Below are 68,661 nucleotides of genomic sequence, written 5' to 3'. Positions count from 1 at the left end.
ATATATATAATTATTTTTTAGAGTTTATGAATATTGACCGAGTCTAATAAGGTGAGATTTATGGTGATTATTTATCATGTGAAATTAAAAAAAAAATGAGGAAATTTGGGTGGGTCTGTTATTTTCTTTATATTTAGGGCCATTTGGTCAAAGTCAAATAAAGTACTTCGCATGGAATTATTGAGCCGGAATTCCTTCCTTATCTTATCGATCAAAAATGTGGAAGACTTGCAAAATACAATAAAGACTTATTTATATCTCATTAATATTTCTAATATCAGTTTTGAAAGATATATTTTATGTCCGATTCTGAATTTTGATTTTTTCTAGCTAGATTCATGTTGCCTCGAACATCTCGTGTTCAGCTAAGTTAACGAGCCGAACACGAACAAAACAAACCAATATTTATTCATTCGCGTTCGGCTCGTTTATATAATTAGTAGTATTTTAAAAAAAATTAATTGACTACAAGGATACAAAGATTTATAATAAATTAAAAGTATTAATTAATAAAAAAAAATAAAAATTATTAAATTAGAATCAAATAATGTCTAAAATCTTGCCCCAATTCTTAATATCTTATGGCTGAATGACTAGTGTTGTCAAAACGACTCTTTGTTCGTGAACGGCTCGTGTTCAGTTTGCTAAGAAAACCAACTGAACACGACACACTTTTTGAGCTCGAAATATAAACGAGCCTAACACGAGCTGAGCCTGGGTTTGCTCGTGTTCGGCTCGTTTCCACCCCTATGTTGCGTAAGTGTTAAGATGTTGCCTAAGTGTTAAGATATTCTTTTATAGTGATAATTACATAAAAATCATATGAAACATTAATATTTATAAATAAAACACTCCAATAAAAATGAAAAAAAAATAGGTTGGATTTTTAGCATGAATTTTAATATTTGAGGGAGAATTTGAAAAATGGATTAAAGAAAGTGATTGGTTTGTAAATTGCAAGCTTTTATGCATTTGTGTCCTTCATTTAATAAAAATATAAATATAATTTTAATTAAATATTTATTTATAATAATAAAATAAAATTAATCAGATAATTTTTAATAATACAAAAATGTAAAATAAATGCATTAAATTCTTAACGCATGAAAAATGTGAATGTGGAAGGAGCACGCATAGACCATCGCTTAGGCTTATAATTTAAATAGAAATATATTTTGATTATTAATTTGTCTTTACTTGAAAATAGGTTACATGTAAGAAAAATACAAGTACTCTACGTAACCAAGATATAAAATATCAATATAATTATTGCATTAATCTATGCAATAATTAAATATCTATTTGAATTTAATTAATTGTTTAAAAAAACTAAATATTCCATACCATATTGTATATGCATGATTTGCAAGTAAGAATAAGTGGCAACTAAGGGTGTAAGTGAGTCTAGTCGAGCTCGAGACATCATCAGCCTGAGCTTGAATTTGATTAAATTAATTGAGTTCAAGCCGACACACGAGCTTCACTAGCTATCTTCGAAGAACTTGCTCTGATTATGGCAATAGTGGCGAATACAATGGAGCAAAGGAGGAAAATGAGAAGGATGAGCCTGAAGATGGAGGAGAGATGACTATTAGTGTGGCTTGGCTTGTTACTGAGGAAGGCCAAGGTAAGACCCGTAGAGTTTAGGGTTTATGAGGAAGGTTGAGGAGCTGAAGCAGCTGAACTAGCTAGTCACTAGAACACGAGACAGATGGGAGAGTTTATTGGAGTAGAATTCAACGACTGTGAGGCTTTGCATCAAGGAGATGGATTGGGTGGTTTCTAGAGAGGTTTACGTGTATTTTGGATAATTGTCAACAACTGACTAATCGTCAGCGGGACATTGTCAAAGAAGAGATTTTAGTGGGCAGAGAAATGACTGAAGATAACACAAAATAGCTAACAATGTAACAGAGTGGTAGAATCTAGTACTTCATGAATCTTTAGGCAGCATGTAAGTAAATTTAAAGTTTAAAGTATTGTATAATATAAGTTATTTCTGGTAATATGTATATAAATCCTCACTAAAGAGTAGGGTCAAGGCTGTCTTGGGCTTCACATATTAGTTCATCAAGCTCAGCCCAACACTAGCCGCTTATGAGGCCTAGCCTGGCATGACTAACTTACACCCAAGTGGCATACATCCATGTAGGGCTAATTGTACCGTTGCCTAAATGGGCTAGAGTTTGGGCCCAGCAAAAAAGAAGTTTTGTATAAATCTAAGCCCACGGAAACCGGCGCATATTGAGTACTAGGGTTTCCTCCCGAATTCCGATTGCTATGAGAAACCCAAGGGTCCCCTATAAAAACCCCAGCATCTTTCAGCCAAAAGATCTCAATCTTCCTCTATTCGCCGTCTCCTTCGCCGTTCCCCTCAATTTCTATCTTATCTTCTGTCTGCACAGCTTGCTTCTTAAAGCTCTGCAGCGAGATCCAACATGATACGTCGCCGGTTTCTTTTTTTTTTTCCGTTGGTGCCATCATGATCGATTGATTTCGGTAACGATTCCCGGTTTGCGGTATGCGAAGCCCTTCGCTTCCTTTCTGTTCTCTTATCTTTTCGTGTTGTGATTATTATTTTACTTTGATTTTCTCGACGATCATTATGATGCGTTTGATAATGGCTTTCTGATTTCTTCGCGGTGTTTTGTTTGAATTTCTGTTTGGCCGATGAGGATGAAATCAAGGCTTGTTTCTCAAACATTCGCAGTGGCCGCCTGAGAGCTTTCGCCCTGCCAGGCTTGAGAGCTCATGCTGCTTTGCAATTCCTTCCTTGGATGTCTGAGGCCACTATAATTTGCGTTGCTTATTTTTTATTTGTTATAATTTGTGATAAAATAAAACTTAAAAGTAAAAGAGAGTAACTCTGTTCTCGTTTTAAATGTGCATATGTCACATTAAACGGTTACATCTTATGATCCGATTAGTAAGGCAGAGAAAGATCTAGGAAGATTTGGGCTTATTGTATACTCTACTTGGAACTAAATGAAAATATGACACTAAATAGGACGTAATGGAGAAAAAAGATTCATGTTGCCGATAACATGTAGTGGGATTAAGGCTTTGTTGTTGTTGTTGTTTTAAATGTGCATATCATGTTTATATAATTTTTATTAAGTGATTGAAAGATATAATCTGTAGCATGGTCAGTATAAGTTTGATTATGGTGTATTTATCAGATTATAATGGATTTAAGCTTTTCATCTGAATGCTTAATACCAATTTGGTAGCAGAATATAAGCTCAATTTGACATTAATCACGCCAAACACAGAAAAAATGGCACCATAAATCCTAAACATCTCAGATCACATTTCTCTTCTGTCAATTGTTTTCCATCAAGATCACATTCTTCTGCATCACTCAAATCTTTGATTTTATATTATTGAAATAAGCCCAAATCTTTAAAACATCTCAGATCACATTTATGAAAATATTTAAAATTTTAAATTTCGCCATGTAAATATTATAATTAATGAAAATAATTTACTCTGATAAAATGATTAATTTTGAACTAAAAAACTCCAAAATATACATTAATCAAGTAAAAGCACGTACATATAACTTGAAATTTTACTATTTACTAAACTCGCATCCTTTTTAATCATAATTTTAAGTTCTCACATAAATATCAAAATTCGCCATTAAAACTATAATTTTCATTTTTGTCAAATTTTTAATGGCTTGATATAACAGTGTAATTCCAACCATTAAGTATACCAAAAAATGATTAATTATCTCTAATTAGAAATTAGTGTTTGAGATTAATTAGATGTTTTGTATTCATCTCCAGTTATGTTTTGAAAAGCTTGGAAAGATATTGATAAAGTATAATTTCAAAATTATGATTTCATTAATGTAGTTATAATTAAAACATGTTCAAATTTTATCCAATTTAGCAGCTTATAAGTGCGGATGGTGTTTTCAAAACGCCGTTGTACTGTTTAGTTCGTGCGTTTCATCAATTTATTTGAAATTTCGTTTGAGTTTTTACACTAAAGGGAGGTCAATTGACTGCTGCGGTCGGCCTTTGAGCCGCTGTTTCTTATATTCACAAACTGCCTCAAATGGACCCCTAATTAACTTAAATCCTAAGATAAATAATCAAATATTTTCAGGATTTAAATGTCTTAAGATTCATTAAATTGAAATTTATTAGATTTAAGAAGTACTACTTGCAAAGAAGCAATCTATTAGCATTGTGATTAATTTTGATGGTAACCTTCAAATACTATAAATTTTGTTTGTCTAGGAAGATTATAAAATGGTGGGTTGTAGATCAAAAAGAATTGGGGATATATGTGCTTGGATTAATAGATTCGCTTTTGTTACAATAAATATGTTATCATTTGGTGCCAGTTTTTGGGTATCTCTCTCAATTTTCATGATAATAGATGGTATGATCTCTCATGTATAATGCATTAATAGTTGCCTCTCATTATTTGTTTAAAATTTATAGTTGGTTTGTATCCAAGGCGCTTTAAAAACTAGTTTTTTTTGAATGAATAAGAACACATTCCATAAGAAAACAGAGACATTGTTTTACATATTTAAGACACATTGCTTTGCATGTTTTGCATGAAATGTTATTTCTTTCACTTGATTTGTGCTTTTTAATTTTTGATGCTGAGGTTATCAGTGAACAGTGCTTATTCTTTAATCTACAAAAACAGCCACAAATAACAGCGTTATATCTTACAGGTTCATCTATCACAAATCACAATTATCCCATTACAAGTAAAAACGAACTACATTTCATATACTGAACTTTCAACTCCCATTTGATGCATATAGTTAAGGCCACAAAAATGAAAAAAAAAAATGATAGGAAAGTCATTGTTTCTTCAAATAATTAAGCAACATACTTAAAATAGGGTTCCTGCTAAATATGTTCTACTCATATTTCTTTTAGAAACGATTTGGTCTGAGATTTTTCATTTATTCAAAAGGAATCCTGCAAATCAGTTATTTTTGAAATGCACAAACAAATAATCAAGCAACATACTTAAAATAGGGGCAGAATGATCATTAAGTTAAAATAAGCTGTTTTTTAAATGTATAAATTAAATCGTCAGTTAGTTTATTCAGATCAGTTGGTCATCAACATATTATTAGGATAAATTGCTTATTAATATAAGCTGGATAAGCTGTAACTGTCCCAAATAGATCCATAAATAATTATTTATCGTACATCATTGTTATATATATATATATATAATATATATAGTATTTTAACCCCAAGGGTCTTAGCTCACCCAGGTAGGCAAATTGCCAATTCTCTTTAAATCTGTGTTTTCTTCTTGATTTGTGTGGCTTCTTGCACTTTCTTTGTTCTATTTTTTCAACACAACAAAACTAGATGAACAACTAATGAGAAATTAAAGAGCAGCCTACACAGAGCACGAAGATGATGAATTGCCATGAGTCACACATGAAAGCAAGCTCAAATCAAAGGAGAAAAAAACTTCAGTTAGTTAGAAAAAACATTTGAAGCTGACAAATATCCATGTTGAAAGAGTAATGCTAAACTTCCAAAAAATGGGATAATTGGTTGAGCTCTTGTTCTTGCCGATTGATTTTCTGGCTTTGGCTGAGCTAGGAGGGAGATTTATGGTTACTTGAAAGTCAAGCCTTGTTAATTTGTACAATATTGACCCGACATGGTATATGAATAGACTAGTTTATTTGTACAATATTAACCCGACATGGTATATGCCCAACTCATTCGTCGGGTTATCATAATGATTTATGGTTGGTTGAAAATCATGCTTTTGTGGGGCCATTTTTTGATTAAATAAATTTATTAAATTCAATTCCTAGATATTCAGTACCACCAATTTTTGAAGTGCGATCACTCTTTTGGTATTGTGGAAATACAAACATGATTTTGATCTTTCATGTCTTTTTACAATGAAAAGTTGTTTACGAACACTAGGGGTGTAAATGAGTCGAACACGAGCGAGCCTAGGCCTAGCTCGTGTTCGGCTCGAAATAGTTATAATGACACCCTAATCATTTAGTCATAAGATGACAAGGATTATCATAAGATTTAAAACATCATTTGAATCTAATTTAATAATTTTTATTCTATTTTTTTCGTTAATACTTTTACTTGATTATAAATTTTTGTAGCTTTGTGGTAAATTAATTTTAAAAAAATATTACTCATTTTAGATATATATATATATATATATATATATAATTGATTAGTAGTATTTCGAGCCAAAATGAGCCGAACAGGAATAAATAAATATTTGTTTGTGTTGTTCTTATTTGGCTCATTAGCTTAGCGAACATGAGCGCCTTAACACAAATGTTTTCTCCATCTAATTAAAAGCACGATGCTAGTTTTAATGTAAATCATACCATGGAAGGATTGAAAGACTAATTTCAAGTTTTTTCCTTCATAAGAAATATCCAACTAGTTTTAATGCGATCATCAACAAATAAGAAATGATTTGGCTCCATTAATAGTTCTCAATTTTGATGGTCCTCAAATGTCAATGTAGATGATAAAGAAAGAATGTGAGAGTTTGTACTAAGATAGACGATAACATAACGAATATGTTTTAGTTAATTGACAAGTTTTACATTAATAAAATTTTGACTTTTTATTAAGAAAGTGATTTGTGTACAAATTTACAACATAATGAAAATTGAGATGAAGCAGACAACAAAAAATAATAAAACTTGACTATCAAGAGGCTCGAACACAACAAACTCAAGAACATGAGAAGATGATGGTGGAGAAAACATTTGTGTATTAAGAAAACAACTCTCCTTGAGCATGTATAAATCATAGTGCAATTCAACATTGTTAATCACCTTTCCTAAATCAACTATCTCATATTCACAAGAGCTAGAATGAAATTTAGTAACTGAGTTCATGTCATGAGTAGACTTGCTAATTAAAAGTAACTTGCAATTTAGTTGGGGGAACACATAACAAGGAATAAAATTAAATGTCTTTGGAAACTTTCACTTATTTTTCAGCAATCATGAAGTGAAATCCATCAACAACTGTGATTTTTTAATAATTGACGAGAGCATAAATCTCAACGGCCATATGATCAATGGTACTCAAATTTATTATCCAAGGTCAAAATTTTCCATTATTAGCAAGATAAGAGGATGATATGATACAATGGAGTACCATCAAACTGGTGGGTTGCTCAGTCGTGCTAGTAAGCAACTTCTTGAGCACCTCCAGTTTATTATCCAAGGCCTTGTTTCTTGGTCCTTCCTCCATCATCAACGCTTTTAATATATAGGTTTTCCATGCAGTTTCCAGCACTTATCCTTTGTGTGATCAAATTTCTTAACAATATTCACACAATGGACGATCTTTCTTTGGCTGTAACTCATGGGAGGAGCTGTGTGCGTACAAAGCTCCAAATCAACGGGTTATGTAATGCTCCCAACATACTTGATGCTACTATAAAATTCATACCATCCACACTACTGCCTTAACATATATCATTTTTTGTAGTCATTCTGATCCTCAATTAAAGGTGAGTTTAATAAAAAAAAAAACTCCCAATTGCACTAAGGAATATTAGTAGAATCAAGATGGATCATCCCAATTTTAGTGATCTGTAATGATATCCAAAGAATGATTGTAACGATAGAAGATTTTGACCAAACCTTATCTAAAGATTGCCATGTATAAGATAAGATAAAAGTGATTAAGTACAAAGAATTAAAAAATAAGAAGTCAAGGCTGAATATTAATATCTTCAAATAAGCTCTAAAATTACAAGCTGATTTTATTTCCCTTGACATGCTTGAAAGCCAATCCTTAAAGAGTTAGATCAATCCTAGAAGGATTCAATACTCTTTAGGTTTCAAATCAACTTGTGCAGTCATTTGCAGCTAATTTAACCTCCCCCATAATAGACCTTTGCAATTTTATCGTTTTCTTAAAGCATCTCCTTTGCCGATAGAATTTTACAGTATGTTAACTGTTATTTATTGAATGTATGGGAATCTTTTCTTTACAAGGACCAAAAAGAATCCTTGAGATGATACCTGCATGGCTTTGCAAATCTACAAGAAGAAGGCATGCCGGCTAGGTATTAATTCAATGCAAGTCCTTCTATTGCAAAGTTTAAAGAATCAAACTAAGGCTTTCCCCATTGAGTGGGATAAAGGCTAGTTAAAGCATTGATACAGATTATGGTGCCAACTGATGGAACCACTTTTCTCCCCCTTTCAATGCATGTCCTTCGAGTGATCCGATCCCAATTAAACAACAAAGCATTATCTAAACTGCAGATGAAGTATGTTACCATCATAAAATCAATCAATTCTCCTTTTCAAGCAGAGAGTTTCGCACGTCAAGAAAATACAAGACCTACTTCCAGTGCAATAAAAATAGGATCCAAATGAACATAGATTCTCATCAAACAAAAACATAAAGAGAAAATGCTAATAAAGTTAGTCGTGATCAATAGTAAACAAAAAAAAAAAAAAAAAAGAGTCAATATATACAATGAGTCATAAAATCATTAAGAGAAGTATAGCATTAACTACAAAGCGAATCGAAATGGCGTAGAGCTGAACATCTAAAAGATTATTCAGCACCATTAATCCTGACATTCTGAAGCCCCAAAGATATTGTATCTGCAAGGTCTATCGTATGCAGAAGGGTGCCAGTATGATTCAACTTTCCAAGCCACTGAGCGCCATTATGTCCTCCATCAGCCATCCTCATATAACCATCAGACCATGCATTTACATATCCAGGGTAGAAAGAAGCATCACCATAAGGAACCAAAACCTGTTTTACAGTCATCAGGGCAGGTCCATTCCATGCGAGCATTGGACATGAATACAGAGCGCCATAACCAATTGCACTATAGCCGTCATATGTATATCCTCCATCATAGCCAACTGGACCAAATCCAAAACCAGGAAGGAATTGTGATTCATAACCATGATAATACCCATATTCCGGACCATAAGGTGGATACCCCCAAGGAAGATAATTCTGATAAGAATTATCATTCGTGTTGTTATAATTACTGCTGCAAGTGTGGTTAATATCCTTGGGAACAGCTATTTTAACCTCTACAGTTTTTTTGTTCAGCTCATGGAACCTCTTCTGTGTCGCATTCTGTGCTGCTGATTCTGAAGCAAAGGTTATAAAGCCAAAGCCTCTTGGCCGCTGTGTTTCACTGTCATTCATGATAACAACATCATTCACGGATCCAAATTTCTCAAAGTAACTCCTAAACTCATCTTCAGTAATATTAGATGGCAATCCACCTACAAAAATCTTTCTGGAAGTAATGCTACTGTTGTTGTTATTCATGTTGTTAGTACTTTGCACTGAACTTTGATGATAAGCTGATTGATAACGCCTCCGTTCTTCTGATCTTGATCTAGCTCTCTTAACTTCTACCTGATAAACAGGAAACAAAAACATATAGATCAAAATTACATACCCAAGAACTTTAGCAGCAGAACGTGAATAGAAAAGAATTGGGATAAGTAACATCAAATTTATAAATCTGCTGAATTAAATTAACCCAAAGCCTAAGGACCTTACACAATGAGAAGATATTAATGTCAAATGATAACATTTTGCTTCCTTTATTTCATGTTTAGTAACCAATACGTGCGTGCGTGTGTGCGCGTGCGCACCCCTTTTTGTATCTCTGTCCTCCTCTCTCTCTCTCAATTTATATAAGGGAGATTTACATACATACCACTTAAAACATTCAAATTTATATACATACCACATAGATTCGATTTATTATAAAGTTTGGATGTCAGATTAGTAAAATTGATTTTTTTTTTTTGTGAAAGCTATGTAAATTTCAAAATTTCATGTAATATGCATGTAAAACCCCCACATTTATAATGTAAAAATCATTTTCTGCTTTTCTTAAAAACTCTTAAAACAAGAAGAAATTATCTTCTTCATCATTTCTTCACTTCTTCTCTCTTATTTTCTTGCCTCATCTCCCAATCAAATGGTTGGACTCAAAACTTCATCACTTTCACCCTTAAAAAGTTCTAAACTCACATTCCTCGCCATTAAAACTTCGTATGCGTGGCTGAACTTAAACTCCGTTGATAAAACTATTACTTCCTGTCAGGACTATAAAATTCCTCAACAAGAACAATAACTTCTAAATTTCAAACAACTAAAACAGATCTTATCTGACAAAAGCTGAATCAAATCATGCACATTAGCAAATCTTTCAAACTTATCCAAGAAACAAAAAACAATGTTACTCTTCAAAAATTCACAAAAAAATAAGAAAGTGAAAGAAAAGAACTAACCAATATATCCCTAATTAGATGCTGCCCCTCTTCATTGACGGCCCTCTCCACAGCTTCCGCGTCAACGAATTCAACAAAACCGAACCCCTTAGCATTCCCCGTCGCCCTATCTTTCACCACCATCACCTCCTTAACATCACCGTACTTCTCGAAATACTCTTTCAGCGCGCCCTCCTCCAACTCTTTAGTGATTCCTCCTACAAAAATCTTGGCCGGCGCCGCTGCTGCAGAAGGCGACTGCGAAGACGATGACGGAGAGGGATCCATCTCTGCTGCGAAACCCTAATGCGGACGAGGAAGGAGATTAGCTGAGATGAGCTGAGACGAAGAGAGACAGAAACCTGCGAGGGTTTTGGGGTAGTTACCGAACGGCGAGTGGGAGTGAAGGATGAACGGCTGAAGACGTGTGGTATAAATAGGGTTTTATCTGATTCGGAGATTTTCACGGAGCCTATTTCGACTTCAGTTATAATGGGTCAGTTATTTCTTTGTTTAAATTTTTATTTACATAAATACCACCTATTTATTTTATGAAATTAATTTTAATAAATAATTACATAGATGACCCCTGAAATATTGTTACTTATAAAAATGTAGCAATCAAACTTATTTATTTTTACGTGCCACAATTAAACCATTGAAATTTTGATAAAAATGAAAAATATGGGCTGGGAGTTTAGTGTTTTATCGTGAATTTTAATATTTGAGTGAAAATTTGAAAAAATTTATGAAAGAATATGCTAGATTTGTAAATAATAATGTTTCGTGTCATGTATGTACTTTCTCCAAATTTCAACGGATCTTTCATATCATAGGTTGGGCTGTAAATAAAAGAATGCACTTGATAAACAACTTGAACTCAACTCGATTAAGACTAGAACATATTCGTTCAAATTAGTAAATAAACATGATTAAATAATTTTTAAAAGCTTGAAGCTTAAACGAAGTGAACATGAACATAGTCGAACTAGTTCGTTTACGTTCACGAACAAACTCGTTTGTCGTTCAAGAAATAACTTGTTAAATACTTGATGTTAAGCTCGATAATAACTCATATTTTATATATGATATGTTATTTAGATAAAATTTGATTAGTTAGAAATCATTTATTTATAGATTTAGTAGTAATATATTATTACATCAATAGTATTTTTAGTTTAATTGTTAATTATGTTTTATTTTATTAATAATTGAATGATAATTTAGAATGAGATATTTACAATTAAAGAAAGTATCATACAAGATTTTTCTTATAAAGTTTTTATAATGTTGAATGTAATGAGTTCATTTTTTATGATCATCACACTGAAATTACCAATAACATTGAAGTGGATTGCCTTATTGTTATTATTTTCTTATTAATATGATTAAGTAAATGATCATCCCTATAACTTTTAGGATCAATTTAGTTCTTACACTTACAAAATTTGAATTAGTATAGTCTTATCAATACAAATTATTTAGCTAATTAGTGAAGTTCAAAGATTTTAGATTTCATAATCAATAAATTAGTAATTGCGATTTAAATCACAAAATTATTTATTAATTTTTTATAAGAAAATTTAGATTCTCATTTGAATTTTAATTTGTATTCGTTCACTTGTCACGAACAAATCAAGGACAAAATTAAGTTCAAATATTGAAAAATTTAAACAAATCAAGCTTAAACAATATATGAAAGTTTGAAGCAAGCTCAAGCCGAACATAAACAACTTATAATTATATCAAACCAAGTTCGAACGATGATATACTCGACTTGGGTCGGCTCGATTACAACCTTAATCACATGTAAACTTTCACTATTATTGCTTTTTAATAAATAAAATATTTTATGGGCATGAAAGGTAGTATTAATATAAATATTATATAAAAAAAAATCTGAACTTTGATTTTTTTACATATATGTCACTTTATGTATGTGTTTTCTAAATTAATAATAGTAATGTTTTTTGTAATATGAAAAGCATAAAAATTGAATTATATATATTTGACTTCTACATATATATAAGAAGTATATATTTAAATGCATTCTTTTTTAACTTTATGGTGAAATCTTAAATTGTCTCACTCACCCTCCTTTTATTTATGAATGTTTTAATAATTTTCTTCAACTAAGTTATAACTTAAATTTATTAATAGTGAAAATAGAAACTTTAAGAGAGGCCTTTTGGGAGGCTTTTCTGCCATTTATTAAGTTTCTTCAACTAAGTTTTTGAGTCATGATTTTTGTAGCCCAAATGATAATATGTGTAATTTGAATTCGCAATATCATGGAGAAAAATTGCACCCTCAACCACAATGTCGAGGGTAAATACGATGAAGTAGGATTGTTCCACATAAAAAACTTACGTGCCTTAATTATCGCATCTCCAATGTCTACTTAGGATCATGATTAAAGCTTATCCTTCAATTGATTCAATCATCAAACTGATAATACCATTTGATGGGTGCTTGGTTGACCATCTTTCTAAAATATATCTTAACTTAGAATATTTTCCTCTCACTTAATATATAATTTGCACCACCTTTCATCAAATTATAATGTCAAATCTATTGCAATTATTTGCAAAATTTTAAAAATATTATTTTAAATGTCTTGAACATGAATTTTAAGGGGGTTTCCTACTTATGTCTTTTATAGCATACTCATCAACATAAATAAAAAACTCCAAATACTCTAATTAATATATCTTAATACCCACCAATGAAAAAGAAGTCCCAAATACAATTGAACTTATGGAAGCTTATTTATTAATTATACATTCTCAAAGCCTCTTAATTAAATATGATCTTACACTTGCTTACTCCAACAAGTTCAAATGGCTTATGTAAAAGTTCTAAGCACAGTTCTCCAACTATCAGGAACATGGCAGTCCATGGATGCTACAGAAATTCCAATAATAATACTAATAGTTTTCTGAGTCTGAAAGTTGAAAGATGAACAGAAGTAGATTTGGTGGGTTTGTATCAGTTTGCAGGAGGAGCTCTGTAATACGCAGGAACAGTTGCAGGGAAGAACATCTGTCTGAACCCTTCTGCTTTTAAGATGGGGAAGATGATCCCGCATGCACCCTACAAAGCAGAAACACACATCAACTTTACTGGAAAAACAAATATTATGAAATAAAAAATGAAGAAGATATTTATAAGACGAAGATAAATCAGGAAAATGCTTTGCATCTCTTAATATTCTTCTGAAACAGGATTGCTTTGCTTCCTCTTTATGTTTTATCCAGACAGCTTGTAGTTATTAGTGTAGCTTCCAAGCATGCATGTCACGGTTATACTGACTTTGCATGACAGGCATACATTATTTCAATACTGGAAAAGAAAACAAACAGCTATAAAACAGGTGTTTTCTGACATAGTTGTTAGGTATGACTCCTACACCAGATAAGAGACAGACGCTGGAGCAGAACGTAGCGAGACAACGGAGCGAACCAGCGTAGCGATCGGGGGTAGTTTCGTTATGTGGGTTGGAGGCGTGGGGGCAACGCCCCAGCAATACAGTACAGGGGTAATTTAGTAATTATATATATACTGTATTGTAATCCTAAAGGGGATTTTTGTACCCTTTTTAGTGAAATCTAAAGAGGCCGTCGCTATGTTCCCGAGGACGTAGGCTCATTAAATCTTTAGGTTTTCTTCTTGTTTTCCATGATTCTAGCGCTTTCTTTGCCTTAATTCCTCAACAATAATTAATGATCTCACTTTTAATATTGCAAATATATTATAATATTGAGACAATTTCAATCCTCTAGTACTTATTTGCATTTTGCAGTTGATGTTTATTCATAAATAGTAGTCTCACCAACCGATGATTCGATTCAAACAACTGGGTTGTTTTAATAAGACTAGTTGCTCAGAACCAAGTTGGGAACAGGGATCCTGACCAACTTGACTCAGGCCCCGTTTGTTTCAGCTTCGGCGTTTTGATTCGTGCGTTTGCGCGTTGGATTCCTGAACTGCGGCGTGCCTTTCTCCCTTCCAGCAACCGTGACAGGAACCCCGCGCCCCACGTACCGCGTGTAAAATTCCCTGTTTTACCATACTTGGTGCCGATTTGTTTCCCTGTTTTCCACTAAAGTGGATTACAGATTACCTATGTAAGTGGATTATGGATTACCAACTTTTATATAATTATGTATAAGTAGGCTACGGATTACCTATGTGTTTGTTTCATGCGGGTTTGTTGAATGTATTTGATTAAATTAACCTTAGGGTAATCCGGTTTGCTTCCCTGTTGCTTTGTCCTATTATATTAATTCCTTTATTTCCAATTGTCGAGTCAAATTGCAGTTAAAAGCAGTTAAAAGCAAGCACATCTATATTGTTAGTGGATTATTTATTTATTTAGTTAGGATAAAAATGGTCTCAAATCCAATCCTTAAAATATTAGTGAATTATTTATTTACAAAAAAAAAATTAATATATTTAATCAGTTATTGAATTTTTTTATAACATAATGAACTATAATATAAAAATATAAAAAATAAAATTAAGTGCAAACTTTAATATGAGAATTATGAGTTTTATATAATATAAGCAGATGGATATTTCAGACTTTTATCCACATACAACACTTTCAAAACTGAATTTTTTAAACATATCAACTGTTTCTGGAACACCAGCTTATAACAGTTTTGTTGAACTGAGATTTCATACAAGCGTGACCGAAACAAACACACCCTAAGAGTATCTCCTTGACTCACCCAAATCACTGCACAGATTGAAACCAAGTTGGTAACAGGCAACATAACCCCGACTCGATTAATATTATCCCCTTGACTCATCCTAGTCACTGCTTAACTTCGTGTGAACCAAACTCGACCCTAGAAGTCCACTAAATGAGACAAAAACAAGTAGATTCCAGGTCCATAAAAGCCTCAAACTATGAAAATGAGACCTAGAAACTATGAAACTACTTTGACAAGCATAGATTGAGAAAATGATGCAGACAATGCCAAGTTTGTGAATGAGAATATAATGAATGATTTGTGACGGAAAAATAGATTATATCATTGCTTTTTATAGTGTAATCTATGAGAAGTTGAGAGTAATTGATACAAATAAGCTCTATCTCCACCATGTACATACGAAATTTTATGACTAAATAGTTGAAGGGGATCAATGTACCGACAATGACTAAAAAGGGAAAAATTGCCAAAAAAAAAGTTCAACAATGTCTATAGGTTTTCTAGGTTGATGACCTATTTAAGTTTGAATGAGCATATACTAATAGACCTACTTACAAATAAATTATATGCAAACTCAGATATTGATGGTATCAGATCCCACAAAGAAGTGTGCACTTTAATCAAAAACCAAAAAAATTTGCTTGGCCTCCTAATAACTACTTCAGTTTGACAATTGATTTAAAGGTGATTGACACTCAAAAATATTAATTGAGTTTTTTTTTTTTTAAGGATATAAAAATAACAAATAAATAATATTTCCATTATATGCAATCATTTTAAGTAAACAATAAAACTTCGGGTCTATTTGAGGCGGTTGTAGCTGTTTAAAAAACTACTGAGTAATACCTGTGCGAGGAAGCTGCAACGTGGGATTGCTACGGGGAAGCTATGTGTGTGTTTTTTTTATCAGCTGTGTAGCAGCTGTTTATAAATAAAAGATATTTTGTCAGTCTTAATTTGTTATTTATCAGATGAACAATCCATGTTGAAAAATACAAACCTAAAAATAAAAATTATATTCGAAATCCCAAAAAAAAACTCACAAGTTAAAAAAAATATATATATCTAAAACTGGTATCTCATTTAATGGTAACACAATAATCAAAATAAGATATCAAAATATTAAAACAACAATTAACATTATCAAATTATTGATTTTGATATGGACAATTTTATGATATAGATTCTTCTCCAAAGACGCTCTCCATGTTAGACTATTATTTGAGGTAGAATCGTTTAACTAATCCATCCACCTAAAGAAGTCACAACCCTTGTAAATTTACTCATTGGATACCTGAAAAATTTTCTTTCATAACTATTCTCTCTTCGTGAAGCAAGCAGAGAACAATGCAATCTACAATTGCTAAAGTTTTCACCAAATTTATGAAAAATGTACCACTTTAGAATTCAGATATCGTAATATCCACTAACCACGAGACTGATTTGCTAAAGTCCGCACCAAATTTATGAAAAACAACATTGTTGTATGTAAAAACAGAATGGTCAGCATCCACAAACCAACTTCCGTTCAGTTTGGAGAATTCAAACAACCGCGCTTTCAATTTAACAATAACCTTAGTGATTTGAAACAAATATCTAGAATCAATTATGTAAATATGCTTAAATTATTTTGACATGCAATGGCACAAAGACATCTCATAAAATAGCAAAATATGCAGAAATACCCATAAAAGAAATAGGGGTTGTAGTTTAGAATGTTGCCATAAATCATACAATGCACTATATGATCACCAATATTAAAAAAAGCTGGTCAAGCAATGGTGTCAGTAATAAAATAAAGTCAATTAGTATAATTAGTGAGACACATCATGGATTTTCATCAAAAGATGTTGATGAACAACAATAGTGAGCAGAGGCTTGTAATACTCAAGCTCAACAACATGTTGTAGCTTTAGATAATGATGCGATGAAACATTAATAAGCAAGCACAAAACAATATCAATATCCTTTTCTAGCATGACCACATGCTCATATAAAATTTGGGCCATACAATAGGTCAATCCTAAGAGCAGAACTTCAATTAGCAAAGACAGGAGAAACCACAAACTACAAATAACAAAGCCACCGAGACAGAGATTACATATCACAAAGAACAAATCCAATCAAACAAAGTTTAAGGAAATAAGGTACCGAAAAATGAAGGAAAGCAAAAGAAGAAAACGCCACGCAATCGATTCTCACCAAAGGTACCATGGGACGAAAGAAAGCAAGGAAGAAGAAGTACTAGGCAGCAAACCAAAGGATCGCTCGAAATAACTTACCTAGGGGCAACGATGGAATTTCCATAGAGCAAAACAGTAGGATGGCGGCGTAAAAGCAATGCCGTGGAAACTAAATAGTGAATGCGGTGTTCTCAGACCGCATCCTAGCCAAAAAGCTGCCCCAAACGCCCCTTAATCACTTTGTTAAAATATATTTCGATGCATGATAAGCACCAATAGTTTGCCTGCAAAAGGTCTAAAACTCAGGTGATTGAGAGCTTAAGGGAATCCTTACATACCCCTTCAACAAAAGATTTGCAATCACTGTTCTCAAGGATTCAAGCCACTTCTATGGAGAACTGTCTTGAAACACAGAATGTTGGAATAATGTTATGGAACTGGTCCACTAAAGGTCTTATCATGAAGCTAGTTCACATCCTGATTAACTATGCCAGTTCTAAGGATAATGATGATGACTATCATTTTAATGAAATTATAATCACAATATTGCAGGTCCATAAAAAAAGGTAGAATATTTAAATACGCATATGTGTTAGTTAGAATATGCAAGTTAAATTTAACTGTATCAAAAAATTATATAAACTAAATGGAACTTCAGGGAATAGCATTATTATCAGAAGAATCCATGAAAGCATACGCCGATCATCACGACAATTAACCTAGTTCTCCTTAATGTTATGTAACTTTGGTTTTTATTTTTGTTTTTTCTATTATTTTTAAAAATATATTAGTTTGCTATATTTTCAACATATTTTTTATTTTTGTTTCTTAAAACAAATTAACATATTTTTTTTAAACAATCAAAACAATTCTTTAAGTTTTGAGTGGTTTTAAAAATTATCTTAATCAAATAGTCAAACATATTTAATTTCAAATCAAAATATAAAAAAGAATAATAATAAAAAAAAGTGACCCCAAACTGCCCCTAAGTTACTGTCAAATTTTGTGAAGAGAAATAGCCAACACCAACTTACGGCAATCAACTGAGCTCCAATCCACATTCTTTTCGGCGAAGGAAATGGAAACAAGACGCGGCCAGCCCCAAATATAGCGACAGCAAAGAAGTGGGTGACGAGGCTCATCAGCCGCAGATTCAATCCAGACAGTAAAGCCGCAAATCTAGTGGAACAAGTACCTCCAAGGCTTAGATAATCGAAACATGCTTGCCGCATTTCATTTCTAGCCTGACCAGGTGAACTGCTAAAAATCTTGTACATCGCATTGGCCAAAGCGTTTATTGTTGAAGCAACCGGCTACAAAAAGATAACAACTAATTCAACTTGTTAAGGCTAAAAAATAGGGTACTCAACATAAAATCATAAAAATAAGAGCCAACGACTCTTGCTAATTAGCTGAAAGAAGAGCTTTAATGGTGGATAGGCCCAAAAAAAGCTGAGAAAAGTGCAGCGACAAACCTTGACAAACCTTACGCAAGGTATAGACGCAAGGTATAGAAGGATTCCAAATATTTACAGAGAGAGGATGCATCATGGAGATCATGCAGCGGCTTAAGAAGATTGTGTAGCACCACGATATCTGACAATGCCACAGTCATTCCCCCACCCGTTAATGGATGCCGCATGTTGAATGCGTCGCCCATCAGAAGTGCTCCAGGTGTAGGATGAGGATCGGCCGGCATACTCCGATTTGGCATGGTTCTGATTTTTCCTTTGTCGACAGCCGCAATGAAGACATCACGAAGTTGACTAGGTATCTGAAACATTTCAATGATTCGGTTATAGTTGTAAGTGAATGAAATATGAGCCGTTTATACAAGTACATTGATGTTTTTGAAGTGAAGCAACAAAAGTAATACCATGATCTCATTAAAATACGGAAGGAAGATTTACATACATACCACTCAATTCCTATGTACTTCATATCTAACACCTAAACTTCAATTTTTACAAAAATACCATCTTAACTATCCATGAAAAAGTGTATTTCACTTTTTTAAAAGTTAAAAAGGTGGTACTTTTTTATGTGATATGAAAGATTTGGGTGGTATAAATATGGAAAAAAACAAAGTTTAGCATGTAATTATGTAGATAAAAAGGAATTAGGCGGTACGTTTGTAAATTTCCCAATACATATGGCATCAAAACACACCTGACGTACTACCACAGTCTTCAGATAATTCGCCATTTCTCCGTTTGCTATGGAAGGCACTTTTCGTCCGGGCACATCGACCAAACAACGAACTTCCGTGCTGCTTATGGGATAAAAAAGAATGGGGGAAGGATCTGCTAAGATGACATGGCCATGATTTGAAAATGGTAGTTTGCAATTCTCGAGAACCAAGCCAATGAAAGAAGACGGTATATCCACCTAAAAAAATAGAGTTAGCATCTAACAAAACTATTATCAATTAAATCAAATAAAACATAATCAAGAAATTGATGGAAATTTTTATATATGAAAGACAATCTCACAAATTGTACTAAATAAACAAGGATGCAACTGATACTTCGACAATTTCACCTTTGGATTGCAGAGAGCACGTCGTAGATTTGAAAAGCAACCATCGCATACAATAGTAAGTGGAGCAAAAGCTTTCAGCTCATAACCAGCTTTACTCTTGTATGTCACCCCCTTAACGATCCCATTTTCTTTAAGCAAGGATGTGACAGTTCCCTCCTCCATCCGAACACTAAAGAAAGAAGCACCGAAAAAACTATTTACTCAACTAAACCAGACAACAGAAAAAAAGGAAGATAATGGTATAAAGTTCTGTTACTTGGAAGCTACAAATAATCAGATCACAATTTGCTCAAGCACATATGAGTTGAAACTTCCAATCAACAAACCTTTTGAATATTTACAGAACTAACGCCATCCTAGGTCCATCAAATTACCCCTCACGCATTGAAATTCATATTAAAACATCCATTTGCATTTTTCGACTTCATAAAATTACCTACTGTTTGACCATGGCATGAGCATATACATGATGTTGTTAGTTCAATTTCTTAGATGGGTGGTAATTTATAAATTGATTGATTTTGGTGGTATGTATAAATCCCCCGAAAAAGTATTGCTATTACATCTCTACTGCCATGACAAAAAGGAAAGGGAAAATTACTTGTGCATCACAGAGATTTGAGTCCTCTAACTTGTATGGCTACAAACTTGAGTTTAAATCCAGGTCTTGAGAGGACCACTTGTTTACTTTCAAACATTACTAGAAGGAAATTACTACCGTTGAGTTTTAACTCCAGGTCTAGAGAGGACTATCATATTTAGTTTCAAAGTTACTACAATACACTTTAACTCAAATCTACCATAAACTATACTTTGTTCAAAGAAATTATATCCAGTAAAGATGGCATTTTACCTGATCTTCCTTAAATATAAAATGAGATTGATTATGTGGTTCAGTTTTTTTTTAGCATGAGTAGAAAGACATATTTAACCAATGAATAGAAATATACTCCCGCTGTATCTTCATGCTCAGGGTTAATGGGAATATAGAGTGATTTTAGGGGTATATTAGCAAAAGGCTGCTGGTTACCTTTAATGACATGAATTCAAAGGTATATTTCAGGACTTAGTACTGAAATTATATCCAATTAATATGAAAAAGTAGTTCAAAGAAATCATATATGACGAATCTGGCGTTTTACCTAACTTTTTAAATATAAAATCAAATTGATCTTGATGTAGTGTGATGCGCGGTCGGCTAGCACTAATAATAAATATGTAGTTCAATCCCAATACAAATAAATTAAGTATAATAATTTTATCTTTTAAAATCTCTAAGTTGTCAAACCCGTAATAATAATGCAAGTATATGTGTCGCTCAAGTAATAAAGAGCTCTAATAGAGTTTTAAGTATCTATCCCATAGGGAGTTGAAAATTCTTATGGCTATAACGTCAAACACACTATTCAAAATATAAAACTTAGGTAAGTAAATCAAATCTAAAGTAAATTTAATGCGTGCTAAATAAAATGCAGTTAAAAGAACTAAGTTAACTAAATTAATTGTTAAACTTCAAAAGTAATCTTATAAAAACTAAACAGAGTTTTAAAATGAAGAGTTCAAATTTAAGAAAATATCTTTCCGCTTACAATGAGTTTATAGAATGTGAAGAAATTAAAATTATTTTAAAATACATATGAAATTATATTGTGTCAAATAAGAGCAATCATATTCTTTACCCTCTGAGAGTGCATAAAAAACATTGTCTAACCCAGAGTTTGGTCCCTAAATCCGTGGTTAGGTTTAGAGGATACTGGCTCTCACATCTCCCTCGCCTGAGAGCTAACAATCTCGCTTTAGTTTCGAAGCAACTGGACCAAATTGGAGATTTTAATCTGTCACTTTAAAATTTCTAATTTTGCGTCAATCAAAGTATATTTCTCTATTTATTACACGCAATCCCATGGATTATATTCTCACCCATGAAATTTAATGCGACTCTTACCTTATTGAGAAAATATAGCCCTTTCAGATCATATGTTTTTCAACAAATTTTAACCATTCAATTGGTCAGATCGAAAAGTAAATGAAGATCTGAGTTCGAATCATCACAATTTTTTGACATTTAAAACCTTATAAAATAAAACTAATTCTTCACAAAACCATATCTCAATGTAGGGAGAAAGATAAAGAAGACTACCAAAATTCATGAGAAGCATACGACAAAAAACGGATTTCATATATAAAAACAAGTTTACAAAACAAATAAAGAAAAGAATACAACTTATCTCACACTCCTTCCCAAGCAAATTCCTAGAAGTTTCTTTCAAGCGCTTTCTCTCTTTACAATCACACTTAATTCTCTCTTAAAAGTGTAATAAAGAAGAAATCTCTCACATTCTCTCTCCTCTTACAATCCTAAAAGAAAATCATTCTCTTCTCTCTCACACCAAACTCTCTCTCTATCTCATGCCCCCCTTTTCTCCTTCTCTAGACTCTCCTCTTTTAATTAGGGCCCAAAAGGAATTCAAAATTTTCTCCAATTTTTCCCCCAAAAGTCACACCTTTTGCACCAAGAGATAAGTCCCCTCGTCCAAGAGACATATCTCTTCATTAAAAAGCATTCAAAAGTATCTAGATGCATTGAATCACTCCATGAGACGTTTGAAATGTTTGGAGCCTTCAAAATCCGCTAAAAAATAGTCATGAACCGACTTACTCTATCATAATTTATCTCTGGCGCTTCTGGCCCCAGCCTAATGAAGCCCGCACTGTTTTCTGGATTTTGACGCCTCTGGCTCGTTTTCTCTGTAAAACGACACCTTTGGCGCTAGCTCTCGGGAAAATGGCGTCAGGATCACGAAATTCTCTATTTTGGCTCCGAATTTCTTTTATTTTTTGCTACTTTTTACTCTAAATTCCTAAAGTTAATATATCTGCAACAAAAACATGCAAATACTTTTCTTAAAAGTACAATATCACCAAAATAAACATAAAATGTGCGCATAAAATAGTATATTATTTTGGTATATCATAGTATCACATAAGATAAGTTCAATGTGTATGAATTTGAGACAAGTACAAAGAATCGATGTATTTATGTGTATTTGTGTATGTGTGCGTGTCATAATACATATTTTCATTTCTATAAAACCATCTAATTAAAGTTTTTTTTTTTTTTACAAAAATGGATATAAGTGTCATCTATCCAAAAATGTGATTGTGCCTCCCATCCCTACTCCCGTCCCATTTATTGGCATTTGAGGCCTAGTCCTATTTGTCCCACGCTTTAAATTTTTTTTTTAAAAAAATAACCTCAATTAAACCTATCAACATCATCCTCATCTCTCAATTTCTCACTATTGTCGCCCATTTGATCACTTCATCACACTATTCTCTGTCACTCTCTTGGTTTCCTTCACCTGCATTGACAGATACTCTTCCCTGTTCTCTCTATCTCACTACTCTTTCATGAACTCCTCACACTCTAGCTCACATTTGCTCCTACACAAGCCGTACTCAGTGTGATTTCAAATTCTTGTGCCAATGTTCTCACTCTAATCCATGAACTTCAAACTCTAATCACATCCTCACATAACTTTCATTCTCTCATAATCATAGCTCCTCGTTGCGCTCATAGTAGCACCAACATCCTTCACTCACATGACTTCATCATCACAACAAGCACCAGCAAATCGAATTATGATAGTCTTCCATCATCAAACCACGCGATCTCCCTCTCCTACGTGCAGCAGATTCAACTTAGTCAAACTCCAACACTTCACCATCACCATCAATATCTCATGCTTGCGACACCTTCACTTACTCCTTTGATTCAGTAATTGCAGCTCACCAACCCAACACTGACAATCATCATTCATCATCAACCTCCAATGCTCTATCTCTTCCTCTCTCTCTCTCTCTCTCTCTATATATATATAAATAAGTACATACAATACGTATTGTTTTGAAGCATTAGGAAAAGCTTCTTTTTTCTAGCATAGATGCCAAAGCCTCAAAGATTTTTTGAAGCGTTGTTGGTTTAGAGACCGCAAGCATGATGTTATTACATTAATCATGCACATTTTTTAAGAATAATCGACAGACTTAACAATGAACTAAATGCCTCCTACGTGAGTGTGACACCAAAATGCTATCTAAAGTTATTCAATGAAAGGACCCAAAACAATCTCATAAAGCACAATTAAACAAGCTCATAAAAAGGAGAAATAAGTAAACTCTTTTAAAGATAAACTTATCGATATAAAAAAAATTATTAAAAAGGGTTGTTTACATACATAGCACCCAAAACATTGCTATTTACAAATATAGCACCTTGTTTCATCCATTTTTCATATTATCACCCAAATATCAAAACACATGATAAACCCCAACCCATATTTTTCATTTTTATAAAATTCTAAATGGTTTGATCGTAAATACATCAGTTCGGTAGTTCAAACATATTACATGGATGCTAGATTCATAAATAGCAAAGCTTTGGGTGCTATGTATGTAATTATCCCTATTAAAAAACAAAGATTTGATTAAAACAATGAAAAATGATGAAGTTCTATTAATTTATAATAATTTGTGATAAATGATCAATAGAAGGTAACAATAAATTACAATATCAAAATTGCAAGAGATATATCTTATTGTTTCTTTGATGGAGGAAGGAGCAAGAGTAACAGGTCCAACAAATTCACCGAGAAATTAATAGAAAAGAATGCTATAAAAATTTATCTAATTGAAATTATAACCATCAACATAATCATTGTTTTGAATTTTAATTAATGTTCGTATTGAGTTTTATTGATTAAGGTAGAAAAAGATGATTGATATTAAATATAAGGAGGAATAATTAGGGGATGTTGACACAACAAAAGATGAGGGAGAAGAAAAAATAATTCATTATAATGTAGATTTTAATAAGGTCCACTAAGCATTGAGGGTGGATACTTTTGAATTTATAAATTATAACCTTGAAAGATTAAGCTATTTGTTAATGTCGATTTTCGAGTGGAAGAGACTTATTGTGATGAAATTACTTTGACTTGTTATGATCTTACTTTAAAATTACTATGGAATTTTTTACTTCACGTCTCTTATTAATTTAATGTTCTAATTTTGAGGCTAGCACGTCATCTCATAGATAAAAAATATCTCAATACCCAATTGCTCAATTTCAAAAGTTAGTTATAAAGTTTAATTACATGGTATTAGAACTACACCCCAACACCCCAAAAAACAATCATTAATTAGAGTTCCATACGCATGGTAGAATTTCTTTATTTTTTTAATCATATATATATTAATCAAGATCAAAATATTTTATTATAGTAATATGAAATTCATAATAATATTAAATTCAATTGTATAATCAACATATTTCAATGCAGTAACTTTTTTTACTAAATAGGCACAACTCAAGCAATGGTTTAGGCACTGTTTGAAAAAACTATCTATTTTCTGTTTTTTATATTTGAAAACAAACCCACCCAAAAATGGTGTTTTATTCGTTTTTTGTTTTTTAAAATTTTATTTTTAAAACCCATAAGACATCAAAAACATAGAAATTATGTTTTTGTTGTTTTAAAAACATGTTTTTCAGAGCATTGCCTGTGCAAGGCTTCGCCCGCCGCAATATGTCGATCGTCGGCTCCGACCCCCATTGTTGCCAGCCCCCACCGGCCCCCGCCCGCCACCGCCAGCCGTAGTAGCCGCCTGGTGTCTGCCGCTTGTCGCAAGACCCTACTAGTTGTTGTTGTTGCTGGCCGCCAGCTGCCTACTGCTTGCTCGCCTATAGGTAATGCATCGTGCTGTGTAGAGCAAAGAAGACAACTTATACGACATCAGCGACAGAGCTTAATGCTGGAGCGCATATGAACCCAACCATTTTATAAAAAGTAATAGTTATTTCTTAAAAAAAAATAAAAAATAGCCAACCAAACATGTTTTGCATATTTTGTTTCTAAAAATATATAAATCATAATAGTACCAAAATCATTTTCTAAATATAGAAAATAGAAAATAAAACAAAAACAAAACAGACTAAAAACAAAACTAGAAAATAGAAAGTGACCACAAACGGACCCTTAGTAATAATCCTAAAATAATTTTATCAAAGAGTCATGTGCTTCATAGCATGATAAAATGCAAAGCATTAATGTCAAAGCCTACATGCTGATATGCACCAAGTTGAGTTTTCTTGGAATATTTTGGTTTTTTTATTTCCCTTAAAACAATCTTTGAATATTCTTTATATTTTTTTCAAACTTTTCTATAATTTTCAAAATTTTCTGAGGTGCTTCTATATTTAAAAAAACGTTTAAGGGACTTTCTATAAAATTTCTAGGCACCAACCAAAGACTTATTGATGTTACGTTGAACGATGATATGGAAAAACAAGAGAGTGCTATGTGGCATGGAGGACCACATGGTGACATAGGAAGTTAATGTGGCAAGCTTGTGACACTTTTACGTAGCATCATATAACATATGGTGCATTGGATCAAATTTTTACTAATGTAAAATAAACTTGCTTGCCAAATGGCAATGGTGTGGTCCAATCAGAAGTCAACAATGCTATGCAAGCTTGTCTGGTACAGTCAGGTCAATTGTCACAAATTTCTCTCTGACTGAATCGGGGGTCCCCAATGAAATCATATCAATTAACCATTTATTGCAATTTCTCCATGGTTTTGTAGGGTCACATAAACACACAATAGAGAATGCATCAAATTACAAATGTATGATTATGCATGGACCTACGTAGTTACACATGTTATTTTCTTCTTTCTAAGTGGGACATATAATCATGCTTATCTAAAAGCAAGCAGATAAGCATTAAGGATCTATGCTATTTAGATCTCAGATTTAATATATTTTCATATATTTGTGCTGCTCAAGCCTCTTCTTCTTGCTTACAAGGCATAAAGAATTTGGGATGAGTTGTGCTCTACTTCCCCTTCAACTCAACCATAAAAATTTTTCATGTTTCAATTGCATCTCAATGAGATGGGTTCTTGTTTAAGTTCATTTTTTAGAATTTGGATTTTCTTTTTAACATATTTTTCTTCCAAGTCCACACCAATGGTGAGCATCACTTCCATGTGGCGGAAACAAAGAATGGCAAAGCATATCTACGTCCCCAAGTTAAAATCATCCAAGCAAACTGAAGCTCTTAGCAGTAAAAAAAAATGAAATAAATTATGACAGCTAGTAGGGTTGCCACTTATTTACACTTTCCATTTTGCTATAATTAAGGTAGCTAAAACCATTTCAAAGTTTTGTCAAGTTATGCAGAACTTGTACAAGGTTAGCGAATTTAGAGAGAGAGAGAGATTTACTTAGGTAAAGATGCAGCTTTTTCTCTCAGCCTCTGCACAAATCGCCCATTATGAATGCCTCTCCCAGCAACATGAGAACCATACTTCTCCAATGGATAAGAGAGTTTGGTACTTTGACCATCCTTGAAAAAAGCATAACCAAAAACATGCTGTGCATCAATTTCTTCAACACAGTCAGCAGGATACAAAAATAAGCATTTGCTGAAAGAAGCTCCTAAACAAAACAGGAAAAGGTTGCAACTTAAAATTCAATGACTACCCTCAAGGCCTAATTCAACCAATTTCAGATAGCCCCCTGGTAGTAAAAGTTCACCAACAATTCTATCAGGTTCTGTCAAATCTCTTTCAATAACATGCACTCGGCGTCCATCCTACAGTTAATAGCATGCAAAATTGAAAGTCAGACCTGCTAAAAGGAATAATAAATCAGATCAGTTATTTAAAATTAGAAAGACGACCTTATCACACGAAAGTTCCTGATGGAAATCATTGTCTCAATACTGCCAAATTACCAACACAAATTTGTGTTTATTTTTTACCCTGTATTTTAATGACTAACTTCAACCTTCAAAAAAAGAGAAATTTTCTTCACGAAAAGTATAAGAAGAGGCAACTGAATAGGATAAAAAAATTGTCGCTTGAAAACTACTCTACCGTCAAAATTTGTAGAATCTAAACTGCATGTCAGCCAATTCACTCGCTCATTCAAACGGAAGAGATAATATCAATCAAGTTTTTGAATAAAATGCAAGAAGCTAAACATTAAATCAAGGAAAATTTTGGTGCATATCATTCACCATCTGCGAAAGTGGAGGAAAAAAAGAAAGAGCTGAAATGCTTCTATAAATTCTATAAATGACAGTATGGAGGGCCTTAATTGTCAGGATAAATTCTCTTGATAAGCATGCGATGAGTTGTAATCTCAAGAATCGTATTATTAATATCACTTGACATTGCAGTCAGAGGGACCACAAATGACCTAGTAGAGATAGAGAGACGTTTGCTCGAAATCAGAAGAAGATAGGAATGAGGGAAGAGCAGAAAAATGGCCCCTGCGACACTCATTTGATAAGAACACAGGTGAAGCAAAACAAATGTTTCCTCCACTCTCATCCCCTCCCCTGCAAATTTAAGCAGATGAACTTGAGGAAGAAATGAATAAATTAAGGTAGCATGATGTTGTTGACCACATTTTTTTGGTGAGGTCTAGTCTTCCTTTTAGGACTTATGATCTAGTCATAGGGCTTTCCTTTTGACTATCCTAGAAGTCTAGTGATGTGACCCGCCTCTTTCGAAATTCAAGCCACTTCCTGGCTCCCTTGTGGAATCTTACATGGGTGGTCTTGTACCTCCAGCAGTTGGGTGGTTGAGACCAATATGGTGAGGCTCAAAGGGAGTACCCATAGGATAGCCTGACCTTAGGGTTGCCTGGCTCACCACACTCCTCACACCACTACACTTCATTCCCCCTCACCACCTTCACAACCCTAAACCTACCCCAGTTTCCCAAAATTCTCAGAGTCCAACCTAATCCTTGCCAAATTTCAAATCCAACTCCAAGACCAAGTCCCATGGACCCCAAACTCAAATTTCTATCTCAAATCCACCCAAAATCCAAAATCAATTCCAAACTCATCCAATTTCAAGCTCAAAATCCAAAATTGACAAGTTCAAATCCAGATTCACCTCAAATCCATTTGAACCCATGTGCCAAGTTCAATTTTAGCAAATTTATGTCCTAAATTTGCTCATGACAATGCCTAAGAAATTAACCAAAATTTTCACCAACCACCAATTGTGTTGTGCCACGTGTGCATGGGTGAAATTGAAGTGAAAAGGAGTTTAGGCCAGGTTTGGGCTTGATTTGGGCTAAATCTGAGCCAATAACACCACAATCTTACCATAATAACACCACTTCAATGCCACAATAACACTACATACCAAATCGCGGCAAAACCCCGCAATAACACCACCATACTACCTAAATAACCCCACTAATACTACCACAATAACCCCGCCTTAATACTGCGGCTGCGAACCCATGACAACACCACGATACATCCTCAGTACTACCGCGGTAACACCTGCCAAATCCGCCGCAATTTCTCCAATAACGTCGCGTAAATAGCACCACGGTGCCAAGCAAAACCCCGCAATAATGTCTTTTTAAATTCCTCGCTAATAACACCACAATACAACCTCCAATACTACCTCAATAACACTGATCCCGCGGAATTGTGGCAACTTCTCCAATACAACCCCAATATAGCACTGATAACACCAAGAGTAATACCACGGCTCGTAATTCAAATTTCGAATTCAAATTAACCACGCATGATTCAGGCTTTAAATGAGATTAATAGGATGTTATTACCTTCTAATTAAGCTCTGCATTGATTGGGAGAGGCTCCTCTCCATATTTGTCCCGAAACGGCTCTTTTGAAGATCTAACATAAGAAAAAAATCAGTCTCCCCGAGAACATTCCGGATACAAGCAGAAAGAGCCAAAGGGTTTCTTTCCTACACGCTGCATTGCCAAGTCTCTTCACCATCCTTAGCCACCGTCTCCCACCACAAAGCCTCAATTTTGAAACTCAAAATTAGGACTTTTTTTGGTCTGAAATTTACTTCAACAAAACTCAAATTTAATCATTCCAAAAGCCCCCCCACACCGCAAAACTTCATTCCCAATAAAAGCCTCACCTTCCCGCGACGTCTAATCTAACCCTAGACCAAACCCGAGCCACTTTGGTCAAGTTCGTACTTGGACCCGCTCTCAGAGGAATCCAACATATGGAGGAGGTTCGTAGGACTCAACCAAGGCTTCTACAACAACCCAATCGAGGCCTCACCTCTTGAGCTAAGGTATAATCTCAAAATTTTCATTTTTGCTTCGATTTTGGACCTTTGTGAAGAAAATAAACATTTCATGCCCACTTAGTCGTATGGATAAAAACATTTAACCTAGATGATGATGTAAGATCAAACCATGTTTAATTTCATTATAAATCTAGGGAGATCTTAAGGTTTTAGTGTGGACGGTTCTCGAGTTAGGGCGGCTTTGGGATGACGAGCAATTGGGATGACCAGCGAATGTCGTTTGTTTCCGCGCTTTTAAATCAACAGTGGAGATCAGTCGGATGGCGGATCAGTTCTACTCAACAGACGAAATTGCAGGTTGACGGGGCAGCCACGTGGAAAGCGTAACCATTAGAAGAACACCGCGTGGTCATGTGGAGTTCCGCGGTGTTATTTATACTGTACACTAGTGTTATTCCCATAATATTCTGGTGTTACTGGCACGTTAACACGCCTCATAGCTTTGCGTGGTTTTGTGGTGTCATTCGCACCGTACACTAGTGTTATTCTCGTGTTATCGTGGTGTTATTAGCGCGTCCTTTTGGATTTGTCTAGGTTGAGTCAGCACCACGTGGCTAAGTAGGATATTAGGGAATTTTCTGATTCAATTAAATACATAAAACTTTAAAAAAATCATATATTGGCATGAAAAACTAAAAAAAAATAAAATAAAAATACCCCTATGCTCAGTAAACATAGATGAATCCAGTGAACTTAAAATTGAAAATAATTAATTTATATTTAATTTTGAATTCATTAAACATCACAGGACTTAATTAAATCATAAAAAAATCGATTTTGATCATCATAACTTGAAAATTTCAGGGCATATTCCTCATGAGCCTGTGAAGGTTCTTTGATTTTTCCAAAGTCAGAGAGCAGCCCTAGCATTAAAGACTATTTTTTTATAGATTTCACCTTTGTTTAATTAGAAAATTCTTAAAAAGTAAAATAAATATAAAAAAAATTCAAAAATAATTATAAAAAAGTAAATAAAAATAAAAAAAAATAAAAAAAATTGAGTTCTCTGAGTTTGCCAAAGTTAGGAGTTAAGAAAAAATCAAAATTAAATTATCAAAAATAAAAAAAATTATTTTTTTTGTTTATTCATTCACCAAAATTAATTAAAGAATCATAAAATTTAAAATAAATTTAAAAAATCATGAAACTCGGCTTAGATGACCACTGATTTCTAGGAACACAAAATTTTCTTAAGGACAAAAAACATGGGTTGAGTCATCAAATTAATTATCATTGAAAATTCGCAATTATGAGCTCAAATAATCACAAAAAATAAATAAATATCAGAAAATTATAATTTCACCACTGAGGTCTTAGTTAGTCCATGAGTAAGAGGTCAGTGAAGTTTCATGACCTTTTGAATTGAAATTAAAGAGTTATAGGGGTGTAAGCCGCAGGGGTATAATGGTAATTTTAGAATTTTACACTGAAACCTAATTTTTAGGGTAAATTAGAGGGGAGGGAATTGTAACTCTTAAATGACTGAAACAGAAAGGGTAAATAGGGTAGCAACTCTTTCACATATTTTCTACCAAAGGGTAAAATTGTAATTATTTGAATTGTTGTGAATTGTAAGAAATGAAAATTTGAATGATTCAAAAGTGAGGGGAGAGCATTGAAAGACTAACTAATCACTGATTTAGACCCCTAGCCAATGGTTAAACAAATTCAATCATTTGATACAAATTAAATGCACTTCATGCAACTTTTCAAAATTTACAAGTTTAGCCCTAAACCCTAAGAGCTTGGTAGTGAATTAGGTTTGATCTAAATATACTTGATAAATAGTTAAAGAGGAAAATAAAAGTGAGCATAATTGAACATGAAACATCTGAATACACTACAAGCTCAAACCTAACCGGAAGGTAAGTGATGCGTGTTAGGAAATTTGCGGCGGTAGAATAATAGAGTATTGCTTAGCGTTGAACGAGGATTCAACACAAACTCATATGAAACATAAATAACCTGTGATGACACCAGAAGTTACCAGAAGTTTTTACGTAACGTAGAAAACTCGTAAAGGGAAAAAACCACGGGGTCTGGCCCAGTTATAAAAATACACTATAAGTTGACGATTACAGAGGACCCTTGTCCCACAGACGGCGAATGGTTATTAGATTTTCGAAGTTACAACGTCGACTGAAGACGTCTGGTCAGCGGTGGTCGGTGGTGAACGACGGTAGTTGACAGAGGTCGGCATTGGTCGCTGACGTTCAGTGGTAGTCGACGACGATCGACGATGACAAGAATTATATTGGATTTGAGCTCCTTTTCCTCAAGTTTTCTCCAGCCTCCCCCCTCATTTAAGGGGTGTGGCTCTATTTATAGTGTTTTGGGTACAATTAATACAGGAGTATGAACAATTTTGATCGGATTGTCCGGAGAGCTTCTCTTGATCGGATAGAGTTTGATGGGCATTTGAGTGTCTTAAAGATATTGAAATTGAGCAATCTAGGGCTTGTTGGATTCGTCTTGCCGAGACGCTCGATTCGGCTATGAACTCACTAGATTCGACATCTGTTTAACCTTCCAAATGCCTCTAAAAATCCTTCAATTGTGGTTTAATGATTTGATCCGGGCTTGATCTGACTCGGATTGGACTAGTTTTTATATCATTAGGTCCATCTTATCAACCTGGTCAGTTTGACCATAAGTTTACTGAAATTGGAGCTCTGAATGACTCTTAATTAAAGTTTGGAAGTTTCTTGCTCAAAACATTGCCTTGAATTCGTGTCAGATGATAAATATTTGTTGGGCGAGTCTAATTTGGTTGTCTGAAAATATCCAGATCTAAAGCTTTTTTATTTTTGTCTTGTGTATGTATCAACATATATATATGATTTTTTCCTTGTATATAAGAATAATTTATATTCTTATATTTTTAAGAAGTTGAACTTAGTTCAGTTGACATGATTCTTTCTTCTTCACTCAGGTGATGAGTGTTCAAATCCTGTCTCAAACAAATAGTTATAAATATTTTTTAAAAGGGTCTGTTTTTAGGGCCAGCAGGCTACTGAAGAGATGGGCTGGCAGTATATTAAAACTAAATCGAAAATTAAAGATGAACCCCAAAATCTAAAATTGAATAGAGGAAACAGTTATATATATATTGCAAATAGTTTTTTTTTAATAAAGCGCAGTTTTTTTTAATGAAGTGGTGTTTTTTCTTTAATAAAAAGTAGTTTTTTTTAATGATGAGCTGTTTTTTTTAATGACTCTAATTAATTTTATCATAAATATAGGGGATTTTCAACCTATAAATAGGTCGAGGAGAGGAGAAAAATTGTAGTCTCCATCTCTGCCTAGCAGGTGATTCAGGTTCTCGAAAGAAGAAAGACGTCCCCGTCCTGCATAGCAGACAAGCAACGAGGTCTTCTTTCTCGTTAAGGTGAAGAGTTGTCTCGAAGAGTTGCGGCGAATGGTTTTAGCAAAGGGTTGCGGCGAAGTGTTGCAGCGAAACTTTTCGGCAAAGAGTGCGACAAAATGTTGCGGCGAAACGTTGTGGCGGAGGGTCGCGGCAGCACATCACGGCGACGCGACGCCTGGCGGCGGTGAGTCACTGCGACGCGTTGCGGCGGGGCTTCGTGTATTCTGGAGGAGATTCTTGTGTCGCTCTTGCACATTCTGAAGGTGATGAAAAAATGATGTAGTTTTCTCGGCTCGTCATTAGACGTTCAATTCCTTCCTTTAATTGAAAATATCTTTCTGTCGAATGTCCTTTTGCTTGGTGAAAATGACAATATTGAGACTGGTCTCCACCATCTAGATTTCTTAACGACTTTGGCCACTTAACAGTCTTTTCATCATTGATTGTCATTAAGATGTTAACACATGACGTGTTGAGTGATGTGTATTCTTTTTCTAGTCGTTGCTCACGATTCCTCTGTGGTCTAAACCTTTTTCGCTGTGAGATTTGATTGGTATTCTTGCGCTTGCCCCCCAATCGCTCAAATTGTTCCTCGTGAGCAATGATGACCTCATCTGCAGAGATTTGTGCCTCAACATGATGAACAAGGTCAACATAAGAACGAACAGTCTCCCGCATCAATGATGAGTAGAATGGTCCTCAGCGGAGCCCCAAGGAAGACTCCTCCTAGTAACTCTGGATCTACTCCCAGAATCTGTCGGGCTTTAGTAGAAAACCTGCATAAGTAGTCCTTCAGTGATTCTCTTTCGCTTTGACGAATTCCCAAGAGATGGGATGAATCCTTGATGATCCGTTGGTTTGCTACGAACTGTTTCACAAACCGTCTGACAATCTCATTATAGGTGTTTACAGTGCCCTCTGACAGAGAGTATAACCAGGTTCGAGCATGTCCTTTAAGAGTAGTCGGGAACATTTGCCACAGAAGCGCATTAGAGGCACGTCGAATATGCATGATGGTTCGATAATGATCAATATGCTCGTAGGGGTCGGTTATCCCTTCATATGTATCGATATTCGAAAGCTTGGAGGACCGCATCCACTAAGCGGGACGATTCATGGATATTACGGTGAGTGTAGAGGCGATCCTTTTTCTCTAGAGAGAACTCTTCCCGGACGAGGCGTCGTAGTTCATTACGAATGACATCATCGCAGGAAGATGTGGCGATGTCGGGGGAGATGCACGAGATGGATGAATGGAACTTGCGGTATCTAGGAGTTCAACATCACGACCTGACAGAAGAAGTGTTCCTTCTTGAGGAGGGGGCATGTACGAGTTCCTCCGTGCGGTAGGTTTCTCATAGTTCGTGGATTAAATGGTAACGAGTTTTGTTTATCGGTGTTGACAGAGGTTGTTGGGTCCCACATAGGAGTTGTATAATATTCAGTTGAGACTTTCATTCTTCGCATTCGTTCTTCCATAGAAGGACCTGAAACCCCCTCGTTTGCGGGATAACGTCTTCCAGGGCGGAAAGTTGAAGAAACATGTTGTCATTGACTTCGTGACTGCTCCCTGGAACGATGGGTGTTGAAGTGAGGTGCTCCGTTATCTCGAATCTTTTGTCTGGTGGTCATGTAAGAAATTGAGCAAGTACTTTAGTGTTGGGATTGAGAGCTTCCCACAAACGGCTTCAAACTGATGCATGCTAGAAAATTCGCAGCGGTAAAGTAATGAATTATCGTTTTAGCGTTGCACGAGGATTTAACACACACTCAGATGAAAGAGAAACAACTTATGATGACAACAGAAGTTTTTACGTGAAAAACCCGTAAAGGAAAAAAACCACGGGGCTAACCCAGTTATAAAAATTCACTATAAGTTGATGATTACAGAGGACCCTTGCCCCACAGACGGGAAATAGTTACTAGATTTTCTAAGTTACAACGTCGACTGACGGCGCCTAGTCAGTGGTGGTAGGCGGTGATCAGCGGTGATCGACGGAGGTTGGCGTTGGTCGCCGACGGTCGGTGGTGGTCCACGACGATCGACGATGTCAGGAATGATGTTGGACTTGGGCTCCTTCTCCTCAAGTTCTCTTTCCAGCCCCCCCCTCATGTGAGGGGTGGGGCTCTATTTATAGTATTTTAAGTGCAATTAATGTAGGAATATTGACCATTTTGATCGAACGGTCTGGAGAAGTTCCCTCGATCGGATGATATTTGATAGACATTTGAGTGCCTTAACGATGTCGAAATTCAACAATCTTGGGCTCGTTGGATTTGTCTTATCGAGATGCTCGAATCGACTATGAACTTCCTAGATTCGACAACTGTTTGACCTTCTAAATGTCTCCGAAAATCCTCCAAGAATGATTTAATGATTTGATTCGGGCTTGATCTGACTCGAATTGGACAAATTTTTATATCATTCGGTCTGTCTCATCGAGTCGGTCAGTTTGACCATAGTCAGTTTGACCATAAGTTTACATAAGTTTACTGAAATCAGAGCTTTGGATGACTCTTAATTGAAGTTTGAATGTATCTTGCTAAAAATATTGTCTCGAGATTCGTGATGAATGATGAAAATTTGTTGGCGGCATATCAGTAAGAGTGTAAAAGCTCCCAAAATACTAGGCACACACTCTTCGGGCATATTTTATTCCATTATGCATGCATTCATTCACAAAATAAAAAATTTAGCATAGTTAGCTTTGTCGCGTCAAGAAGTGCTCCATGCAATCTCTTTCACCATCCATCGTAGACCACTAATTTAGCCCATTTAGCCGCATTCATCAAGAAGTGTTTCATGCAATCCCATTTATCCTCGCCAAATGAAGAAAAAATCTATGCAGTCCCCTCTGCTCTCCAAAGCAAAGGTGCAGATATTCAAATCTCTTCCAAAAAACATTCAGCCTAACCTTAAGCAGAAGTCTCATATAACAACAGGGAGAACGTAGATGAATTACATTCTTCAGAGAATCTTCAAAAACCATAGCAAAACTAATCAGACACAATAAACAAACTACCCTCCGTAATCCATGTGCTCCGTAATCCATGTGCTCAGTGAATCTTCTGTTCCGCTTCTGCCGCAAGGACAACCGAATAACCCTTAATTGCGAACCTTCTTTCCAAGAAAAAAAAAAAAATTCGATTTGACAAAACTACCAAGAAACATCCGCATTGATAGGGCAACGGAAAGATGTACACAAAAAGCAGCAAGAAAATCAAGTCCCACCAACAGAAACCAAACAAGATCATAACAAGAAGCCACACGGAAGGCTCGCTTTGCCGAGCGTGTTGGCAAGGTCCGATCCAGCAACGCCAGCCCCAACGATGATGACCTCAACCTCATCATTAACATGAACGCGTTCAGCCTCACCTCCGCCGCAGCCAGTCATTAGGAATGGGGAAAAGCAAACTTGTCATTGCAGTCAGAGGGACCGCAAATGACCTAGTAGAGATAGAGAGACGTTTGCTCAAAATCAGAAGAAGATAGGAATGGGGAAAAGCAGAAAAATGGCCCCTGCGACACTCCTCATGTGATAGGAATACAGGTGAAGAAAAACAAATGTTTCCTCCACTCCCATGATCCATCCCCTCCCCTCCCCTGCAAATTTGAAAGCAGATGGACTCGCGGAAGAAAGGGATATATTAAGAAGGTAGCATGATGTATTCCCTATATAAAAAAAAATTGTAACTATTACCATATGAATAACTGGTACAAACAATAAAAAGATCCAAACTTTACAAAAATTTTGATCTTTTTTAAAATCATATTAGCATGCTTAGGTCTAAGACTTACAAGCCATGAACTAGTTGGTAATAGTTGCTAAGGGATCTGTAAAGAGTTGGTTGCTGTTTGAAAATATATATTTCGAAAAACAACAATCATTGTATTTTCATATGGTGTTTGTGGTTGTAAAAATAAGGATATAGCTTGAAGTTGCTAACGAGCTTTTGGTAGAGCCTATTAACCGGATTTATCACCGGATTTATGAAATCCTGCCAAAGAGAAAGAATGTGCAAGTTTCGTAGATTTATTAGATTTAATAAATTTGGGATTTAAGGTCCGAATATTACCTTCGATTCATCTTAAATCTAAATTTAATAAATCTAACAAGGGGGTGGATTTAATAAATTTGGGTTCACAAAATCCTATTGTTAAATTATTAAAAGGTGTGAACGCTTTAGATATATCGAGTCTATTGTTCAAAGTGATGGTGATATTGATGAGAATGCTATTAGTAGAATTCAAGTTGGTTGGTTAAAGTGGAGGAAAGCTTCGGGTCTATTGTGTGATAGAAAAGTACCACTTAGATTGAAAGTAAGGTTTTATATGATAAAGGTGAGACCTACAATGCTCTATGGCACTGAATGTTGGTCTTTAAAAGAGAAGCATAAAACTAAGTCAAGTGTTATCGATATGAGAATGATTAGGTGGATTAGTGGCTTTAAACTTAGAGACAAAATGCAAAATGAATATATCCATGATAGGGTTGGTGTAGCTCTAGTGACGTACAACATTAGAGAGAGTAGTCTTAGATGGTTTGGTCGCATCAAACGTTGACCATATGATGATCCAATTAGAAGAGTTGATGTTTTAGATTCTACTTATGTTAAGAAAGGCAGAGGTAGATTTAGGAAGATATGGGCATATTGTATAAAAAATGATCTTAATCTATTAGAATTAAATGAAAATATGACTCTAAATAGGACGCAATAGAGAAAAATGATTCATGTAGCGGACCCCACTTACTGGGATAAAGATTTTGTTGTTGTTGTTGTTGTTATTGTTGGATTCTCAAAATCCTACCAACGTTGAATCATGCCTGCACCCAAACAACCCAAAGTTAATAAAGAAAGCAATTGAAAACAGTGCATTCAAATATGTGATGAAGAAATGAGCAGACCAATTATTGATGGAATGGACAGCCATAACAAAATTGGGACGCACTCGACACATTGCTAAAATTTGACCATACTTGGAGAAAAATAAGTGATATTATCGTGGCACATTTTATTCCATTAATTGGCATCTGTAGTGCATGTATGTACTCATTCACAAAATAAAAAATTTAGCCTAGTTAGCTTTGCCGCGTAAGGCTGTAAACGAGCCGAGCTTGAGCGAGCTCAGGCTTATCTCGTGTTCGGCTTGTTAGAAACTGCTCGTGTTTGAATCGGCTCGTGAACAATGTGTTCGTGTTCGGCTCATTAAAATTAAATTGAAAAAATAGATGTAAAGTATTGGATTTAAACATGGACCAAATGCATGCAAAAGAAGACATTAATCATGTTACCACACGAGGTGTTATGATTTAAATGTATATATAAATATATAATATATTATTATATAAATAATATATGTAATATAGTATTATATAAATAATTATATTTTTTTTATTTCGAGTTAAAATGAGCGAAAAAAGAGTTGTTCGTGTTCGGCTCATTTATAATTCGGGTTTTAAAAATTTATTCGTGTTCAGCTCGTTTACTCAGTGAAAGAGCAGCTGTTCAATCTATTTTGACAGCCCTATTGTAGCCTCAAAAGTGCTCCATGCAATCTCTTTCATCATCCATCGTAGATCACTAATTTAGCCTATTTAGCCGCCATTCATCAAGAAGTGTTTCATGCAATCCCATTTATCCTCGCCAAATGAAGAAAAAATCTATGCAGTCCCCTCTGCTCTCCAAAGCAAAGGTGCAGATATTCAAATCTCTTCCAAAAAACATTCAGCCTAACCTTAAGCAGAAGTCGCATATAACAACAGGGAGAACGTAGATTAATTACATTCTTCAGAGAATCATCAAAACCCATTGCAAAACTAATCAGACAAAATAAACAAGCTACCCTCCGTAATCCATGTGCTCAGTGATCTTCTGTTCCGCTTCTGCCGCAAGGACAACCGAACAACCCTTAACCATCATAATTTCCAACCTTCTTTCCAAGAAAAAAAAAAACGATTCGATTTGAAAAAAACAACTAAGCAACATTCATATTAATAGGGCAACGGGAAGATGTACACAAAAAGCAGCAAGGAAATCAAATCCCACAACAAGATCATAACAAGAAGTCACAGGGATGGCTCACTTTGCCGAGAGTGTAGGCAAGGGCCGATCCAGCAACACCAGCACCAACGACGATGGCCTCAACCTCATCATCAGCATGAGCGCATTCAGCCCCACCGCCGTCGCAGCCAGTCATCGGAATCGCCGCCGAATCTCCGCTATTGACAGGCTCATTGTTCTTCTTCTTCTTCTTATCCCGCGATATGAGAAGTAGGAGAAAGCCCAACAGAGACGCGACGATGCCTCCGAAGATATACCTCTGTAGCATCTCCATTCAGCGACGAAGCCTCACGCTCTCTCGCTCGCTCTTTTATTCGGCTCCCTCGCTCTGTTTCAACCTGGAGGAAGGTGACACTAATGTACTCTGCTTTAGAAAGAGGTGATTCCGGTCCTCCGCCGGTAATCCGGTGATAAATGTCCACCACCCGACATCCACCCATGATTCTTTCTTAATTGCGCAAAAATATATTGGGTGGCATTTACGTAAATATTCTTTGTTTAAATATATTTGATTATTTGCTCTGAATGGTTAGTTCCCGCGGATTTGTCCTCCTGAAATACACGTCAGCAGAAAGGTTTCGTTTTTGGAAAAGACCACCAAGAACAAAATTAATAATGATGATGTTTTTTTATAATAATGAGAAAATTTGATAGGCCAAAGAAAGGGAAAATATTTGCGTACATAAGATGTACGCAGCTCTGCGTACATCAGGGGTTATTCAGGGGGTACAATGGGGTTATATTTGGGTTATACCCCCTTGTAACCTCCGGTATAACCCGGATATAACTCCCATGTACTCCCAAAATAACCTCTGATGTACGCAGCGCTGCGTACATCTTATGTACACAAATATTTCTCCAAAGAAAGCGCGGTCAAAAGAGAACCCACAGGCGATCAGGTGCACATCATAGAAGGCAATAGCGTCAATCCACTGAACTTCATTATAGCAGAGTTCGAAAACAATCGTCAGACTGTAGAAACCAATCGGCCAATTGAATGCCAACCAGTCAAAGATTCAACTGATAGTTAAGTATTCAGTTGGCCAATAACTTAGACACGACAGTCTATCGAGTAGTCTTTCGCCGACCTGAAGATAATTGGTCACCAAATGAGGAAAGGTTGAGTTGAATATTTATTTATTTAATTTTTTTATTTACATGTGTATTCAAATTTTTATTTATTTACTTTTACTGAATTACTCAGCAGCACCCTTATTAAAATAGGGGTAAACAGATAATTCTGCATTTTGTGTCCACTTTTGCATATAAATAGAGTGACATTTCTGCAATAAAATAGTAATCAATTTGTGATAAAAAGACGATAACTTTTGATTTGCTTAGCACCCAATTTCTCTCTCTTCCTCTCATGTTCTATCATCTATTCATTGGGTGTACGACTGTCAAAACGGACTCGTTGTTCGCGAAAGGCTCGTGTTCGGCTCGTTAACACAAACAAAGATTTGTTCATTCGTGTTTGGCTCGTTTTGGCTTGAAATACTACTCATCAATTATATATATATATAGTAGTATTTTTAAAAAAAATTAATTGACTACAAGGCTACAAAGATTTATAATAAATTAAAATTATTAATTAAGAAAATAAAATAAAATTTATTAAATTAGATTCAAATGATGTTTTAATATAAACAATAATGTTTAAATCTTGTCCTTAACGCTTAATATCTTATGGCTACATGATTAGTGTTGTCAATTGAGCCAAAAATGAACAAACATTCTGAGCTCGAAATATAAACAAACCGAACACGAGCTGAGCCTGGGCTCGCTGGTGTTCGGCTCGTTTACACTCCTAATCAGGTGTGAACTACATGATAAATTATATATATACATATATTTGTATGTGTGAAAATTTTACGGTAAAATATGCATAAGAACTTAGCTTAGTCGAATCATAAATTGAATTAGATTAAAATTTACAATGATCATATTTGATTTTACTATGATCATATTTGATTTATACTTAGTATGCTTATATTAGTTGAACGAACTAAAATTTTGAATAAGTATAAAATGTTTGAATTAGATTAAAATTTTAATTATACTAGATTTTTTATGTAAACCTAAAAAATAAGCTAAAATTTTGAATCAGTGTTGATATATTATATAAAGTTATAAATAAATTATTGTACAAATCTAGATAAACAAAATAAATTTTAAATTAACATTTAACAAATTTATAATAGGTGTATAACATAATATATAAGTTGTAAGTAAACTTTCTTGCAAATAAAAAAACTAACAAACTAGTTTAATAAAATAAATAAATGGGGAAATTTTCATTAAATTTATAATCAAATTTATATTGAATTATAATATGTTATTATTAAATAAGTTTTAATTAATAAAATTTTATTTAAATACTATATAAAAACAATATAGATTGTTTAACATGTAACTTGTTGAACAACAAATGGACTTGTTCATTCACACAAATGAATAAGTTGGATCCTGTTCAAATTTAATCGTTTTAACCAATAAGTTTTAAAAATATTCAAATTTGATTATTTACTAATTTGAACAAACATCACTGGATATTAATTGAGCCAGTTTCGAGTGGTTCATCAGGTGCATTGATTCATTGTTGGTTTTATTTTATGAACACGGACAATTTTTGAAAATATTTATTTAATTTTGTTGATTGAATGTAAAAATATCACTCTTTAAAAGACTTTTTCACTCAAATAAGGCTTTTGATTCAAAGTTGATGGATTTGCATTAACCGGAAAAATTGTTCTTGTTTAATTAAAAGTATATATCATTTATTTTAATCTAGGTTACAAAGTTCATATAAAAGTGAGTTCTTATGGTTAATTACATCTTAATAAAAAAAATTCAAAAAATATTCTCGATTCAAAATGTGGTTAAGGTCTCCAAGGGTTCGAACTTAGGTTTTCGAGATTGTTATTAGGATTTTCAATCGAAATAGATCAATTAGAAACACCACGTTTTGAGGCCCAAAATGAGAATAAATAGGGAGTGCTTGGATACTGCGAAACTCAATAGCACTTTTACTATATTATGGACAGACTTTAATGATTTTAAAATTAAATTTTTTTTTATTGAGGTTAATTATTTTATTAGAAAGTTATTACTTATATCCCAACAATTATATATCGTGAGAAAGTCTGGGAGGTGAGGGCTTATATCATAGGAAGTCGAGCAGATTCAGAACCTAATACTAAAGGTGATGTCTACTAAGCAGAGCCTTGAACCCAATCTAATGAAGTGCAAAGAATTGACTTATAGCCCAATGTTATGGATGTTTGAAAAAAAGTGGATCATAAGAAATGAAGACAATAAATAAAAAGTTGCTAATAAAGGCAAAGACAAGAAAAATGTACAATATAAATCTTCTAATACAAACCCTTCCTCTTCAGTTACACTTGGTTAGTGCATGAAATATGACATAAATTGTCTCTCTTATATGAAATTTGCACAAAACCCCCAAAATTACTATAACGGTAAGCTGTCTGATGTCACCTAAGAAAGACGAGCTCCAAAATACCTAATAGTTGTGAAATCATAAGAAGACCAAGTGTAGTAGGTGCCAGATAAAAGAACCATATACATCGAACTGGATATTACAAGGTCATAATGTGTCAGTGATGGAATGTTTGAATCCTCATCCACTATCATTTGTTTTGTGGCACAATGATCTTTTAGATTGATCGTCTTATGTGATTAAATAGCTCCTTCATTTTATCTATCACCTTTTGTTTGGGGCTTTCATCATGAGAGCTCTGGTCTCCATAACATAGTACATACTAGGGCTCGCTTTGTAGGAGAACACAAGTAATATGTGTCAGGAAAATCCATCAGCGCACTAAATAAGTATAATATAGCACATGTTTGATACCACCTTTTTTTTTCATTGTCACAACTAGATCTCCGTCGATGCCTTCGGAAAGTCATGCAACATTATATGTATTATGTCAACTTCAATCATGATATATTATCGGTGGTAATTGACATGTGTCCATTTTACATCATTTAATCTATTATTTTATCTAAATTTTACATCTTAATTTTATTTATTTAGCATATATTTATGCTTGAAAAATGTATTTTGATTATGTTGTGCGGGTTGCAGGAATTAAATTCGAACGAGATGTAATGAGAATCTGCATGATGCAGTAAGAAAATGCTTCGAAGCGGAGTGGTCGCACCTAAAGGCGACATGATCATGCCATTGATCAAACTAGCTGGCGTAGCCACGCCTGAAAATGGCATGACCATGCTATAAGTTACAGCAGGGCAGCGTGACCACGTTGACCATGACAAAAGAACAACATGACCAAACCTACAAGCGGGGAACACTTTTGGAAGGAAATTTGATGGCCCAAACCATGGTTCTTATTATATCGCAAAGACCTTAGAGTAGACTTCGTGGGCAGCGCGAAAAGGCCTTCAACAGCAAAATTTTCCTTACTTTAATAGCAATAATTCATTGGACTTTGAGGTAGCTCGTCTAGCCCGACGTAAATCCTCAATTTATCTTTAGGCATTTACACAACCATGCTGCACAATTTAAGCCCTAACTATTTTAGGACTCCGAGGTTGTCATTCAATATGACATAAATCCTCCTATATTCTAGGCTAGTTACATTATCAGATATCATGAAAATGTAAGCCCTAAGAAATAAAAGTGACAGGATGAAACATCAAGTAATATCATCTTCAAAACCAAAGTCAAATCATAGGATAGTTTTGGGAAGTCACCGAGGATCTCCTCATGATTATGTCTTCATCTACTTCTCGTTCCTTTAGATTCCAAAAATAATTACTCCTATTTGATTCATTCCTATTTGGTTTTGTATGTCCTAGCTTGAACACTAAACTTTGTATTCTTGAAAACAAACATCTCTGGTCATTATCGAGAGTTTTTTAAAGTGACTTCAACCGCTTAAAATGTAATTAACTATAGGAGCTTGCTTCTGCAGAGAACTAAAAAACCTAGATAATATAAACCCTATCTAATCATTATATTAGATAGAGAAACTTGTCGACTCATAGATAAAAATGTTCGTATACCAAACAGATGTAATAAACTTTCTTAGTTTATTTAATCAAGCCCACTGACAAGTGATGACCTATTCTTTGGGATATGTGCATTGCTTGTAGTGTTGTGTCTCGTCATTTAAAATTTTAAAATGTATGGGATCTGTTCGGCCTCACATTTTTTAAAATTAAAATATTACTTTTCAAAAATTAAAAATTACACACATATATACATTAAATTAAAATCCAAAATTATTTTTCTTCATAATAGTTTTTTTTTTCAAAAATCCTGGCCAACAACCCTTTGATAATATAAACCCTTTCATTTCAGAGCTAAATTTTAGAAGGCTCAATTTTCTACTTCACATAACATGCATACCAATTAAATTTTTTGATCATATAAAAAATACCATTATCATTGCCTTTTTAAAAGTGAAATACTACCTTCATGCATATATTTGTGATACCAAGGTGTTGTAAGTGTAAACATCACACTTTGTAATTTGACGAGTCCATTCATGCTAGTTGGAATATGTAAATGAAAAAAACATGTACGATAATTATCCTCTATCAATTGAGTTTAGACAAAAGAATATTTTTATTTTGTTTGAAAAAACCATATTAGGAAAAAAAATATTACACCCCATCATGTGACAAGATTTTAAATATGTGGGAAGATTTTTATATTATACATTCAATAATCAACCTACCACATAAACAGTTATACAAAAAACATAGGATTGTGGAAGTTGGTTTCATTTTCCATTAAGACAATTTAACATTTTCATTTCAAAGCTAAACTTTGTAAGGCTTAATTATCTGCAGTACAAAACATGCATACTAATCAATTTTTAGTATCATATCAAAAATACGACCATCATTGTCTTTCTAAAAGTGAAATATTACCTTTTGAGAAATCAATATTGATAATTCCAGATGATAATATTTATTTTATTTGCAACCTTTTAAGCTAACTAGACATTCTATCTAAAATCTTAGGATAATTAGCAGTTTATGCTTCTCAAATGCTCACTGAAATATCAAATTCTTAAAAGTATCACAAAATACCGACAAAAACATCATCGAACAACATCTGAAACCCCACCACACAATGGCACAAAACCATTCACAGATGCAAACCTCACCACAAAAACAACACCCCAAAAACAATTCAACACCCATCCACACCAAAAACAAACAAATTCACAGATGCAGAAAACAGAAACAACAACACAGGCCAATCACAAAATCCCAATTGCCGAAACCAACCACCACCAATCCTCGTCTTCTTCACAAGCATTGATGCAAATCCATCATAAAATTCAAAATTGAAGCATCAACAACCTAAACCGCCGCATTATCAAATGTGAAACTCTCAAAAACCCATGGCTACAATCTCTCTTTCACTTGACAATCGATCATATAACCTTTTCTTCTCTATTTTAAGACGTTTTTTTATTTCCTTAATTGATATCTTTCATTCTTTGAAAAATATTTTTATTGCACCATAACCAACATATCCTCAATATTGTCCACCTCTCTCTCTCTCTCTCTCTCTCTCTCTCTATATATATATAAACATATATATATATATATATATATATATATGATGGTTAGCTACACATGCATATTTTTGGAACTACGGAACCTATGTATTTATATGTGCCACGACCAAACTATTAAGAATTTGATAAAAATGAAAAATATATATTGGATTTTTTTTTATATTTGAGTGGGAATTTGAAAAATGGATGAAAGAAGGTGGTTGATTTGTAAATAGCAAGTTTCCCATGGTCTCTGCATTTAATTGCCCCCAAATAAAAAATAAAAAGAAAAAAGAATACATTGATGGACAAAGTAGTTTACACATTCTCCAAATAACAGGAACATGGCAGTTCATGGATGCTACAGAAATTCCAAAAATAGTAATAATAGCTTTCTGAGTCTGAAATTTGAAAGATGAACAGAAATAGATTTGGTGGGTTTGTATCAGTTTGCAGGAGGAGCTCTGTAATACGCAGGAACAGTTGCAGGGAAGAACATCTGTCTGAACCCTTCTGCTTTTAAGATGGGGAAGATGATCCCGCATGCACCCTACAAAGCAGAAACACACATCAACTTTACTGGAAAAACAGATATTATGAAATAAAAACAAAAGAGGCTCCAAGTTTACAGACATACCTCCTAATTCCTATTTATTTCCATATCTAACACCTAAACTTTACATTTTTACATTTATACCACCCAAATCTTTCATATCATGTCTAAAATACCACTAATTTTTTATAAAGTGATGCACTGTTCATGCATACGATGACAAATATGCAAAAACTGAAAATCTTCCTATAGGTATTGAGTGGTATGTATGTAAATCTTCCTAACCGATTAAAAACTGATGATGTGAAACAAAAATTAAATTTTAAACAGGTGAAGAAAAATTGCAAGAAAATTGGATCAATATATTTTTGATGTGATGTGCAAGATTTGGGTGGTATAAATGTAAGCAACAAAGTTTAGGTGCTAGACATGTAAATGCAAAGAAGTTGGGTGGTATGCATGTAAATGCCCCTAATAGTTAAGCAGCCATTCTATTGACCTTTTTTATCACAACATAAATAACAATCTTTTAAGATTTAGAGCAGTCTATTCATCTTAATGGTTTAGAGCTTTACTTCTAATCACAATCTCCTGCGTTCAAAGCCTAACACATACAGATGCATGTGAATTAAGAATAAAATAAAAACATCTTTAAGATTATACCTTTCTTATTCATTAGTGTCAAAAAACAAAAATTATAATCCGAATCCCAAAAAAACTCATACGTTTAAAAAAGATATATCTAAAACTGACATCTCACTTAACAGTAACATAATAATCAAAATAAAAGATAAAAATATTAAAACAAAAATTAACATTATCAAAATATTGATTTTGAAATGGACAATTTTACGATATAGCTTCTTCTCCAAAGACGCTCTCCACGTCTAACCACTATCTGAGGTAGAATCATTTAACTGATCCGCCCACCTAAAAAAGTCACAACCCTATGTTGATATATTCCTTGGACACCTGTAAAATTTTCTCTCATAACTATTCTCTCTTCGTGACAAAAGCAGTTACAATCTAAAGTTGCTAAAATTCTCACCAAAGTTATGAAAAATGTACCACTTTAGAATTCAGATATCGTAATATCCACTAACTACTAGATTGATTTGCTAAAACCTCACCAAATTTATGAAAAACGACATTGTAGTATGTAAAAACAGAATGGCCAGCATCCACACACCAACTACCACCTATTTGGAGAATTCAAACAACCACGCTTTCAATTCAACAATATCCTCAGTGATTTGAAACAAAAATTTAGAATCAATTACGTAAATATGTTTAAATTATTTTGACATGCAATGGCACAAAAACATCTCATAAAATAGCAAAATATGCAGAATATATACCCATAAAAGAGATAGGGGCTGTAGTTTAGAATGTTGCCATAAATCATACAACGAACTATATGATCACCAATATTACAAAAAGCTTGTCAAGCAATGGCGTCAGTAATAAAATAAAGTCAATAAGTGTAATTAGTGAGAAACATCATGGATCTCTCATCAAAAGATGTTGATGAACAACAATAGTGAGCAGAGGCTTGTATCATTCAAGCTCAACAACACGTTGTAGCTTTAGATAATGATGAGATGAAACATTAATAAGCAAGCAGAAAACAATATCACCATCATTTTCTAGCATGACCACACGCTCAAATAAAATTTGGGCCATACAATATGGTCAATCCTAAGAGCAGAACTTCAATTTGCAAAGAAAGGAGAGACCAGAAATCACAAATAACAAAGCCACCACGACAAAGACTACATATCACAAAGAACAAATCCGGTCAAACAAAGTTTAAGGATAGAAGTTACCCGAAAACAAAGGAAAGCAAAAAAAAAAGCCACACAGTCGGTTCTCACCAAAGGTACAAGGGATGAAGGAAAGCAAAGGAAGAAAAAACGCTAGGCAGCAAACCGAATGATCGCTCGAAATAACTTACCCAGGAGCAACGATGGAATTACCACAGAACAAAACAGCAGAATGCGGGTTACGGACGGCGGCGTAAAAACAATGCTGCGGAAACCAAATAGTGAATGCAGTGTTCTCAGACCCCGCTGTAGCCAAAAGGCTGCCCCAAACACCCTTTATTCACTTCGTTAAAATATATTTCAATACATGAAAAGCGCTAATAGTTTTTCTGCAAAAGGTCTAAAACTCAGGTGATCGAGAACTTAAGGGAATCCTTACATACCCCTTTAACAAAAGATCTGAAATCACTGTTCTCAATGATTCATGCCACTTCCATGGAGAATTCTCTTTATACACAGAATGTTGGAATAATGTTATGGAACTGGTCCACTAAAGGTCTTATCATGAAGCTAGTTCACTTCCTGATTAACTATGCAAGTTCTAAGGATAATGATGAAGACTATCATTTTAATGAAAATATAGTCACGATCTAAAATATTGCAGGCCCATAAAAAAGGGTAAAAAATTTAAATACGCATATGTGTTAGTTAAATAATGCAAGGAGAATTTAACTGTATCAAAAAAGTATATAAATTAAATGGAACTTCTGGGATAATCATTATTATCAGAAAAATCCATGAAAGAATACACTGATTATCACGACAAATAACCTAGTTCTCCACAATGTTATGGAACTTTGTTTTTTATTTTTCTTTTTTCTATTATTTTAAAAAATATATATTTTTGCTGTGTTTTCTACCTATTTTTACCTTTGTTTCTAAAAATAAATTAACATGTTTTTTTAAACAATCCAAATAATTTTTAAGTATTTTGAGTGGTTTTAAAAATTATTGTACATTAATCAAAAAGCCAAACATATTTAATTTCACATCAAAATATTAAAAAGAATAAAATAAAATAAAAAATGAAAGATGCAACGTAAAAGTGATTCCAAACAGCATCTAAGTTATTGTCAAATTTTGAGAAGGGAAATAGTCAACACCAACTTACGGTAATCAACCGAGCTCCAATCCACATTCTCTTCGGTGAAGGGAATGGAAACAGGACCCGCCCAACACCAAATATAGCAACAGCAAAGAAGTGGGTGACGAGGCTCATCGGCCGAGGATTCAATCCAGAGAGTAAAGCCACAGGTCCGGTGGAACAAGTGCCTCCAAGGCTTAGATAATCGAAGCATGCTTGCCGCATTTCATTTCTAGCCTGATCAGGTGAACCACTGAAAACCTTGTACAGCGCACCAGCCAAAGTGTTTATTGTGGAAGCAACGGGCTACAAAAAAAACAGCAACTAATTCAACTAATTAAGGCTAAAAATTAGGGTACTCAACATTAAATCATAAAAATAAGAGACAACGACTATTGCTAGTTAGCTGAAAGAAGACCTTTAATGGTGGATAGGCACAAAAAAGCTGAGAAAAGTGCAGGGACAAACCTTACGCAAGGTATAGAAGGATTCCAAATATTTACAGAGAGAGGATGCATCGTGGAGATCATTCAACGGCTTAAGAAGATTGTGTAGCACCACAATATCTGACAATGCCACTGTCATTCCCCCACCCGTTAGCGGATGCCGCATGTTGAATGCATTGAATGCGTCGCCCATCAGAAGTGCTCCAGGTGTAGGATGAGGATCGGCCGGCATACTCCGATTTGGCATGGTTCTGATTTTTCCTTTGTCGACAGCCGCAATGAAGACGTCATGAAGTTGACAAGGTATCTGAAACATTTCAATGATTCAGTTATAGTTGTAAGTGAACGAATGATAAGCCGGTTATACAAGTACTTTGATGTTTTGGAAGTGGAGCAACAAAACTAATACCACAATCTCATTAAAATACGCAAGGAAGATTTACATACATACCACTCAATTCCTACTTATTTACATATCTAACACCTAAAGTTCAATTTTTACAAAAAATACCATCTTAACTATCCATGAAAAAGTGTATTTCACTTCTTTAAAAGTTAAAATGGTGGTATTTTTTATGTGATATGAAAGATTTGGGTGATATAAAAATGGCAAATGCAAAGTTTAGGTTATAATTATGTAAACACGGGAATTAGGTGGACCGTATGTAAATTTCCCAATAGATAATGGCATCAAAACAAACCTGAGATACTACCACAGTCTTCAGATAATTCGCCATTTCTCCGTTTGCTATGGAAGGCACTTTTCGTCCGGGCACATCGACCAAACAACGAACTTCCGTGCTGCTTATGGGATAAAAAAGAATGGGGGAAGGATCTGCTAAGATGACATGGCCATGATTTGAAAATGGTAGTTTGCAATTCTCGAGAACCAAGCCAATGAAAGAAGACGGTATATCCACCTAAAAAAATAAAGTTAGCATCAAAAAAGACTATTATCAATTAAATCAAATAAAAAATAATCAAAAAATTGATGGAAATTTTTATACATAAAAGTCAATCTCAAAAATTGTACTAAATAAACAAGGATGTTACTGATAATTTGATAATTTCACCTTTGGATTGCAGAGAGCACGTCGTAGATTTGAAAAGCAACCATCACATACAATAGTAAGCGGAGCAAAAGCTTTCAGTCCATAACCAGCTCTACTCTTGTATGTCACCCCCTTGACAATCCCATTTTCTTCAAGCAAGGATGTAACAGTTCCCTCCTCCATCCGAACACTAAAGAAAGTACCAAAAAAACTATTTATTCAACTAAACCAGACAACAGAAAAAAAGGAAGATAATGGCATAAAGCTCTGTTACTTGGAAGCTACAAATAATCAGATCACAAATTGCTCAAGTACATATGAGTTGAAACTTCCAATAAGCATACCTTTTGAATAATTACAAAACTAACACCCACCAAAGTCCATCAAATTACCACTCACGCATTGGAATTCACATTAAAACATCAATTTGCATTTTTCGACCTCATAAAATTACCTACTGTTTGACCATGGCTTGAGCGTACATGATGTTGTTAGTTCAATTTCTAAGATGGGTGGTAATTTATAAATTGATAGATTTTGGTGGTATGTATAAATCCCACGCAAAAGTATTGCTATTACAGCTCTACCGCCATGACAAAAAGGAAAGGGAAAATTACTTGTACATCACATAGATTTGAGTCATCTAACTCGTATGGCTACAAACTTGAATTTAAATCCAGGTCTTGAGAGGACCATCTTGTTTACTTTCAAACAATACTAGAAGGACATTACTACTGCCGAGTTTTAACTCCAGGTCTATTTAGTTTCAAAAGTTACTACAGTACACTTTAACTCAAATCCACCAGAAACTTTCTCTTGTCCAAAGAATTTATATCCAGTTAAGATGGTATTTTACCTGATCTTCCTTAAATTTTAGAGAAAGTCGTCTTAGATGGTTTGGTCATATTAAACGTCGACCATTAGATGATCCGATTAGGAGAGTAGATGTTTTAAATTCGACTTGTGTTAAGAAAGGCAGAGGTAGACCTAGGAAGACTTGGGCTTATTGTATTAAAAATGATCTTAATTTACTAGAACTAAATGAAAATATGACACTAAATAGGACGCAATGGAGAAAAAGGATTCATGTAGCCGACCCCACGTAGTGGGATTAAGGCTTTGTTGTTGTTGTTGTTGTTGTTCCTTAAATATAATATGAGATTGATTATGTGGTTTAGTATTTTTTAGTATGCATGAAAAAGATATTTAACTAATGAATAGAAATATACTCCAGCTGTATCTTCGTGCTCAGGGTTAAGGGGAATATAGATGATTTTAGGGGTATATTAGCAAAAGGCTGTTAGTTACCTTTAATGGCATGGATTCAAAGGTATATTTCAGGACTTGGTACTGAAATTACATCCAATTAAGATGATAAAGTAGTTCAAAGAAATCATATAAGATTAAGTTGGTGTTTTACCTAATTTTTTAAATATAAAATCAAATTGATCACGTGGTTTAGTTTTTCACATAAGAAAGTTCAAGATGTATCAGTCAAATGAAATATGAGTTCGATACAAGGACAAAGAATCGATGTATGTATGTGTGTGTGTGTGTGTGTTTCATAATAAATATTTTCAATTCTATAAAACCATCTAATCAAAATTTATTTTTATTTACAATATGGATATAAATATCATCTATCCAAAAATGCAATTGTGCCTCCCTTCCCTCCGCGCTTTAAAAAAAATAATAAAAAAATGAACCTCAAATAAACTTATCAACATCATCCCCATCTCTCAATTTGTCACTATTGCTGCCCATTTGATCTCTTCATTGCACTATTCTCTGTCACTCTCTCAGCTTCCTTCACCTGCATGGACGCACACTCTTCCTTGTTCTCTTTATCTCACCACTCTTTCATAAACTCCTCACACTTGCTCCTAAATTCCTGTGCCACTGTTGGCACTCCAATCCATGAACTTCAGGCTCTAATCACATCCTCACATAATGTTCATTCTCTCGCGGTCATAGCTCCTCGTTGCACGCATAGTAGCACTAATATCCATCACTCACATGACTTCATCATCGCAACAAGCACCAACAAATCGAATTATGACAGTCTTCCATCATCAAAACACGCACTCTCCCTCTCCTAAGTGTCAGCAGATTCAACTCGCTAAAACTCCAATACTTGACCATCACCATCAATATCTCATGCTGGTGACACCTTCACTTACTCCTTTGGCTCAGTAATTGCAGCTCGCCAACCCAACACTGACAGTCATCATTCATCATCAATCTTCAATGCTCTCTCTCTCTCTCTCTCTCTCTCTATATATATATATATATACATATAAGTACATATAATACGTATTGGTTTGACGCATTAGGAAAAGCTTGTTTTTTCTAAAACAGATGCCAAAGCCTCAAAACATTTTTTGAAACGTTTAAAGACCACAAACATGGTGTTATTATACCAATCATGCACATTTTTTAAGAATAATCGGCAGACTTAACAATCAACTAAATGCCTCCCATGTGAGTGTGACACCAAAATGCTATCAAAAGTTTTTCAATGAAAAAACACAAAACAAGCTCATAAAAGGGAGAAATAGTTTAACTGCTTTAAAGATAAACTTATCGATTTACAATATGTATTAAAAAAATTATTAAAAAGAGTTGTTTCCATACAGAGCACCCAAAACATTGCTATTTACAAATGCAGGACCCTATTTCAACCATGTTCAAATTGTCAATCAAATATCAAAGCTCATAATAAATCCCAACCCATATTTTTCATTTTTATAAAATTCCAAATGGTATGATTGTGGCCCACGTAAATACATCTATTCAGTAGTTCAAAAATATTACATGGGAGCTAGATTTTGTAAATAACAATGTTGTATATATATATATATGTAATTATCCCTGTTAAAAGACAAAGATTTGATTAAAACAATGAAAAATGATGAAGATCTATTAATTTATAATACTGCGTGATAAATGATCAATAGAAGATAATAATAAATTATAACCTCAAAATTGCAAGAGATATATCTTATTTTTTCTTTGATGGAGGAAGGAGCAAGAGTAACAGGTCCAACAAATTCATTGAGAAATTCATAGAAAAGAATGCTAAAAAAATTTATACAATGGAAATTATAACCATCAATATAATCATTGTTTTGAACTTTAATTGTTGTTTATATTGAATTTTATTGTCTAAGGGAGAAGAAGATAATTGAGACTAAATATAAGGAGGAATAATTAGGGGATGTTGACACAACAAAAGATGAGGGAGAAGAAAAAACAATTCGTTATAATGTAGATTTTAATAAGGTCCACTAAGCATTGAGAGTGGATACTTTTGAATTTATAAATTATAATCCTGAAAGATTAAGCTATTTGTTAATGTTGATTTTCGAGTGGAAGAGACTTATTGTGATAAAATTACTTTGACTAGTTATGATCTTACTTTAACATTACTATGGAACTTTTTATTTCACGTCTCTTATTAATTTAATGTTCTAAGTTTGAGGCTGGCACGTCATCTCATAGATAAAAAATATCTTGATACCCAATTGCTCGATTTTAAAAGTTAGTTATAAAGTTTAATTACAGGGTAACTGAACTACACCCCAACCATCCCAAAAACCATGCATTAATAAGAGTTCCATACACAGGGTACAATTTCTTTATCTTTTATCATTTATAGATTAATCAATATCAAAATATTTTATTGTAGTAATATGAAATTCATAATAATATTTAATTCAATTAAATAATCAACATATTTCGATGTAGTAGAACTTTTTACCAATCAGACACAAATCAAGCAATCATTCTATTTTTTTTTGTTTTTGAAAATAAACTAAAAAATAGTGTTTGTTTATTCGCGCGTGTGTGTGTACATAGATATATTTGTTTTTAAAAGTCATAAGACTTGTTTTCAAAACATCAAAAACACAGAATTTGTGTTTTTGTTGTTTTAAAAATAAGTTTTTCGGAGAATTACCTTTGCCAAGCTCCGCCCACCACAACATGTTGATCGTCGGCCGCTGCAGTTGGCCCCCATCGCCGCCGCTGGCCCCCGCTAGCCACTGCCCGAAGCCTGCCGCCGGACTCCAGCAGTTGCAGTCTTTACCTGCCGCCACCCGCTCACCCACAAGTAATGTATCGTGTTGGGTGGAGCAAAGTAGACATCTTATACATCATGGGCGGCATAGTTTAATACTGAAGTGCACGTAGACCCAACCGTTTTATAAAAAGTAATTGTTTTTTCTTTAAGAAAAATAAAAAATACTCAACTAAACATGATTTATATTTTTTTTTATTTTTAAAAATATATAAATCATAACAATACCAAACACATTTTTTAAATACAAAAAATAGAAAATAAAAAAAATATAATAAACTAGGAATAAAAATAGAAAACAGAAAGTGACTCAAAACAAACCCTTGGTAATAATCTTTAGTAATATCTTAAAATAATTTTATAACATGATAAAATGCAAAACATTAATGCCAAAGCCTACATAGTGATAAGCACCAAGCTAAGTTTTCTTGGAATATTTTGGCTTGTTTATTTCCCTTAAAACAACCTTTGAATATTCTCTATAACTTTTTCAAACTTTTCCATAATTTTAAAATTTTCTAAGGTGCTTCTATATTTAAAAAAAAATGTTTAAGGGACTTTCTATAAAATTTCTAGGGACCAACCAATGGCTTATTGATGTTACATTGAACAATGATATGGAAAAAAAAAGGAGTGCTATGTGGCATGGTGGACCACATGATGACATAGAATGTTAATGTGGCACGTTAACGAAGCATCATATAACATATGATGCATTGGATCTAATTTTACTAATGTAAAATAAACTTGCTTGCCAAATGGAAATGGTGTGGCCCAATCAGAAGTTAACAATGCTATGCAAGCTTGTCTGGTACGGTTAGGTCAATTGTCACAAATTTCTCTCTCACTGAATCAGGGGTCCGCAATGAAATCATATCAATTAACAATTTATTGCAATTTCTCCATGGTTTTGTAGGACACATAAACACATAAAGCATGGTGTTGAACAAATTATACAATAGAGAATGCATCAAATTACGAATGTATGATTATGCATGGACCTACGTAGTTACGCATGTTATTTTCTTCTTTCTAAGTGGGAAATATAATCATGCATCTCTAAAGAGGAGGCAAGCAGATAAGCATAAGGATCTATGCTATTTAGAGCTCAGATTTGATATATTTTCATATAATTGTGTTGTTTAAGCCTCTTCTTCAAACCTTCAAGGCATAAAGAAGTTGGGATGAGTTGTGTTCTACCTCCCTTTCAACTCAACCATACAAATTTTTCATGTTTCAGTTGCATCTCAATGACGATGAGTTCTTGTTTAAGTTCATTTTTTTAGAATCTGGATCTTTTTTTTAACATATTTTTCTTCCAAGTCCACACCAATGGTGAACATTTTTGCATCACTTCCATGTGGCAGAAACAAAGAATGGCAAAAGCATATCTAGGTCCCTAAGTTAAAATCATCTAAGCAAACTGATGCTAGCAGTAAAAAAAAATGCCACTTATTTACACTTTCCATTTTGCTATAATAAAGGTAGCTAAAACCATTTCATAGTTTTGTCAATTTATGCAGAACTTGCAGATGGTTAATGAATTTAGAGAGAGAGAAAGATCATAGATTTACTTAGGTAAAGATGCAGCTTTTTCTCTCAGCCTCTGCACAAATCGCCCATTATGAAAGCCTCTCCCAGCAACATGAGAACCATATTTCTCCAATGGATAAGAGAGTTTGGTATTTTGACCATCCTTGAAAAGAGCATAACCAAAAACATGCTGTGCATCAATTTCTTCAACACAGTCTGCAGGATACAAAAATAAGCATTTGCTGAAAGATGCACCTAAACAAAACAGAAAAAGGTTGCAACTTAAAATTCAATGATTACCCTCAAGGCCTAATTCAACCAATTTCAGGTAGCCTCCTGGTTGTAAAAGTTCACCAACAATTCTATCAGGTTCTGTCAAATCTCTTTCAATAACATGCACTCGGCGTCCATCCTACAGTTAATAGCATGCAAAATTGAAAGTCAGACCTGCTAAAAGGAATAATAAATCAGATCAGTTATTTAAAATTAGAAAGACGACCTTATCACATGAAAGTTTATAATGGCATTCATTGTCTCAATACTGCCAAATTACCGCCACAAATTTGTGTTTACTTTTACCCTACATTTTAATGACTAACTTCAACCATCAAAAAAAGAGAAATTTTCTTCGTGAAAAGCATAGAAATAACATGCGCTTGGTTCAACCATCAAAACAAATGTTTCCTCCACTCCCATCCCCTCCCCTGCAAATTTGAAAGCACATGGACTTGAGGAAGAAAGGAATACATTAAGAAGGTAGCATGATGTATTCCCTATTTAAAAAAAAAAAGCTTGTAACTATTACCATATGAATTACTGGTACAAATAATATAAAGCTCCAAACCTTTACAAAAAATTTGATCGTTTTTTAAATCATATTAGCATACCAGGGTGTAAGATTGCAAGCCATGAATTAGTTGATAATAGTTGCTAATGGCTCTGGAAAGAGTTGGTTGCTGTTTGCTAATATATCTTTAAAAAAACAACAACCATTGTATTTTCATATGGTGTTTGTGGCTGCAAAAATAAGAATATAGCTTGCAAAACTGCCAATGAGCTTTTTGGCCGCACCTATTAAACGGATTTATCGCCGGATTTACAAAATCCTGCCAAAGAGCAAAAATTTGCAAGTTTCCCAGATTTAAGAAATTTTGGATTTAAGGTCCGAATGTTACATTTGATTCATCTTAAATCTAAATTTAATAAATCTAGCGAGTGGGTGGATTTAATAAATCCGGATTCACCAAATCCTACTAAAGCTGAATCATGCCTGCAGCCAAACAACCCTACGTTAAGAAAGAAATCAATTGAAAACAGTATATTCAAGTATGTGGTGAAGAAATGAGCTGAAAATTTATTGATGAAATGGACAGCCATAACAAAATTGGGGCGCACTCGACACACTGCTAAAATTCGACCATACTTGATGAAAAATAAGGGATATTATCGTGGCACATTTTATTCCATTAATTGGCATCTGTAGTGCGTGCATGCATTCATTCACAAAATAAAAAATTTAGCCTAGTTAGCTTTGCCGCGTCAAGAAGTGCTCCATGCAATCTCTTTCATAATCCATCGAAGATCACTAAATTAGCCCATTTGGCCGCATCACATCGAGAAGTGTTTCATGCAATCCCATTTACCCTCGCCAAATGAAGAAAAAAGCTATACAATCCCCTCTGTTCTCCAAAGCAAATGTGTAGATATTCAAATCTCTTCCAAAAAAAACATTCAGCCTAACCTTAAGCAGAAGTTTCATATAACAACAGGGAGAATGTAGATGAATTACATTCTTCAGAGAATCATCAAAAACCATAGCAAAACTAATCATATACAATAAACAAACTACCCCCCGTACCGTAATCCATGTGCTCAGTGAGATCTTCTGTTCCGCTTCTGCCGCAAGGACAACCTAATAACCCTTAACCATCATAATTGCTAACCTTCTTTCCAAGAAAAAAAAAAACGATTCGATTTGAAAAAACCAACAAGAAACATCCGCATTGATAGGGCAACGGGAAGATGTACACAAAAAGCAGCAAAGAAATCAAATCCCACCAATAGAAACCAAACAATATCACAACAAGAAGTCACACGGAAGGCTCACTTTGCCGAGCGTGTAGGCAAGGGCCGATCCAGCAACGCCAGCCCCAACGATAATGACCTCAACCTGATCATCCGCATTACCGCGTTCAGCCTCACGGCCGCCGCAGCCAGTCATCAGAATCGCCGCCGAATCGCCGCTGTTGACAGGCTCATTGTTCTTCTTCTTCTTCTTATCCCGCGATAGCAGAAGTAGGAGAAAGCCCAACAGAGAGGCGAGGATGCCTCCGAAGAGATACCTCTGTAGCATCTCCATTCAGCAACGAAGCCTCCTCACGCGCGCTCTCTCTCTCTCTCTCTCTTCTCCCCACCTTTGTTTCAACCTGGTGGAGAGGAAGGCCGTGCTTTTATTCTCTGCCTTTGGGAAGAGGTGATTCCGGTCCTCCGCCGGTCATCCGATGTTAAGGGACCGCCACCCGACAACAAGATTCGCGATCAACGTCAATAACAGCCATTTTATTTATACATTAAAATATGTATTTACATTTTTAAGAAATTAAATAATAATAATATTTTAATATGATATAAAAAAGATGAGTAGATGTTAGATATAGTACATCAAAAATATGTTAGTCCTATGTAGATGAGATCTAATGAATTAAAATGAAGAGAGTATAACAAACGATGGTCTCGATTGAAGACATGAAGTCCACTTATCCAATCAGATGCGACAGTAAGGTTAAAGTCAATCAAGCCACGAAGATGATAGAATTTGAGTTGTTCAGTGAGAAATGGGACAGAAAGACATTCAAGCCGACCAACAATAAGAAATCGACTCGAGTGAATATTCGCCACTCAGCATCTCCATTTATACGAAAATTGTCCATAAACCCTAAACCCTAATGATCGATATCCATACTAATTCAATTGATCGAATCAATCATGTCGACCCAAAGCCAATCAAACTCAGCCAACTGGCAACACCAATTAAGTCTAACTGATCGAAACGGCTCTTCTAAGCTGGATTTATACAAGCTCAGATTGATCAACACATGCATATAAAATACATAGAGTAGCATGTACATACCTTATTAAAAGCATAAGCAAAAATGTAACATCATCACATTAAACTCTCTCCCTCATAAATAAAAAAAATCATTTAAAAAACAAGGAATATTCTACTTTAGCAAAAAAAATGTCATGAAAGGTAAACACGACTAATAAATTTTATCGTTGATTATTGTTCATTCTTCTCTCTGTCTCTCTCTATCTCTCTCTTATATCTTATATCTTATTCATTGTGATGTGATTCACTTATAAATCGTATATATAAATGTCACGTATCCCGACTTATTGTTTGGTATCCACGGTATAAAATTTCTCAGATCGGGAGTTCTAATCTCCTCTGACACAATTAACTTTAAGAATGTGGTACTCAAATTATTTAGGAATGGTTAGAAACTCAAATATTCTTTTATATATATATATATATATATATATATTGGGTGGCATGTACCTAAATGCGCTTTGTTTTAACAGATTTTGTTATTGACTTTGAATGTTGGTTCCTGATTTGTCCTCTTCAATTACACGTCAGCCGATAGATTTTTATTTTGGAAAAGACTACTAAAAACAAAACAGGTAGCGGACACGTGACCATCAACAATAAGAAAAAATGAAACATCCAATGAACATAATGTTATAAAATAATTTTATAATTATTTAATTAAATATATATTGGTGGAATGATGGTGCGAATATAAATGTGTAAATGGTTCGGATTGGAAGAGAGAGAGAGAGAGAGAGAGAGAGAGGCACCGATGAGATGGAGTACAAAGTACAAATATTTACATTTATAACATTTTATTTCTTATATGATTACATATTTGATATCTATAGTTTGACATTTTCATTTATAATAGATTTATACATGAAAAAAAAATATTTATTTTAAAAAAATTAATAATAATAATGTTTTTTTTTTTTATGATGTTAAGAAATTGAGCGTTGTTGTACAGTAAAAACATGACAGCATAGATCTTGGGGAAATCTGACAGGTCAATGGAAGCATAATAAAAAAGGGATCCAACAACAATCAAAATGCACATTGTATAAGCCAAGAGTGTCCATCCACTAAATTTCATCATAGTAGAGTCCAAAAAAGACTGACAGACAGTAGAAGCCAATCGATCAATTGAATGTCGACCAATCAAAGATTAGCCAATATATAAGTATTTAGTTGGCCCACAACTTAAACCTGACATAATCTCTCTATCAGTCTCTCGCTAACCAGTAGATTATCGGTCGCAAATGGCCGATCAGCATGAAGGGTTGAGCTGAATGTTTATTTATTAATTTATCTTTTCAGACATGTATTTAAATTTTTATTTATTTACTTTTACTAAATTATTCTGTAGCGCCCTTATTAAAACTGGGGTAAACAGATAATTCTACCTTTTGTAAATATTTATTAGAGATGTTTTTTTTTTTAATTTTATTTTACATTTTGTTTTCTGTAATCAAATTAATAAATTTAATAATAATAATAATATTATTATTATTATCTTAATTCAAATAATAATAATAATTATTATTATTATTATTAAATAATATATTTGGAAAATTGTTAAATATAATCTACAAAATTAAAATAATTAAAAGAAAAAAATTTCATAAATGAAACTAAATACCTCATCTTTATAGAAATTAAGAGAATCTAATGAAAAAGAAGAGGTTGGCCTCTAAGATGGAAAATTAAGGAAGAAAATGAGCGTGAAAGACACTCACCCTCCCTTCTCTATTTATACATGTCGAAGAACAAAGAGAAATTTGTGACAAACATGTTTTTGCATTTCTTGCAAATGCCAAATAATCGCCACCCACATTATTGTGGCAATAATTGCCAAACTTCATGATTTAAACCCTAATTTTTGTTGATTGATAAGAAAAAATTTGAATTCTAAATCCTGACTTTGTCGTTTTTGTTTTAATATTGATTTATTACAAAAAAAAAAATTAATATGTCAATTTCAAGAAATTAAAGCTTTGTGATCACACCAAGGATCAGTCGCGATGCGCAAAAACGAATAAACTATCGTAGTGTCGTTTGGAGGAGATCATTGATCAACATCATGTCCACCACAAGGTCCAAAATGGTGAAAAAACACAAAATTTTAGGCTGGAGATGAAGTGTTATATTCTGTGACAAAACCTTTAAAAGAGCTTCACCAAAACTACTTCAAACGAAGCATAATCCTCTCATCTTTAGCTCTAGACTTTCATCCACCCTTTCTTTTTTCTCATTTTCTTCTCTTCTTTTTTGTTGCTAAAAATGTCATTAATGTATTGTTCTTGTTGCAAGATCTAGATATACCAGTTGATGTGGTATATATATATATATATAAATCAAATAGGATAAATCAAATAGGAGAACGATTGACGAAGTGAAAAATAGAACGAGAAAAATCACACCATAAAAGAACAACATACCGGAACACACTGATTTACTTGGTCTGGCAAATTGCCTAAGTCTACAGTCACAGAGGATTTTCCCACTTGAGGAATTTACATCAGTCGATCACTTCAACTTACGAGAGAAATTTCCAACTCTTCATTACTCTCTCTCTTCTTCTTTCTCTGTTATTCTCTCTCTATACCGAGATACACCAAAAAAACGATACATCGAGATACAACAAAGAAGACAAACTTACAAGAGAAATAAACTCAATTTCTCTTCTGCTACAAGCCACCAAGAAGAAGCCTAGGGAGAACAATCTTCTTCCTCTTCCTTCTGCCGCAAGGAACTGCTTCTCCTCGCACTTCTCTTTCGCTGCCCCGAGGAAACCTTCCTCTATCCCGAGGAAAGTGAAGAAGAACTCAAAGCGTGACTTCTAAACCCAAGGAGAGTCATCCGAAGCTTTTATCGCGAACAGGAGGGAGCGAAGAGATGCTTCACTTCACAAAAGAAGAAGGCAGGAGTGGTTATTTGCGAAGAGGTATGACTCTCCAAAACAAAATAACCGCCCAAACATAATGGACCGGGCTCCACCGTTTCTAACAATGCTCACACTTGGAGAACGGTACACAGGCTGCAACATCTCCATCCTTAAATTGATATCCTCCATCGGCGGTGTCGCATTTTTCTTCATGTATCCTCCACCTTGAATCCTCCACCTCTACAACTCAAAATTTCTGTCTTCACTCCAAAAGACCAATTGAAGCTATACACAACTTAATTTTCTCAAGAGTAACACCCCTCAAGAGTAACACCCTCAAAACACCCTCAATTAACATATCAGCAGACTCCACATAGCTTTGCACCTCCAAGCTATTTCTTGGGTCACTCTTGTCTCTTCTTACTACTCCCACTGCATGGGCAACATCTTGCCTCTACTGAAAGCCTTTTTCAACATGTTTAGTCTTGTACCTCTTACTGACATCACACTCTGACTTCACCTGATACACCCACTTTTTGTGCAATGCCTTCTTCCCTAGTGGAAGTTCTGTCAGCTCACACTTGCTCGAACTTTCATCTTGCAAGATTTCTTCATAGCTCTGTGGTTCTTTAACATCTGTCTGTGGAATAATAGGAATGGGTTCCCCGGACCCACTTTCCTCTTCACTTCCATCACTGCCCTGCACTGTGGCCTCTGGTAGATTTCCCATCACATTCAAAGCCCCTGAATCCAATATCAAGTCTTAAACAAAATTATGAACTGCCAATAATAGTGCATCCCGTGATTCTTCAGATAACACATTTGCGCTATCATTCTCCATATTCTTAGGATTCCTGCAGTTCTTCTTTATGTGGCCAGTATTGCCACAATTCCAACAGGTTGAATGTTTACTAAACTTTAATTTTGATCTCTATATACTTGAGTTCCTATCATGTCATCTTCCTCTGAAATCAACATTCAGTGTCAAACTCGAACCTGAGACATCGCCATAATCTTTCATGTGAACTACCTCAGCCAAAATCAAATCATGAATATCATCGTATTTCAGTTTAGATTTATCTGCGGAGCTGTTAACTGTCATCATCATGACTTCCCAACTATCTGGCAATGAAACCAACAAGATCAATGCACATATCTCATCATCAAAATCAATTTCCACCGACGACAACATTCAGGTATTGAGCAACATAAACATCTTCAAATTGAATAGCTTATTCATCAAGTGCACTTTGTTATTCGCCGATGATTTTTCATACATACCTGATAAGGCTTTCACGAGATCTGCAAGCGTCCTTTCCTTGACGACGATGCGTGCAACAAACCTCGATAGGGTCAATCGAATAATACCCAAAACTTATCGATCTAACAAATTCCATTCAGCCTCATCCATCCATTCAGGTCTTTTCCCCAATAAAGAAAGATGAAGGGTCCATTTGGGGTAGCTTATTTGTGCGGTGGCGTTTTGAAAACACGCATGACATGTTTGGATAAACTGCATTTTGACAGTTTATGCGTTTTCAAAATGCTGAAAACAGTGCTCTCACATCACACCTATCTAGGTGCGGTGACAGCTTTTGGCAGTGATATGACCTTTCCAAAAAAATAAAAAATATCAGCCAGCTTATTCGAATGAGCTGCTCAACAACAGATTATCAGGATTACAGCTTATCAGTAGATTATTCAATAAGCTGCAACTACCCCAAATAGACCCAAAGTTTCTTTCCATAAAGATAATACTTTATCTGCATTCTCCAATAACCAAAATATGTGTTATCAATCTTCTCGATCCCTGAAACATTCACTTCATCTGCAGCCATTATTCTTCCTCAAATCCGAAACCACGCACTAATGTCAGTTGTTAGTGTTGCGAGATCTTTGGGAGATATACACTAGTTGATGTGGTATATATATAAATCAAACATGAGAACGATCGACGAAGTGAAAAATAAAATGAAAAATCACACCAGAAAAGAACAACACAGTGGAACACACAAATTTACGTGGTCGTGGTTCGACAAATTTACAAATTTCCTACGTCCACAGAGTTGTAGAGGATTTTACTACTTGAGGAATTTACACCAGTCGATCACCTCAACTTACGAGAGGAATCTCTCACTCTTCATTGCTCCCTCTCTTCTTCTCTCTTTGTTCTTCTCTCTTTACACCGAGATACACCCCGAGATACACCGAAGAAACTCAACCGAAGAAACTCAACACCGAGATACATCGAAGAAGACAAACTTACAAGAGAAATAAACCTAATTTCTCTTCTGCCACAAGCCACCAAGAAGAAGCATATAGAGAGCAATGTTCTTCTTCTTCCTTCTTCTTCCTTCCGTAGCAAGGAACCACTCCTCCTTGCACTTCTCTTTCTCTGCCCGAGGAAACCTTCCTCTATCATGAGGAGGAAACCGAAGAAGACTCTGCCCGAGGAAACCTTCCTCTATCATGAGGAAACCGAAGAAGAACTCAAAGTGTGACTTCTAAACCCAAGGAGAGTCATCCGAAACTTTTATCACGAACAAGAGGGAGCGAAGAGATGCTTCACTTCACAAAAGAGAAATGCGATAGTGGTTATTTGTGAAGAGGTGTAACTCCAAAGCAAAGTAAACGCCCAAACATAGTGGGTCGGGCTCCACCGTTTCTAACATATCTATTTGTGACAGTTACAACTTATTAAAAAAATGACAATGAAACTGCTGAATAATAATTTGATGCTAAAAAGGTTGCACTGAATATTACAAATTTTTTTAAAAGTAAAACCGAAACTAGAAAGTTGTCATCGCATCTCGTCAAGAGTGCAAAAAAACGAAGATTTCATTGGCAGCTTCTTGAAAAAGCTGTCAAAACGCAGTTTACCCAAACACACAAAACTAAAGTGCGGTGCCGCAATATCTCCTCAAATAGAGCCTTAATCAGGGTTGGATTGACAAAAATGGGAACTGGGGAGCGAGAAGATTAACAATGGAGGTGAAGTGACCAAAGAGTGGCAGCTAAGGGTGATTGGACAACAATGCTAAAATATGTTGAGGGCATTTAACAGTAGCATTAATTTTAAATCTTAATTTGAAAATTTTGTTTGATAGCAAATTTTAGATATTAAATATATAAAACGAAAGAATGAAAGAAACAAATCATTCTAAAAAAATTCTTAAAGAAAATTCTTTTGAACCACTATAATAAGGAAAAATGTTTCGTCTGGATGCTGCGGCCAACCACCAGCGTCAGATCACCGGCCGATGACGTTTATGGTGATGTGGCGGAGTCGCATTTGAATTTTGTAAGGAGAGCTTTCGTCCGCATCCCATCGGCTCCGCCTACAGGGAAGAGTGCGGTTTGGATCACTCGCAAAGATGGTTTACACGTCTTCCGGTGCTGCTTATGCTTCAAGAGTTCTTCTAATCAAACATCACCTGGATTCCGGAAGCAAGATTGGCAGAGGAGGAGGCGGCAGCGATCGACGAAATAGGGTTGCTATTTCCGCCAATTTGAAGATTCAGCTTTCGCAGAGGTCTAGCCCCGATCAAGTATCCTACTCTATACATTACCTCTATTACTCTATCGATTGCTATGCAAATCGTTTTGGATTGACCATGTAGTCTACTCGCTTTATTCGTTGTTCTAATTCTCTTTTGTTTGGGAGTGTGAGACACCGAAGACATGGGGATTATTGTTGGGTCGGTGGTCAGGCTTATTCTCGATCTACAAAATTATGCCTATGACTGAAACTATTTGCTACTTCTACCCTTTTTTAAGATCAATTTGATACACTGCGTTCAAATCTTACTTATTTATAAACTAACAACACACAGATCTAAGAGGACTAAAAAACCCCAACCTGTATTTTTAGCTTTCATAACAATTCACGTTAGGGAATAATGCCATGTTCATATATTGATTTTATCATATACAAATAATCATATCATATATGACAGATTATATAACTGTATGCCATGGGTTATTATTTGTTAGGTATTCTTGTGTCATAGTTTGGGTCCAGAAGGCGGTGCATTCCGACAACATTGGGTGGAATGAGATGGTCTTACAAAAGAAGATTTTATAGACAAGTACAACGAATAACAAATGTAAGCAAAGAAAGATAAAATTTATTTTGTTACATATATATAAATTACTAATACAGTTAAAGGAATAACATGCAACTGAAACAAGAAGTTGAAATGATGATGAATAAGCAACTACTCAACCTATGAAAATACAATGAGACTAATACATAAAGTTAAAACACCAAAACACGACTAATGCTAAGGTTTTGCTTCTTTGGTGGTAGTTCACCAAGTACGTTGATAGAAATTGTTACAAAAAAAAAAACCATAAATGAGTTTGATGAATCAAACACAACAAATAATTAAATCTATTAAAATATAAATGATAAGATATTAGAGAATTTAGCGCAACAACTATAGGTGCGATTTACTATATACCTAAAATTGAATTAACAATGTGATTGTAATGGTAAGAGTGCCATATGTTCAAATGGTCTAGAACAAAATCATCCATACGATCATAAGCACGAGTGACCGCAACAATACACTTCTATGCTAACATTCATTTAGAATGTCATAATATTAGGTATATCTACATATATTTATATATGATTTATCCAGTCAATTATCTCTATTTGAAAATAAATGAATATTATAATGCAAACAATATATATAATTCATCAAAATGTGTCGTCGGCAGCGGGCTCTGCTAGGGTTTAGCACTATGGAGATTCCCGGCGATGATTCCTCAATTTTTTCTTTCACTCTGTCGTCTCCCGAGAAGATGTTTTCACGCTCTCGCAGATGTCCCTCTCGACAACGCTCGCAACTCTCGTACTTGACGACGCAGTCGATGACTCGCGTGTAGGGTACAGAAGCAGTTCCGAAGTCTAAACGATCTCGTACTCTTGACGACGCTCACAGCTCTTGACGACACAGTCGACGGCTCTCGATGCTCGCGTCTTCCCGCAGTCGACGACTCGCGTTTAGGGTACAGAAGCAGCTCCGAAATCTAGATCTCGTACTCTTGACGACGCTCGCAGACGGCTCGCGTCTAGGGTAAAAAGCAGCTTCGAAATTTGCTCGCCTATTTCCAGCGGCTCGCCTATCTGCTCTGGAGATGACATCAATGATCCGTTCCTATACCACTGCACTTGCCTACAAATTTCCTATTCATACTCGCGCTCCTCTTTCAGATTCAGAGACTGGTTTTCATATAAGTAAATCCTGCAATGTTCCACAATCATTTTACGAGGCTCTTGAAGGTGGCGGAGGTGATCACACATTCATTAAAAATTGAGAAAAAAAATGGGAAGCCTGCTCTTATTCTCACAGAGGTTGAAACAAGTACTCTCGCATCTTCGTGGCGTTTTGCTCTAGTGGAAAAAATTCTTTATGGTTACGCAAAACTTGAGAATGTTCGAAAAGAATTTGATAGTATGAAGCAGTTGGACAGTTGAAATATTGGTTTACTTGACGGTCGACACATACTGATTCAGTTGCCTCACGATGCTGATTACACTTCCATTTTTTCTCGGAAAGTTATCAAGATCGACAACCGTTATATGAAAATTTTGAAGTGGACTATTGGTTTTGATCTAAAAGCGGAGTCTTTTATCATTCCAGTTTGAATAAAGTTTTTGGGGTTAAAATTACATCTGTTCAATTTGGAAATTCTCTACTCCTTAGCAACTGCTTACGGTAAGCCTCTCAAGGTTGATAATCCTACGCTTGGTGTCACCAGACCCTCTGTGGCTTGTGTGTTAGTTGAGATGGATATCACTCAACCAACTCCAGATGAAATATGGATTGAAACCACTCACAACGGGTATTGGAAAAAGGTTGAAATAGAACCACACTCTCCTTATTGCTCTCATTGCAGTATGTTTGGCCACAGCTCTACTATTTGCTGTCGTTTACATTCTCATATAATGTCGAATATCGTTAAAGATCAACCACCTATCATCCCTGTTGATAAGATGCAACCCGATCCTCTTTCCCACACCACAGTTCATGACGAAGAACACCATACTACAACCACAAATCTAGTTGTGCTTATACCACCGACTGTTATTGAAGAAAATTCACTTACATGCCAAGACACACGAGAGTGTTCCTTTGCTTCAATAACAGATCAGCCAGTACAACATGTAGTTGCTTATAATGTTCAACAATCTGCACATCTCCAGCACACTTTAGACCAAGATCAGGTGAGCCA

The 68,661-nt window shown here is 34.6% G+C and overlaps 4 protein-coding genes across 4 annotated transcripts in view; 1 reads left to right on the top strand and 3 right to left on the bottom strand.

The window, feature by feature from the left end:
• Nucleotides 1-8,418: 8,418 nt before the first annotated feature.
• On the bottom strand, nucleotides 8,419-10,656 carry LOC110023873 (RNA-binding protein 1-like). The gene is made up of 2 exons (XM_020723503.1): nucleotides 10,289-10,656; nucleotides 8,419-9,401 (listed from the first exon to the last, which is right to left on the bottom strand). The coding sequence occupies exons 1-2, from the start codon at nucleotides 10,553-10,555 to the stop codon at nucleotides 8,571-8,573; spliced, it is 1,098 nt and encodes a 365-aa protein (XP_020579162.1). The 5' UTR covers nucleotides 10,556-10,656; the 3' UTR covers nucleotides 8,419-8,570.
• A 2,305-nt stretch (nucleotides 10,657-12,961) lies between these two features.
• LOC110023857 (squalene monooxygenase-like) lies at nucleotides 12,962-39,623 on the bottom strand. The gene is made up of 8 exons (XM_020723478.1): nucleotides 39,334-39,623; nucleotides 27,261-27,372; nucleotides 27,002-27,176; nucleotides 19,710-19,878; nucleotides 19,338-19,556; nucleotides 18,669-18,942; nucleotides 18,203-18,483; nucleotides 12,962-13,360 (listed from the first exon to the last, which is right to left on the bottom strand). The coding sequence occupies exons 1-8, from the start codon at nucleotides 39,583-39,585 to the stop codon at nucleotides 13,256-13,258; spliced, it is 1,587 nt and encodes a 528-aa protein (XP_020579137.1). The 5' UTR covers nucleotides 39,586-39,623; the 3' UTR covers nucleotides 12,962-13,255.
• Nucleotides 39,624-46,145: 6,522 nt separating this feature from the next.
• Nucleotides 46,146-58,871, bottom strand: LOC110023856 (squalene monooxygenase-like). The gene is made up of 8 exons (XM_020723477.1): nucleotides 58,548-58,871; nucleotides 56,741-56,852; nucleotides 56,482-56,656; nucleotides 50,851-51,019; nucleotides 50,479-50,697; nucleotides 49,800-50,084; nucleotides 49,359-49,637; nucleotides 46,146-46,421 (listed from the first exon to the last, which is right to left on the bottom strand). Exons 1-8 carry the CDS (start codon nucleotides 58,797-58,799, stop codon nucleotides 46,317-46,319), a joined length of 1,596 nt encoding a protein of 531 aa, XP_020579136.1. The 5' UTR covers nucleotides 58,800-58,871; the 3' UTR covers nucleotides 46,146-46,316.
• Nucleotides 58,872-65,619: 6,748 nt separating this feature from the next.
• Nucleotides 65,620-68,661, top strand: part of LOC110023850 — a 30,767-nt gene continuing 27,725 nt past the window's right edge. Inside the window, exon 1 of the mRNA XM_020723463.1 lies at nucleotides 65,620-65,966. Within this exon, the coding sequence (XP_020579122.1) occupies nucleotides 65,793-65,966 (174 nt within the window). The 5' untranslated portion in view covers nucleotides 65,620-65,792. The remainder of the gene's footprint in view (nucleotides 65,967-68,661) is intronic.

Source organism: Phalaenopsis equestris, unplaced genomic scaffold, assembly GCF_001263595.1.
Source record: "Phalaenopsis equestris unplaced genomic scaffold, ASM126359v1 Scaffold000233, whole genome shotgun sequence".
Taxonomy (NCBI): domain Eukaryota; kingdom Viridiplantae; phylum Streptophyta; class Magnoliopsida; order Asparagales; family Orchidaceae; genus Phalaenopsis; species Phalaenopsis equestris.
The sequence above is the reverse complement of the archived record's forward strand: the minus strand, read 5'-3'. Positions and strand labels throughout refer to the sequence as shown.

What these genes read in the sequence shown, in the direction of transcription:
- LOC110023873 (XM_020723503.1), bottom strand. Translation starts at nt 10,555, where the DNA reads ATGGATCCCTCTCCGTCATCGTCTTCGCAGTCGCCTTCTGCAGCAGCG. An exon ending in ATCTAATTAGGGATATATTG is followed by an intron (nt 9,402 to 10,288) that starts GTTAGTTCTTTT and finishes CCTGTTTATCAG; the next exon opens with GTAGAAGTTAAGAGAGCTAG.
- LOC110023857 (XM_020723478.1), bottom strand. Translation starts at nt 39,585, where the DNA reads ATGGAGATGCTACAGAGGTATATCTTCGGAGGCATCGTCGCGTCTCTG. An exon ending in ATCCTTCTATACCTTGCGTC is followed by an intron (nt 18,484 to 18,668) that starts TATACCTTGCGT and finishes TTATCTTTTTGT; the next exon opens with AGCCGGTTGCTTCAACAATA. An exon ending in TTGGAGCTCAGTTGATTGCC is followed by an intron (nt 13,361 to 18,202) that starts GTAAGTTGGTGT and finishes TCTGCTTTGTAG; the next exon opens with GGTGCATGCGGGATCATCTT.
- LOC110023856 (XM_020723477.1), bottom strand. Translation starts at nt 58,799, where the DNA reads ATGGAGATGCTACAGAGGTATCTCTTCGGAGGCATCCTCGCCTCTCTG. An exon ending in AAAGCTGCATCTTTACCTAA is followed by an intron (nt 51,020 to 56,481) that starts GTAAATCTATGA and finishes TACTTTCTTTAG; the next exon opens with TGTTCGGATGGAGGAGGGAA. An exon ending in GTGCTCTCTGCAATCCAAAG is followed by an intron (nt 50,698 to 50,850) that starts GTGAAATTATCA and finishes TTATTTTTTTAG; the next exon opens with GTGGATATACCGTCTTCTTT.